General features: G+C 46.5%; 1 protein-coding gene across 3 annotated transcripts; it reads right to left on the reverse strand.

The window, feature by feature from the left end:
• Nucleotides 1–11,461: 11,461 nt before the first annotated feature.
• TMEM237 (transmembrane protein 237) lies at nucleotides 11,462–60,720 on the reverse strand. 3 transcript variants are annotated; one of them, XM_040440995.1, is made up of 13 exons: nucleotides 60,514–60,717; nucleotides 50,333–50,364; nucleotides 50,194–50,204; nucleotides 42,900–42,962; nucleotides 40,722–40,814; nucleotides 34,432–34,552; nucleotides 27,889–28,049; nucleotides 26,093–26,216; nucleotides 25,823–26,014; nucleotides 25,649–25,722; nucleotides 21,462–21,555; nucleotides 15,971–16,092; nucleotides 11,465–12,609 (listed from the first exon to the last, which is right to left on the reverse strand). In XM_040440995.1, the coding sequence occupies exons 1-13, from the start codon at nucleotides 60,526–60,528 to the stop codon at nucleotides 12,542–12,544; spliced, it is 1,170 nt and encodes a 389-aa protein (XP_040296929.1). In that variant the 5' UTR covers nucleotides 60,529–60,717; the 3' UTR covers nucleotides 11,465–12,541. The 3 variants fall into 3 exon arrangements, with proteins under 3 accessions (XP_040296931.1, XP_040296930.1, XP_040296929.1); XM_040440997.1 differs by lacking the exon at nucleotides 15,971–16,092 and having other exon boundaries at nucleotides 11,462–12,609; nucleotides 60,514–60,718; XM_040440996.1 differs by lacking the exon at nucleotides 42,900–42,962 and having other exon boundaries at nucleotides 11,463–12,609; nucleotides 60,514–60,720.
• Between the last annotated feature and the right edge of the window lie 8,923 nt (nucleotides 60,721–69,643).

Consider the following 69,643-nt stretch of genomic DNA (forward strand, 5'->3'; position numbering starts at 1 on the left):
AAAAATAACAACGTGGTTACGTTTACCTTTGTCAAAGGCTGATAGAATATCTCTAGTTAAGATGGTGATTCTCCCTCAGTTACTCTATCTCTTTAGGAACTCTCCAGTTTGGATCCCGGATAGGTATTTTAAGGTGATTGAAAGAATTATTAATGATCTACTCTGGGGGGGAGGAAACGGGTTAGACTTAAGCTAGAGCATTGGTATAAGCCTCTGGAGAGTGGAGGAGTTAACCTCCCCTGTTTCAACGGATATTTCTAAGGCTACTTTCACACTTGCGTTCGGTATCCGTCTGCATAACAGTTTTTTCAGATCTGATTTTTCACATCGTGAAAACTCAGATCCGACAGTATATTCTAACACAGAGGCGTTCCCATGGTGATGGGGACGCTTGAAGTTAGAATATACTAAAAGAACTGTGTACATAACTGCCCCCTGCTGCCTGGCAGCACCCGATCTCTTACAGGGGGCTGTGATCCGCACAATTAACCCCTTAGGTGCGGCACCTGAGGGGTTAATTGTGCGTATCATAGCCCTCTGTAAGAGATCAGGTGCTGCCAGGCAGCAGGGGCCAGACCCCCCCTCCCTCCCCAGTTTTAAATTCATTGGTGGCCAGTGCGGCCCCCCTCCCTCCCCAGTATTATATTCATTGGTGGCCAGTGCGGCCCCCCTCCCTCCCCAGTATTATATTCATTGGTGGCCAGTGCGGCCCCCCCTCCCTCCCCAGATTTTAATTAGGGGGGAGGGAGGGGGGCTGCACTGGCCATTAATGAATATAATACTGGGGAGGGGGGCTGCACTGGCCACCAATTAATATAATACTGGGGAGGGAGGGGGGCCGCACTGGCCACCAATGAATTTAAAACTGGGGAGCGAGGGGGGTCTGGCCACTGCTGCCTGGCAGCACCTGATCTCTTACAGGGGGCTATGATACACACAATTAAACGCTCAGGTGCCACAGAGATCAGGTGCTGCCAGGCAGCAGGGGGCAGTTATGTACACAGTTCTCAGTATATTCTAACTTGAAGCATCCCCATCACTCTGTGTTAGAATATACTGTCGGATCTGAGTTTCACGATCTAACTCAAATCCGATGGTATATTCTAACATAGAGGCGTTCCCATGGTGATGGGGACGCTTCAAGTTAAAATATACCATCGGATTGGAGAAAACTCCGATCCTATGGTATATTAATAGGGACTCCTGACTTTACATTGAAAGTCAATGCGGGACGGATCCGTTTGCAATTGCACCATATTGTGTCAACGTCAAACGGATCCGTCCCCAGTTTGGCTCCGCACGGCCAGGCGGACACCCGAATGCTGCAAGCTGCGTTCAGGTGTCCGCCTGCTGAGCGGAACGGAGGCCAAACGGTGCCATACTGATGCATTCTGAGCGGATCCGCATCCACTCAGAATGCATTGGGGCTGTACGGATCCGTTCGGGGCCGCTTGTTAGAGCCTTCAAACGGAACTCACAAGCGGAACCCCGAACGCAAGTGTGAAAGTAGCCTTAGCTGCACAGTTTTGTTTTCTCTGTGAATGGAAAGATAGCCCACTTTGTAGAGACTTAGTTGATAGATCTTCATATGATAATTTTTTTACCCTTCTGGAGTCTGATCAACTGATCAACTCCGATAGGGAATTTAGATCAGCCAGGAATCTTTTTGTGAAGTCATGGCAGGCTATTAGACTATGGTGTGGAGTGAAAGGCTCACTAGGATGCACTCCTTTATGGTATAATCAACATTTCAAAACTTTAGATGCACTAGCTAAGGAACAATATTGGAAAGAAAAGTAATATTATATATTTGACACAGGTAGTAAGTAATGGAGATATTATTTCTTTTATAGAATTATCACAGAGAGAAAAAGCACAGAAATTGACATGGTTTCGGTATTTACAGTTAAGATCGGCACTTTTGAGCATACAGGGAAAAAAATAGGCTTCATATATAGAGTTGAGCGAACACCTGGATGTTCGGGTTCGAGAAGTTCGACCGAACTTCCCTGAAATGTTCGGGTTCGGGATCCGAACCCGACCCGAACTCCGTCCCGAACCCGAACCCCATTGAAGTCAATGGGGACCCGAACTTTTCGGCACTAAAAAGGCTGTAAAACAGCCCAGGAAAGAGCTAGAGGGCTGCAAAAGGCAGCAACATGTAGGTAAATCCCCTGCAAACAAATGTGGATAGGAAAATGAATTTAAAAATAAAAAAAAAATAAAAAAAAATTAACCAATATCAATTGGACAGAGGTCCCATAGCAGAGAATCTGGCTTCACGTCAGCAGAGAATCAGTCTCTTCATGCCATAGCAGAGAATCTGGCTTCATGTCAGCAGAGAATCAGGCTTCACGTCACCCACCACTGGAACAGGCCACTGTCAGATATTTAGGCCCAGGCAGAGGAGAGAGGTCCCGTAACAGAGAATCTGGCTTCATGTCAGCAGAGAATCAGTCTTCATGTCATAGCAGAGAATCAGGCTTCACGTCACCCACCACTGGAACAGGCCACTGTGACATATTTAGGCCCAGGCACCCAGGCAGAGGAGAGAGGTCCCGTAACAGAGAATCTGGCTTCATGTCAGCAGAGAATCAGTCTTCATGTCATAGCAGAGAATCAGGCTTCACGTCACCCACCACTGGAACAGGCCACTGTCACATATTTAGGCCCCGGCACCCAGACAGAGGAGAGAGGTCCCGTAACAGAGAATCTGGCTTCATGTCAGCAGAGAATCAGTCTTCATGTCATAGCAGAGAATCAGGCTTCACGTCACCCACCACTGGAACAGGCCACTGTCACATATTTAGGCCCAGGCACCCAGGCAGAGGAGAGAGGTCCCGTAACAGAGAATCTGGCTTCATGTCAGCAGAGAACCAGTCTTCATGTTATAGCAGAGAATCAGGCTTCACGTCACCCACGACTGGAACAGGCCACTGTCACATATTTAGGCCCCAAGACCCAGACAGAGGAGAGAGGTCCTGTAACAGAGAATCTGGCTTCATGTCAGCAGAGAATCAGTCTTCATGTCATAGCAGAGAATCAGGCTTCACGTCACCCACCACTGGAACAGGCCACTGTCACATATTTAGGCCCCGGCACCCAGACAGAGGAGAGAGGTCCCGTAACAGAGAATCTGGCTTCATGTCAGCAGAGAAGCAGTCTTCATGTTATAGCAGAGAATCAGGCTTCACGTCACCCACCACTGGAACAGGCCACTGTCACATATTTAGGCCCCAAGACCCAGACAGAGGAGAGAGGTCCCGTAACAGAGAATCTGGCTTCATGTCAGCAGAGAATCAGTCTTCATGTCATAGCAGAGAATCAGGCTTCACGTCACCCACCACTGGAACAGGCCACTGTCACATATTTAGGCCCAGGCACCCAGGCAGAGGAGAGAGGTCCCGTAACAGAGAATCTGACTTCATGTCAGCAGAGAACCAGTCTTCATGTTATAGCAGAGAATCAGGCTTCACGTCACCCACCACTGGAACAGGCCACTGTCACATATTTAGGCCCCAAGACCCAGACAGAGGAGAGAGGTCCCGTAACAGAGAATCTGGCTTCATGTCAGCAGAGAATCAGTCTTCATGTCATAGCAGAGAATCAGGCTTCACGTCACCCACCACTGGAACAGGCCACTGTCACATATTTAGGCCCAGGCACCCAGACAGAGGAGAGAGGTCCCATAACAGAGATTCAGGCTTCATGTCAGCAGAGAATCAGTCTTCATGTCATAGCAGAGAATCAGGCTTCACGTCACCCACCACTGGAACTGGCCACTGTCAGATATTTAGGCGCAGGCACCCAGACAGAGGAGAGGTTCATTCAACTTTGGGTTGCCCCGCAATATAATGGTAAAATGAAAATAAAAATAGGATTGAATGAGGAAGTGCCCTGGAGTACAATAATATATTGTTAAGGGGAGGTAGTTAATGTCTAATCTGCACAAGGGATGGACAGGTCCTGTGGGATCCATGCCTGGTTCATTTTTATGAACGTCAGCTTGTCCACATTAGCTGTAGACAGGCGGCTGCGTTTGTCTGTAATGACGCCCCCTGCCGTGCTGAATACACGTTCAGACAAAACGCTGGCTGCCGGGCAGGCCAGCACCTCCAAAGCATAAAAGGCTAGCTCTGGCCACGTGGACAATTTGGAGACCCAGAAGTTGAATGGGGCCGAACCATCAGTCAGTACGTGGAGGGGTGTGCACAGGTACTGTTCCACCATGTTATTGAAATGTTGCCTCCTGCTAACACGTTCCGTATCAGGTGGTGGTGCAGTTAGCTGTGGCGTGGTGACAAACCTTTTCCACATCTCTGCCATGCTAACCCTGCCCTCAGAGGAGCTGGCCGTGACACAGCTGCGTTGGCGACCTCTTGCTCCTCCTCTGCCTTTGCCTTGGGCTTCCACTGGTTCCCCTGTGACATTTGGGAATGCTCTCAGTAGCGCGTCTACCAATGTGCGCTTGTACTCGCGCATCTTCCTATCACGCTCCAGTGTAGGAAGTAAGGTGGGCACATTGTCTTTGTACCGGGGATCCAGCAGGGTGGCAACCCAGTAGTCCGCACACGTTAAAATGTGGGCAACTCTGCTGTCGTTGCGCAGGCACTGCAGCATGTAGTTGCTCATGTGTGCCAGGCTGCCCAGAGGTAAGGACAAGCTGTCCTCTGTGGGAGGCGTATCATCATCGTCCTGTGTTTCCCCCCAGCCACGCACCAGTGATGGGCCCGAGCTGCGTTGGGTGCCAGCCCGCTGTGAACCTGCTTCATCCTCATCCTCGTCCTTCTCGTCCTCCAGTAGTGGGCCCTGTCTGGCCACATTTGTACCTGGCCTCTGCTGTTGCAAAAAACCTCCCTCTGAGTCACTTCGAAGAGACTGGCCTGAAAGTGCTAAAAATGACCCCTCTTCCTCCTGGGCCACCTCCTCTTCCATCATCGCCCTAAGTGTTTTCTCAAGGAGACATAGAAGTGGTATTGTAACGCTGATAACGGCGTCATCGCCACTGGCCATGTTGGTGGAGTACTCGAAACAGCGCAACAGGGCACACAGGTCTCGCATGGAGGCCCAGTCATTGGTGGTGAAGTGGGGCTGATCCGCAGTGCGACTGACCCGTGCGTACTGCAGCTGAAACTCCACTATGGCCTGCTGCTGCTCGCACAGTCTGTCCAGCATGTGCAAGGTGGAGTTCCACCTGGTGGACACGTCGCATATGAGGCGGTGAGCAGGAAGGCCGAAGTTACGCTGTAGCGCAGACAGGCGAGCAGCGGCAGGGTGTGAACGCCGGAAGCGCGAACAAACGGCCCGCACTTTATGCAGCAGCTCTGACATGTCGGGGTAGTTGTGAATGAACTTCTGCACCACCAAATTCAGCACATGCGCCAGGCAAGGGATGTGCGTCAAACCGGCTAGTCCCAGAGCTGCAACGAGATTTCGCCCATTATCGCACACCACCAGGCCAGGCTTGAGGCTCACCGGCAGCAACCTCTCGTCGGTCTGTTGTTCTATACCCCCCCCCCCCCTTCACAACTCCTGTGCGGTGTGGGGCCTGTCCCCCAAACATATGAGTTTCAGAACGGCCTGCTGACGTTTACCACGGGCTGTGCTGAAGTTGGTGGTGAAGGTGTGTGGCTGACTGGATGAGCAGGTGGAAGCTGAGTAGGAGGAAGCTGAGTAGGAGGAGGAGGAGACAAGAGGCAAAGAATGTTGCCCTGCGATCCTTGGCGGCGGAAGGACGTGCGCCAAACAGCTCTCCGCCTGGGGCCCAGCCGCCACTACATTTACCCAGTGTGCAGTTAGGGAGATATAGCGTCCCTGGCCGTGCTTACTGGTCCACGTATCTGTGGTTAGGTGGACCTTGCCACAGATGGCGTTGTGCAGTGCACACTTGATTTTATCGGATACTTGGTTGTGCAGGGAAGGCACGGCTCTCTTGGAGAAGTAGTGCCGGCTGGGAACAACATACTGTGGGACAGCAAGCGACATGAGCTGTTTGAAGCTGTCTGTGTCCACCAGCCTAAATGACAGCATTTCATAGGCCAGTAGTTTAGAAATGCTGGCATTCAGGGCCAGGGATCGAGGGTGGCTAGGTGGGAATTTACGCTTTCTCTCAAATGTTTGTGAGATGGAGAGCTGAACGCTGCCGTGTGACATGGTTGAGATGCTTGGTGACGCAGGTGGTGGTGTTGGTGGTACATCCCATGTTTGCTGGGCGGCAAGTGCCAACGTCCCTCCAGAGGCGGAGGAAGAGGCCGAGGTGGCAGCAGCAGAAGAGGTAGCAGGGGGAGCCTGAGTGACTTCCTTGTTTTTAAGGTGTTTACTCCACTGCAGTTCATGCTTTGCATGCAGGTGCCTGGTCATGCAGGTTGTGCTAAGGTTCAGAACGTTAATGCCTCGCTTCAGGCTCTGATGGCACAGCATGCAAACCACTCGGGTCTTGTCGTCAGCACATTGTTTGAAGAAGTGCCATGCCAGGGAACTCCTTGAAGCTGCCTTTGGGGTGCTCGGTCCCAGATGGCGGCGGTCAGTAGCAGGCGGAGTCTCTTGGCGGCGGGTGTTCTGATTTTGCCCACTGTTCCCTCTTTTGCTACGCTGTTGGCTCGGTCTCACCACCGCCTCTTCCTCTGAACTGTGAAAGTCAGTGGCACGACCTTCATTCCATGTGGGGTCTAGGACCTCATCATCCCCTGCATCGTCTTCCACCCAGTCTTGATCCCTGACCTCCTGTTCAGTCTGCACACTGCAGAAAGACGCAGCAGTTGGCACCTGTGTTTCGTCATCATCAGAGACGTGCTGAGGTGGTATTCCCATGTCCTCATTATCAGGAAACAAAATTGGTTGTGCATTAGTGCATTCTATCTCTTCCACCCCTGGGGAAGGGCTAGGTGGATGCCCTTGGGAAACCCTGCCAGCAGAGTCTTAAAACAGCATAAGAGACTGCTGCATAACTTGAGGCTCAGACAGTTTCCCTGATATGCATGGGGGTGATGTGACAGACTGATGGGCTTGGTTTTCATGCGCCATCTGTGCGCTTTCTGCAGAAGACTGGGTGGGAGATAATGTGAACGTGCTGGATGCACTGTCGGCCACCCAATTGACTAATGCCTGTACCTGCTCAGGCCTTACCATCCTTAGAACGGCATTGGGCCCCACCAAATATCCCTGTAAATTCTGGCGGCTACTGGGACCTGAGGTAGTTGGTACACTAGGACGTGTGGCTGTGGCAGAACGGCCACGTCCTCTCCCAGCACCAGAGGGTCCACTAACACCACCACGACCATGTCCACGTCCCCTACTAGATGTTTTCCTCATTGTTACCGTTCACCACAATAAGAAAAATATTATTCGGGCCAATGTATTGAATTAAAATTCAGGCCTTTTTTTAACAGACACCTAACACTATTTGGCTATCTATTTAGGTACCGTATTACACTAATACAGGCACACCAGTAATGACAGATTTAGCTGAATATAAATGTGAGGCCTATTTTTTAGGCGCTGGGTGACAGGTATACGTTTAATCACAGAATTAGACTTGGATCTGCACTGTAGCGTGTGTGTTAAGTTTTTGAGAATGACCCTATCAGCACCTTGAATCTAAGGCTACTTTCACACTAGCATTCGGGGCTCCGCTTGTGAGTTCCGTTTGAAGGGTCTCACAAGCGGCCCCGAACGGATCCGTCCAGCCCTAATGCATTCTGAGTGGATGCAGATCCGCTCAAAATGCATCAGTTTGGCACCGTTTGTCCTCCGCTCCGCTCAGCAGGCGGACCCCTGAACGCAGCTTGCAGCGTTCGGGTGTCCGCCTGGCTGTGCGGAGGCAAACGGATCCGTCCAGACTTACAATGTAAGTCAATGGGGACGGATCCGTTTGACGGTGACACAGTATGGCTCAATTTTCAAACGGATCCGTCCCCCATTGACTTTCAATGTAAAGTCAAAACGGATCCGTTTGCATTATGATGAACAAAAAAAAAAAAAAATTTTTTTTTTTTGTTTTTTGTTCTTGGTAATGCAAACGGATCCGTTCTGAACGGATCTAAACGTTTGCATTATAGGTGCGGATCCGTCTGTGCAGATACCAGACGGATCCGCACCTAACGCAGGTGTGAAAGTAGCCTAATATACCCTTTTAGGGATAGATTTAAAGTAGGCCTGATACAGCAGAAACCACTAATTTTGAGAATGGCAAATTTGGGAATTGTTTTTCAACCCAGAACAAAAACTGTGCTTTGACGGTCACAAACAATAACTTGACCAGCTAAAACAGTACAGATTTGGATGAATATAAATGTGAGGCCTATTTTTTAGGCGCTGGGTGACAGGCTCAACTTGCCCCTGATGTAGTATATGTCCAAAAAATAACCACACTATTGATGGTTAAATGGACTTGATGACAGCTTGACCCTGATGTAGGATATAGCAAAAAATAACCACACTATTGATGGTTAAATGTACTTGGTGGTAGCTTGTGCTGGCGCACCACAAGCCACAAAATGGCCGCCGATCACCCCAGAAAAAAGTGTTATAAAAACGCTCTGGGCAGCCTAAAAACAGTGAGCAATTGAATATCAGCACTTCAATGATCCACAGCTGTAGATCGATCACTGAATGAAGTCTTTTTGAGGAGTTAATCTGCCTAATCTCACCCTAACATCGCAGCAGCAACCTCTCCCTACGCTTGTATCAGCAGAGTGACGTGCAGCGCTACGTGACCCAAGCTTATATAGAGGCTGGGTCACATGCTGCACTGGCCAATCACAGCCATGCCAATAGTAGGCATGGCTGTGATGGCCTCTTGGGGCAAGTAGTATGATGCTTGTTGATTGGCTGCTTTGCAGCCTTTCAAAAAGCGCCAAGAAAGCACCGAACCCGGACTTTTACGAAAATGTTCGGGTTCGGGTCCGTGTCACGGACACCCCAAAATTCGGTACGAACATAGCTCATCCCTATTCATATACACATCTCAACACAATTTAATGAGTGGATAGGGATTTTGGCCAGATGACTTGGAAAAATGAGTGTCCAATGATTTATTTGGATGACCAGGAGAGGGTAACTCTGAATTTAAAATTGGTTTCACATAATTTTAATCACGTGGTGGTTCAGTTTAATATTCTACATAGACTTTATGTTACTCCTCTCTGGCTTAATAGATGTGGGATTAGGAAAGACTCTAACTGCCCCAGGTGAGATTCCCCCGAAGCGGACTATCTTCACATGTTTTGGTCCTGTGCAGAGTTGAAACATTATTGGGGAGTTATTCATAAATACATTGAGGGAAAACTGAAGGTGCAGATCCCTTTTTCTGCTGAATTTTGGGTACTGGGTGAGCTGACCAAGGTGAGCTGTCAGCAATATATAAAAATATATATATATATATATATATATATATATATATATATATAAAAAATAATAAATAATAAAATATGATGATAAATGTTAGTAATGATATTTTTAAAGAACATGTATTGTTGGATGATCAATAAAGTGTTTATATATATAAAAGAAAATATAATAAATAAAAAAGTGTATGGGAGGTGGTGACGAGCCAGCCCTAATGACATTTACAGGCTGTCACAATGCCAGCTCCTTTTCTCCTGTCTTTGCCCCTATGCAGCACACTGGATGGGCACCAATCACACAGCACCAACTTGTGTGCTGACCTGATGGCCATCTGACATACTTGAAAAAAAATTCAAAAATGTATTCTGGTGTGCTTCACTACAGCCAATGACAATGACACACCACAGCCATTGCGGAGGACTAGAGAGATGGGAAGCGGGTATGATTCTTTCACTTTCGGAAGCAGGCTGTGGACATTAGGTAGAAAATACTTATTCCCGGACAACCCTTTTACGACCACCACAGCTCCAGCCAGCAGGTTAGTTATGTGCTGTGTGTGACTACCATTTTTCACAAGTAATTAAAGTAGAATTTAGTGTTTGTGAGCCATGGGTTGGTAACTCCTAGTCTATAGCCTAGGTTCTCCACCTGTGGCACATGTACACTTAATGTCTTTAAGGGATAATTGCAAGGTCTTCATGCCGTGTTTTTTCTTTATGCATGATCATAGCATGGGGGTACTGTGATGTAATTTACGGCGCAACAGCGATCTTAGATTCTATTTGCTGTTTAGTTACAGTTTTTACAAACCCTGAATAATCACTTTCATCCAGACCCCAAAAATTCGGAATCCAGACCAGACTCCATAAGTCAAACTAATCTACAATGCATTCAGAAAGTCGTCAGACCCTTTCAAATTTTATTATGCTGTGGCCTTGTGCTAAAATAAACAATTTTTACCTTTTTCCCCATCGATCTGTAATCAATAACCCATAATGAGAAACTGAAACCACAATTTTAGATATTTTTGCAAATTTATTAAAAAGGAAAAAAAATAAAATTTCACATGTACCCAAGTATTAAGATCCCTTACTTTAACACTTGAAATTTAGCTCTAGGGGCCTCCCATTTCTCTTGATCATCTTTGAGATGTTTCTATGCCTTGGTAAATTCAGTTGATTGGACATGATTTGGAAAGACACAGCCCTGTGTATATAAGGTCTCACAGGTAACAACGCATATCAGAGTAAAAACCAAGCCATGACAAGGCATTTGCTGCCTGTAGAGTTCAAAGACAGGATTGTGTAGAGGCAAAGATCTGGAGAAGGGTACAAAATTTTTTTCCTTCACTTAAAGTTCCCAAGAGCAGAGTGGCTTCCATAATTGTTTCACGGAACAACCAGGACACTGCCTAATGCTGGCCACCCCACCAGACTAAGTGACTGGGGAAGAAGGAACTTGAGGTGACCAAGAGCCGTATAGTCACTCTTTATGAGCTGCAGAGATCCTGTGTGCAGATGGAAGACACTTCCAGAAGTTAAACCATCACTGCAGCATTTCACCAATCTGGGCTTTATGGCAGAGTGGCCAGAAATAAGCCTCTCCTCAGTAAAAGACACATGAAAGCTGGGCTGAAGTTTGCAAAAAAATCACTTAAAGGACTATCAGACTGTAAGAAACAAGTTTCTCCAGTCTGGTGAAATCAAGATTGAACTTTTTTGCTTCAATTCTAAGCATCATATCTTGGGGAAACCAGGCACTTCTTATCAACTGCCCAATACATCCCTAAGAAAAACATGCTGGTGGCAGCATCATGATGTGGGGGTGTTTTTGAACATCTGGGACAGGGAGACTGGTTAAAGTTAAGGAAAAGCTGAATGGAGCAAAGTACAGAGATACAGTATTCTTAATGAAAACCTGATCCAGAGTGCTCTAGACCTCAGAATGGGCTGAAGGTTCACTTTACAACAAGACAAAGATCCTAAGCACAAAGCCAAGACAACACAGGGGTAGCTTAGGGACAACTCTGTGAATAACCTTGAGTGACTCAGCAAGAGCCCTGACTTGAACCCGACAGTTCTCATCCAAACACTTCAGAACTTGAGAGGATCAGCAGAGAAGAATGACAAACTCCCCAAATCTACGTGTGCAAAACTTGTGGCATCATACCAAAGAAGACTGGAGGCTGTAATCACTGCCAAAAGTCCTGAGTAAAGGGTCTGAATACTTATGTCAATGTATTATTTTAGTTTTTCCTCTTCAATAAATTGGCAAAGATATTGAACAATCTGTTTTCACTTTGTTATTATGGGATATTGAGTGCAGACTGATGGGGGGAAAAGAAACTTTTTTTTTTTCATGTTAGCAAAAGGCTACAACATTACAAAAAGTGAAAGGATCTGAAGACTTTCTGAATGCACTGTATATATCCTTGGTAGGTGAGCCGTGTTATTCTGCATATTAGAAGGGAAAGTTAACTGCGGTCAAAAGCAGATATAACAGAGAATACTACAGTATACTGCCACACTGCAAAGGAAACAAGTACCTTGCTCTATACCGGAATGCTGGGGGAGATTTACTTAGGCTCAAGTTTGATATACCACCCTAAACCCGCTGTGCACTGGAGTGAGATGGCCAAGAGTTGCATGCCTTTTAATAAATTTGCCACATCTTTTAGAAGTTTGTGTGTATCAATTAGCAGTGACAAATCTGGCACAAACCAATTGATACATTACCCCTATTATGTAAAAAAGAATAAGATAATGCATTGGTTTGACTTACGTCATACATGACGATTTAGCAACACTTTTCCTGAGTAGCAAATTAAAAGGAATACTACTCTACATTCAGAAACCTATTCCGTGCATGGGAATTCAATCATGGACAATATTATCACACTGTATATGTACACTTTATAGAGTCCTAATCGACTCAAATACATATTTTACATTTCAGCGAATAAGAATCAGTGCAATGTTCATTTCCATCAAATTTGTACACTTTAAAAAGAATCATTACCAAAACATATTTCATTTACAATTCTAAATGTACAATTGACAAAAATATATTATTTTTTAAAAGTATAAAAACAATGTAAAACAGGATAAAAATAATGCAGATAAAAAAAAGGTATATATATATATATATATAAAGAAGTATAAAAAACAAAGGCATCATTGATGTGTCTGAACACAATTCACGCTTGAATTTTCATCCCCTTCTCCATGTCTGGGTAATCATCTTCTTCTGGGATGAAGATGGATTCTAAGATGATAAATGAAAATGTAGTCCATAAGAAACAAACTTCACATGTCCAGCAACTTAAATGGTTTGGATAGGTCATCAGTATCTGATCTTGGGGGTCCGTCACCCTGCTGATCAGGAGATTAGCTGTTTGAGAAGGCAGCTTTCCCTAGGCCATGTGAGGTCACGTTCATTGATCATAAGGCCTAGGAGCAGCCCCGCCCCATTGAAATGAATGGGGATGAGCTGTGATACCAAGCACAATCGTTGTACAATGGACGGCGCTGTGCTTGGTGAGCAGAGGGAAGGCTGTGGCGCTGCTGTGAGTGCTGGTGCCTTCTCAAACAGCTGATCGGCAGGTGTCCTGGGTGTCAGACTCCCACCAATCAGATACTGATTACCTAACCAGAGGATAGGTCATTAGTTAAAAAATCCCTGAAAACCTCTTTAAGGGGTATTCCAGCAGTATAAGTGATAGCATAACTCTTGGACAGAGATACCCAACCTGTAGCCCTCCAGCTGTTGCAAAACTACAACTCCCAGTGTGCTTGGACAGCCTTCAGCTATTAGGACATGCTGGGAATTGTAGTTTTGCAACAGCTGGATGGCTGCAGGTTGAGCATCCCTGCTCTAGGATATGCCATCATTTGCTGATAGGGGAGGTCTGATTGCTGGGACCTCCTCAATCAGCAAGAGATATGCCACCATTTGATGCTGCTGGAATACCCTTTAAAAAATAAAAAAAAAAGCTCTGAAATGGCTTAAAATTGAAAAACAACACACTATACCTTCACTTGCCTCAACGATTCCCTGGGCACCTACTGCTCTGGTATGTATGAACTTTTGCAGTAAACAACATGGCACCATCTCATGCTCCGATGTGCTCCCTTGCCCTGCGCTAGATCGCGCAGGGCAAGGGCTCTTTTGTTTATCACAACACACTGCCGGGCGGAAACTTCTGCACGGCAGTGTGTTCGGTGACGTCACCGGCTCTGATGGGCGGGCTTTAGCGCTGCCCTAGCTGTTTTACTGGCTAGGGCAGCGCTAAACCCCGCCCATCAGTGCCGGTGGCGTCACTGGGCTTCCTGGCAGCCCCATGGAGAGCCCCAGTACGTCACCGGAACTCCTAAAAATGCCTTGCAAAGGAGAGCATCAGAGCATGAACTGCTCTGATGCTCAAGTCAGGGGGCTGCCTGGATGAAAATGGAGGTATGTCCGGGATCAGCTCTGAACCCGGACAACCCCTTTAAGTCTGTGATGTTTAACCAGCACTATTTTCTAAACCATGAGAAAGGACTGTATTTGTCATTTAAAGGGGTGATTCAGGAGAAGATATTTATGACTTATCCTCAGGATAGGTCATCAGTATCAGATCTGTGGGGAGTGCGACACCCGGGACCCCTGCCGATCAGCTGTTAGAAGAGGCCTTGAGCACTGCAGGCTCTTCCTACGCCAGTGACATTACCGTACATCGGTTACATGGCCTATTCAAGTCAATGGGCTGAGCTGCAATACCAAGCACTGCCACTATACAACGTATGGCGCTGTCCTTGGAAAGCTGCCGTGAGCCTGCATCACTCACCAGAGCTTTTTTGAGTGCAGCGGTTCCCTGAAACAGCTGATCGGCAGGGATGATCGGGGACCCACCCGCTGATGTGATAATGATGGCCTATTCTGAGGATAAGGCATCATTATCTTTTCCTGGATAACCCCTTTAACAAATTTAAAATGTATGGGCAGCTTAAAAGTGGAATCAATACCTTTCAGACAGTGTTCAGTCTTAGATTACAGACAAAGAGGTATCTACCAGAGAAATAGAACCGACTATTTAGTGCCACCTATTCGAAATGGCTCCCTATGGAGTCAAATGTCAGACTTTTTAAAAGGAACCTGTCTTCATGAAAATGCAGCGTAATCTGCACGCAGAATCTTACAGAACAGGAAGAAAAGACCAGATAAATATGCAGTTTTATTGGAAAAGATTCAGTATAACTTTAAATTTATCTTTTCAAATTCCTGCTTATTCTGGGTTTTAAAGTCCAGGAGGCGGTCATATCAGTGATTGACTACCTTCCCTCTATGACTGTGTCTACAGCTATAGCTGTCAATCACTGATAGGACCGCCTCCTGGACTTCACAGCCCAGAATGAGCAGGAATTTAAGTGAATGAATTGCAGGTTTTACTGAATCTTTTCCCAGAAAACTACACATCAAGCTGCTCATCCCCTCCTGTCCTATAACATGCTGCCTGCAGATCAGATACCATGTTCACTGTGACAGGTTCCCTTTAACAAGCTTTGGAACATAAGGGAAAATAGCCAAGTCATATATCCAGACAACTATTTTGGGCTGTTTGCCCCTCATTAATGCAGAGCACGATTCTGAGTGCAACGCGTTAGGATGCAGCTTAGGGGGGGGGGGGGTACTGGTTACCTTTAAGGAGACCAACTTGGTATAGATCAAAGGAGTATCTCTCAGAGAGAGAACCATCTCGTTAGGGCCCTCTAGGAGTCAATGTCTGACTTTTAACAAGTCTTGGAAGCTGATTACAGGAGTATTCCAGTTTTTGTCATCTACTAAAAATCTGACACTTTCAGGCAAACTGTCCCTCCACTCTTCTGGGAGGACTTCCCTACAGATGTTATAGTGTATGCAGTCACAAGAGCATTTGTGAGGTCGGACACGGATGGTGGTGGAGAAGATCTGGCTCATCATCAGCATTCCAGTTCATCCCAAAGTGTTTGGTGGGCTTGATGTCAGGACTATGGGCACGCCACACATGTTCCTCCCCACCAGACCATGTCTTTATGGATCTCACTTGGTGCACAGGCAAACAAACAGTCATGCTAGAACAGGAGAGTGCCTTCTCCAAACTGTTGCCTCAAAGTTGGAAGCAATAATTGTAAAAAATCTCTGTGTATGTCGTGGCAATAACGCTACCTTTCACTGAAAATAAAAGGCTTCGTCCGAACCCTGAAAATAGTCCCATGCCATTACTCTTACTATAGGCACTATGCATTCCAGTAGGTAGCATCATCCTAGTATTTGCCAAACCCAGACTGATTCATCGTTCCATAGAAGACATTTCCATTGCTCGATACTGCAGTGAATGTGAGCTTTACACCACTCTAGCTATTTGGCATTGGATGTGCTGATTTTAGGTTTGTGTGCAGCTCCTTGGCCATGGAAACCCATTTTATGAAGTACCTGATGCACAGTTCTCGTGCTGATGACACTTCCAGAAGGTGCAGATGTATCTATGACATATGAGATGATCATATTGACTGCATTCCTCCTTTAACGACAGCTCCAGGAGTGTATGCCTTTAATGGAGTCAGATACTGATGGGGCTATTTTTTTGATAATGTATAAGAGATCGTACCTTCACTGTGATCCAAGTCTGGCCGACATGATAAAAACAGCCAGGCAAGGCCGACCAACAGAGTTACAACCAAATTGAGGACAACCCAAGGCTGAAGGATCTGTCCCTCTGTATCTTCTTGCCTGGGATTACAAAGAATAAAAAAAGAAGCAGTGAAGTGACTATGGACAATTTTTTTTACAAGAAACAAGATCTTAAACCAGCTAGCCTTACTTAGGCTAAGTTCAAACGTTGCCGATTTCTTGCAAACTTACCGTGCGGATTCCACACTGCAAATCCACAGTAAAGTATAGTACGATACAAGTCAATAGGATATTCCAATCTCTGTATACATCCGGATTTGCTCATGTGCATTGGACTTGTAGGTTGCCAGCATGACCATTATCTAGTGGATTGATCGCAGATTTCTTCTATTAATTTCAATCATGTTTAAATCCGCAACTGACAAGTGTACTGTGAATTTACTTGTGGATTTCAAACAGATTGGAAATAGACGTAAATGTTGGTGAAAAGCCACTCCAGTCAGGGGCTGGAATAGTTTTTACGCCTAGTGCATGGATTTTCCGGAGGAGCGCATGCCTTGTCAGAAACTATGCGCATCCTCTGCCAGCGCAAAGGGCAAACAAACAGGCGTAAACAGCCATTCTTTGTAAATGACCCCCACTGTGTGACCTATGCAGAGGTCACTGAACAGGGAGGGAGCAGATAAGCAGTTTTTTTGCAACTCTGGGGTTGGCGCTGCAACTTCATTCATTTCAATGGCTGCACTGCTGCATAGAAATTATTGGTGGCACTACGAGTGTTGCAGCCAGGATCGCCATGTAGACCCAGCCTAAATCCTGTGCCCCTCCAGTGCTGTCGGGTCATGTGCATACAGCACGTGACCACAGTGGGCAGTGATTGCTGGATAGGTCAAGTGGCCGAACATCGTGGCACAGTTACAGCCAATGTAAACACCACAGGCCAGAGACCAAAGATCTGTAGGGAATTAAAAGGTCAGTATGAACTTTTTTTTATATTCAGTTACTACACATGCAGCTCATAGCTTATTTTTCAGAGAGCCCAGAAAACTTCAATAACATTTTCTCACAATTCATAGTACAATGGGGGTCATTAACAAAGACCGGCTTTTCACGACAGTCTTTGTTTTCCTCCTGCGCTACAGCATAATTTATTATGAAGTGCGTGCCTCCAGCAGTCTGTGATCCTGGAGTAAATAATACTCAGGGGCTGGAGTAATCTTTACTCCTCTTTTATGCCGGTTTTCAGGTGTAAATTAATGTAAATTTGCTGAATCCAAAGTTCCAGTCTTCGCCACTCCCAAGTGGCAAGGATGGTGTAAAAATGCCAGTGTGATAAAATATTGTGACATGGGCAATTAAAAAGTTTCAAAAAGGGTCTTGGCACTATTTTTACACCAAAAACTGGCATAAAAATTTTCGTAAATGACCCTCAATCTGTTTTTCTCTTTTTTTTAGGAATGTATACAAAAAAAAGGTATTCTTCATGAAACAAACAACTTCCCCCAGAAATGTACATATTTGTGCAACCTGTGCCGCTGAACCATTGGGCTGGAGAGAGAGCAGGACTGCTACACAGCTGTATTACATTTTACATCACACACTGGTCTAGGGATTAGGCTAATCTCAAAAGAGCGTATTCCGTGTATAAAATGTGCTCTGGGTGTCAGAGATATTTTCCAGGGTGACTGCTGCTGTTCCTGCCTGACCTCAGATCTTCTGAATTGTACTGACTACGCCATGTGAGTACAATTCAGTACATCTGAAGTCGGGCAGGAACACACAGCATTATAAATCATTATAATGCAGTGAGGTCCTGTCACAGAAGCAGCACTCAGCCCAGGGAATTCAGCTGACACATTGAGGGTATTTCACGTACTGACTACGGTTGTGTGAAAAAAATGTACATGTGTAGGTGCGGTCTGTGTTTAAAACCTGCAGTAAAAACCGACCCATTAAAGTTTATACACATGTGCATTTTTTTTTTTTAAGAAAGATTGCACTGCATGAAAAAAAATTGATGTTGTATCTGTTGCGTTTTTGCTCATAAGGCTTGCACAGTAAAATATCAATTTTTGCAGACGACACTAAACTGTGTACAGTAATTAACACTGAAGAGGACAGTATACAGCTACAGAGGGATCTGGATAGATTGGAGGCTTGGGCAGATAAGTGGTAGATGAGGTTTAACACTGACAAATGTAAAGTTAGGCCTCCTGCACACAAACATTTTTTTTTTTCCAGTTTACATTCCGTTTTTTGCGTTCCGTATACGAAACCATTTATTTCAATAAATCCGCAAAACAAAAACGGAAGGTACTCCGTATGCCTTCCGTTTTTCCGTTCAAAGATAGAACATGTCTATTATTGTCCGCATAACGAACAAGGATAGTACCGTTTTATCAGGAGCCAGCTGTTCTGTAAAAAACGGAATGCACACGGACGTCATCCGTATTTTTTGCTGGACCGCAAAATACTGAACAAGCCATACGGTCGTGTGCATGAGGCCTTACGCACATGGGAAGCAATAATGCAAGTCACCCGTACATACTAAATGGTAAAACACTGGGTAACACGGACATGGAAAAGGACCTCAGAATTTTGATAAACAGCAAACTAAGGAGTAAAAACCAGTGTCCGGCAGCTACTGCCAAGGCCAATAAGATAATGGGTTGCATCAAAAGGAGCATAGATGCCCGTGATGAGAACATAGTCCTACCGCTTTACAAATCATTAGTCAGACCACACATGGAGTACTGTGTACAGTTCTGGGCTCCTGTGAACAAGGCAGACATAGCAGAACTGGGGAGGGTTCAGAGGAGGACAACTAAAGTAATAACTGGAATGGGGGACTACAGTACCCAGAAAAATTATCAAAATTAGGTTTATTCACTTTAGGAAAAAGACGACTGAGGGAGATCTAATTAATATGTATAAATATATCAGGGGGCAGTACAGAGATCTATCCCATCATCTATTTATCCCCAGGACTGTGACTGGGGGACATCCTCTGCGTCTGGAGGAAAGAAGGTTTGTACACAAACATAGAAGCGGATTCTTTACGGTAAGAGCAGTGAGACTATGGAACTCTCTGCCTGAGGAGGTGGTGATGGTGAGTTCACTAATACAGTTCAAGAGGGGCCTGGATGTATTTCTGGAGTGTAATAATATTACAGGCTATGGCTACTAGAGAGGGGTCGTTGATCCAGGGAGTTAGTCTGATTGGAGATGGGAAGGAATTTTTTTACCCTTGAGTTTTTTTTTTAGATCAACTTGCAGGATAACAGGCCAAACTGGATAGACAAATGTCTTTTTTCGGCCTTATGTACTATGTTACTATGTAAGGCTACTTTCACACTTGCGGCAGTGTGATCCGGCGGGCAGTTCCGTCGTCGGAACTGCCCGCCGGATCCGCCGATTTGGATGTGACTGAAAGCATTTGTGAAACGGATCCGGATGCGGATCCGTCTCACAAATGCATTGCAAGAACGGATCCGTCTCTCCGCTTGTCATGCGGACAGACGGATCCGTCTTGTATTTTTTTTTCACATTCTTACCGGTCTGCGCATCCGCAGGCCGGAAAGACGGATCCGGTAGTCCGGTATTTTGAATGCCGGATCCGGCACTAATACATTCCTATGGGGAAAAATGCCGGAAAAGGCATTCGGGCAAGTCTTCGCAAGTTTTTTTCGCCGGAGATAAAACCGCAGCATGCTACGGTTTTCTCTTTTGCCTGATCAGTCAAAACGACTGAACTGAAGACATCCTGAACGGATTACTCTCCATTCAGAATGCATGGGGACGTGCCTGATCAGTTCTTTTCCGATATAGAGCCCCTGTGACGGAACTCTATGCCGGAAAAGAAAAACGCTAGTGTGAAAGTACCCTAAGAAGAACCCCATAAAAATGAATAGGTTCATGTGAAAAATGCAACCAAACACAGAGCATGTGTTGCAAGTCAATGGTTCAGTGATAAAAAACTGAACCACACTGAATGACCGTCTGTTTTTCACTGATGGTTGCTGGGAATTGCTATGCGTTATTTTTCAGTGTTTAACTTGCATGACCAATGCAAGAAAAACGTTGACATCCATGCAGGAAAAATAAACACAAAAACTTGGCAGAATCACGGAATATACTGAAGCACATCTGAGAGAAGAGGTCAGTTTTCCACTGATAGCACTTGCGCAAGTTCAATATCACTCGTGTGCATGGGTTGGATGTGTAACATATTTGCTCAGCAGTCTCCTCTTTCTGTTACACTTGAGGCTCAAGCACATGACCGTATGTATTTTGCGGTCAGCAAAAAATACGTATGACTTTTGCGGATCCATTGTGACAATGCCTATCCTTGTCCGCAAAATGGACAAGTATAGGACATATTTTATTTTTGCGGGGCTACAAAACAGACATACAGGGGGCGAACAGCACATGATGTGCAGTCTGCATTTTTTGCGGACCCATTGAAATGAATGGATCCGCATCCTATTCGCAAAAAAATGGAATGACAAGGAAACAAAATACGTTCATGTGCATGAGCCCATACAAAGAAGGACATTTCACATATGCTATAACTCCCAGCCCTCATCTTTTCTGCACCCTTCCCTCAATTACTTCCCGTGTTACTGCTGCAGCCACTCCGAACTTAAGACACTTTCACATGGGGCATCAATCTTTCCTAAGAACATTCAGTCCCGATTACTGCCAACTTGTTAGCTTGATTTACATGCAGCAATATTCAGGGCTGTTTGGGGCTGAACAAGTGTTACTATAATCATTCGTCCCCGTATGGTTTCCTGGTTTGTTGGCAGCAAATCCCTGTTTACACACGACAAAGCCTGCAAAAACAGTGCAGCATAAAGGATGCTGACCCGGCTGGTAAATCAGGTGCCCAGACCTACAGCATCTGCAGCTCCAATTATAATCCATCTCTGAAGACATACGCTTAAGGCCTCATGCACACAGCCGGGACGGATCGAGATCCATTCAACTTGAATGGGTCCGTGATCCGTCCGCACCGCACAAAAACTGAACATGTTCTATTTGTTTGAGGTGCGGAGGCACTCTGTAGTGCTTCCGTGCCTCCGTTCCGCACTGCAGCTCCGGATTGTGGCCCCCGTTCAAGTCCACATGGACACGGCCAGGCAACGGCCATGTGCATGAGGCCTAAAACAAATATCTGATGTCTACCGTTTGAAGTCCATACGTGCAGCTAAGCCATGGTAGTAATAATAATAATCTTTAAACTGTACTTGTTATCAGAAAGAGTAATGCCATTGTTGTACTTTAAGAAGCATCGTGGTAACTTGCCATTTTCAGATAGGTCGCTGTGAAAATAAACATACTGTGTGCTATGTCTATATTCTATTCAATGTACCAGAATGGGTTTTGTTGCATGTAAAAGTTTTAATAAAAATGATATCCGATAAAAATAAAAAAAAGAAAGAGTAATGCCAACAGTGAGGCCTTACCACAAGCTGCCATTCTGCGTTGGAGGTGTGTAGAAGTTTATCCTGTCACTTGTCATTTGCTGACTCAGTGCAAGAAAAAGAGCGACAAAATACACTGAAAACAGAGAAGGTTTGATTTAGAGCGAGACCACAATTAGCATCAAATACATGGACTGCATGTTGGGATGGTCGATTCTTCTGGCACAGACCCTGATCTATTCATTAGCTTTATAGAAAACCATTTGACCATAGATAATAACAACGGCAGATAATTATTGATGACAAAATTTGATACAGTTCTCATGTGTGGATACTGCAGGGTGGAACATTCATTGAACTGTCCATTCACACAACCGTATTTATTTATTTTGTTCACATCTGATCTGTGTTTCGTCTATATCTGTAATGTCCATTTCATAGTCCCGAAGAAAAAAAAATGGTACATGTCCTATTCTTGTCCGTTTTTATTACATAGGGTAGGATGTGCCGATCCGCAAAATGCAGAACGCACATGGCCGGTATCCATGTTTTGCAGATCCGCAATTTGCAGACGTATATGGTCTCTTTGACACTGATAAAAACTGTAACTATTCCCTTTTTTAAACCCTAATGATGGAGACATTTTTGGCCTTAAAGGGGTTGTCCAGTTGCTACCTTGTAGCTCCAGCACTTGAAACTGGAGCCGAAACTACACAGCCATCTATTGTGTAGTGGACACAGCTGGGAACTGGAAACCAGCTCCTCCGCTACACATTGGACAGGGCTGTGTAGATCAGGCTACAAAGCTACAAGGTAAAAGCTGATTTGCGGGGTGACAGACCCTGAGGATAAGCCATCCAAATCCTGGACAACCCCTTTAAGGACTGAAACTTTTATTTTGTATTTGCCTCCTCTCAATTGCGACCACAGCATCTGAGAGGTCATTTACCAGGAACAGGATGTTCCCAGTATCTGAATTTGAGGGAGCTCTTCAGTTGCTTCCTTCTGAAGGCTCCCGGGTCTGCCGTAATTAAAGGGGTTGTGTCATTTCAGCAAGTGCTATTTACCATGTAGGGAAAGTTAATACAAGGCACTTACTAATGTATTGTGATTGTCCATATTGCCTTCTTTTTTCGATTGATTAATTTTTTTCATCACATTATACACCGCTTGTTTCCATGGTTACGACCACCCTGCAATCCATCACCGGTGGCCGTGCTTGCACACTAAAGTTAAAAATGCCAGGCACTCTGGCTCACTTAGGCTGGTGCTATTTTTCTATAATGTGCAAGCACGACCACCAGGGCAGTCTTTACCAAGGAGCAAAAGGGGCAGCTGCCCCGGGCCCAGTTGCTCCTGAGGGGCCCAAGGCAGCTGCCTCTTGAGCCCTGCTAGCCACTGCCCCGGGTGTCAGGATGTCAGCTACATAGGGGGTGCTGCCATGCCATGCCTGCCGGCACTGAGTCCAGCCAGCGTACTATGAAAGCTGTGATCTAGGACCTTAGATGACATTCCCATGTGACCAGTAACCTAGCAATATTACTGGTCACATGGCTATGAGGTCATCACAGGTCCTACCAGGAGTGTTGCAGGATAAGTTTGCCTTAACTGTGGAGCTTTTTTGTGTGAAGATTACATCAGAAAAAGGTGACAGGGGCTGTTATGTTAATATACTGTAAACTACTGTATAGTTGGGTGCTGTATACTGTGTGGGGGCCTGTATACTGTGGGCTGCTATACTGCTCTACTATATACTGTGGGGTACTGTATAGTGTGGGGTGCTATACTGCATACTGTGTCGTGCTGTATACTATAGGGTGCTATACTGCTCTACTATATACTGTGGGGTACTGTATAGTGTGGGGTGCTATACTGCATACTGTGTGGTGCTGTATACTATAGGGTGCTATACTGCATACTGTGTGGTGCTGTATACTATAGGGTGCTATACTGCATACTGTGGGTTGCTGTATACTATAGGGTGCTATACTGCATACTGTGGGGTGCACTGTAACACTAGGGTGAGCCGAGCCCTGGTCTCCTTCCTGCAGAGCGGTGCCCACTTCCAGCCTGAGCCCAGCTGCCCAGAGCACTGATCCTGAGCCGCTGGAGTCTTCAGAACTGGAAGTATTTACAGCCATTCACTGTACTCTACCAGATGTGTGGATTTTTTGTGTGTGTGTTGTGGTGGAGGGCGTGATTGCCTGCTAGGGTGTGGGAAGGCTGGATCCAGGGGGCCCAAGTATATTTTTGCCCAGGATCCAATCAATATTAAAGACGGCCCTGACGGCCACCACTGTTGGATTGCAGGGTGGTCGTAACCATGGAAGCGAGCCGTGTATAATGTCATGGAAAAATTATTCTGGCCAGCATAGGAAGCAATATGGACAATCACAATACATAAATAAGTGCCTTGTATTAAATTTCTCTACATAATAAATGCTATTTTCTGAAGTGAGACAATCCCTATATGGTACTGCCTGCCTGTGGCATGGCTTAACAGGAACACATATATAGCAAAGAAGGACGGCACTAACTATCCCTGGATGAGTGCACCACGTGCAAACCGCAGTGCCGACCTATCTTCTTCAAATACTTAACAGGAACACAGTGATTTTCTCATAGATTGCAATGTTAAGCCATTGCAGTCTATGGTAGAAGCAATCTAACGATTGCATATTCAAGGTGGAGGTAAAAATAAAGTTAAAAAAAATATATAAAAGAGAACAGAATCAAAAATTCTAAATCACCCAATGCACTTTCCTCATTTTACAATTAAAAATAATACAGAAATAAAGATAATTGGTATTGCTGTGTTCAAAAATGCTCGAACTGTTAAAATATAACAGAAAAAATGGCTGAATCACGTCCCAAAATATTTTTTGAATAAAAACTCAAAAAAGTCGAAAACACCCCAAAACTGGATTTAAAAAAAAATACAGACTCCCTGCAATTTAAGTTTTTATGTTTATTTTTTATTTTACAAGTATTAAAACATAGGAAACTATATAACGTTAGTATCGTTGTAATCATACCGACCCACAAAATAAAATTATACATAAAGGGGTTGTCTCACTTCAGCAAATGGCATTTATCATGTAGAGTAAGTTAATACAAGGCACTTACTAATGTATTGTGATTGTCCATATTACCTCCTTTGCTGGCTGGATTCATTTTTCCATCACATTATATACTGCTTGTTTCCAGCGATTATGGCCAACGCTGCAGTGCAGTTACGAGGTGGTCAGAGTGGAAGCTGCTGTGCATGTGTGCCTATGCGTGCTCCAGCGGTCCCGGCCACCAGAAAGGCTAGCGCTTTCTCCTATAGTCAGTAAGCATGACCACCACTGCTGAAGGGTGGTTGTAACCCCTAGAAACGAGCAGAGTATAATGTGATGGAAAAATGAATCCAGCCAGCAAAGGAGGCAATAAGGACAATCACAATACATTAGTAAGTGCCTTGTATTAACTTTCTCTACATGATAAATGGCATTTGCTGAAGTGAGACAACCCCTGTAACATGTTATTTTTACCTCACAGTTAACATGTAACCCATAAAAAATGAATTTTTTCCCAATTCCTCCACAAGTCTTACATTTAGAACTGGCGGAGGATCCGCCACCAACTTAGGGCTTTATTAAGACGGGCGTCTAAAACACTGGTCTGAATAAATGTGACCTAAGTCTTCAAATAGCTATATGAACACGAAAAAGAAAAAATGGTTACATCAGGAAAGGTAACCATAAGACACATAGGTCTGCAAATGAGCTGTATACCCAAAACACTGGGGTGAGGAGTAGGGATGAGCAAATTCGATTTGCATAAAACTTTGTTTTAATACTGTATGGAGTGGGTGCTCCACACAGTATTAGAATGTATTGGCTCAGATGAGCCAAAGTTATTACGTCGGGAAGTCTCGTGAGACTTTGTGTAATAACTTCGGAAATTCATTTCTACTGTAAAAAACCTTTGTATCGAACTTGGGTTCGGTTCCAAGTGGTACCTTGGAACTGAACCAGAGTTGAGTACAAAGGTTTTTTACAGTAGAAATGAATACGCTCATCCTTAGTGAAGAGTATTAGGATATGGTCAGGACTTATAATAAGCTGTCTTCAGGAGGGATAACTGTAACTGGATTATACCACGAGGAGAGAAGGAAAATGTATAGAGGATATTTTCTTAGGGAAGTACTAATTTAATAAACTATTACTACAGATAGTGCTACTTACAGAACGACGCCACGGCAGATGGGTCCAGTGCAACAAGACCACGGAATGCATTTGACACACTGGCCAGGTCAATCCTAGTTAAAAGAAAAACTGCTGAATTATGTGTGGTCCAAATAAGAAACCATGAAATAAATAGAAGCAAAGGTAACTGGGAACATCTATTCCATAAAGTACCGATCAAATGCAGAAACTGTGCTGAGAACCAACAGGAAATACAAGAAGCACTGGGATGGATAAGCCAAGACTTTATAAATTTCAAGCAGCTTAGGTAGAGTAGTTAACTGGCTGCCAGCAAGGACATAAATCACCACAATGTTCCACACGGTGTACCCAGATAGGAATCCACTGCAGAACAGCCCGATCATCCTAGAACGAAGGGAGATGATTAGACATGAAAGGGTGCTGCCCCCGGAGTATCTCCTGGTTCTGTACAAGCCTGTGTACCTAAAGCTGCGATGCACGGTCAGAGACACATCCATACTGCTCCATGTAGGTTTAATATCCAGGAAATCATCCACTTCTTCTGTTGTTTTGATGATACCAGAACGATCTGCAGCCTGAAATTTCCCTAAAATGTAAAATAAAAAGACACAGGTAGCGCTAAGCCATCAGTCACTAGTCCTGGCTAACATAGGCTGAGACTAGAAACAGACTAAATGCTAGAAGAGAAATACACACATACAATAGAATACCAGTCGAATAGCCCCTGGACCCCCAATACTAATACATGTAAAATGGTTCTACTGTCATTCCCAAAGTAAAGTATTTCCCTAATTAGAGTATAGTTCAGAACTGCTATTTAAAGGAGTTGGTCACTTTCTGGTTACTGTTTATCCATATGCTTGTACGATGACTATATGGCACTTACTAATATAGTCTTTGTTGAAATTCTGCCCCATTTTCAATATTTCATAAGGTTTGCCCCCTTGTTTACCAAGTCTGTTGTGCGTCCACACAGAGGTCTTGTCCATAAGATGGCGCTGATGGAAGGTCACGTGACCAGGCAAATCACCTCCATGTAATGTCTCCTCCTTTCAAACACACTGCACCTGCCATGTGCACTTTTTCTGTTGGGAGTTTAGTGCAGGTGCAGTGTGTTTGAATGAAGGAGGAGACATCACATGGAGGCGGTGTCTGGTCACGTGACCCTCCATCAGCAGCTATTTTACAGACAATACCTCTGTGTGGACAGCACAAAAGACCTGGCAAACAAGGGGATACCTTATGAAATATAGAAAATGGTGCTGAATTTCAACAAAGACTATATTAGTAAGTGCCATATAATCATCTTACAAACACACTGGTCATCAGTAACCAGAAAGTAGCCAACCCCTTTAAGCAACTTCCTATACAGTTAGGGGCAGATTTACTAAGAATGGCATTTTCTACACCAGTATTATTTAATAGTCAGTTGGAGTAATACATACTATATGTTTCATTTGTTACAGAGCAGTCCTTGAGGGTGGGCTTATCTTCAACCCCCCTACCACTGTCTGCAAAAAACTCTACGCCCCAAAGAAGCCTCAGAAGATGCAAAGGTGTGCACTCTGTAAAACTTGGAAAAAGTATGCAAAGACGACCAGGTCGCCACTTTGCACACCTGAAAGGCTGAAGCCCCGTGATGCACCGCCCAAGAGGCCCCCACTGCCTGAGCCGTATGAGCAGTGACCCGCAAGGGCGGGGCCCAGTCCTTAATGCGGTACGCTTCCACAATAGCCAAACAAATCTATCGGGAAATGGAAGTCTTTGACGCTGCCAGCCCTCGTCTCGGTCCCTCTGGAATCACGAACAGGGAATCCGTTCGCCGGAAAGATGCCGTCTGGGACAGATGATAGACTCGAACGGCTCGTACCAAATCCAGGGTATATAGCATCTGCTCCCGAGGATGAGACGGGTCCGGACAAAATTAAGGGACAATAATCTCCTCATTTATGGAATGTCGATATTATTACTGTACATCCAAAGCTAGAGCAGAGTTATCCGAGCCGTTCCCCATCCAACACTCTAGAACTCAAGAAAATCTATTCCTGATGATAGGTCATCAATATTAAAAGCCTGGGCAACCCCATTAAAGAAATTGGTCTCTAGTCCTGGGCTTGAGGACTAGTGTAATAATTACTTCAGTCCAAGACAGTGGTGAAACACTGACCTGATATTGATGATCTATGCTGAGAATACGTTATCAATATCTACAGGCTGGAACCCCCCTTTAAGGAAATGCATTTACAGATGTAACTTACTATTCTTCTCAACAAACAACTTGCCCACAGGCTGGCTTATCAGGGAGGGTAGAATGAAAGCCGGATGATGTTCCTGGAGTTTAATCTGCCCTTCAGGTATGATGTCTTCTTCTTCTACACCCAGGTCATTAGGAAATCCATGTTCCGCAGGCCTAGTTTTTCTAGTAGATAAAATATAGAGAGTTACATGGAAGTGAACTGGTAACCACTAAAATCCCTCTGCTAAGTCATGGTGCATGTGCAAAAATGACAGATTTTAAAGAGGTCTGTCACCTCTCCTGACATGTCTGTTGTAGCAAATACTGGATCTTTTCTTATAATGCTGTGTGGTTCCTCTGTTATTACTTCTAGAAATGTATGACTGTACGTGTTACCAGTTGGGGTTGTGTTCCAACACTGACATTGTCCAATCAGTGCTGACCGAGTCACAGTGTGTAGAACAGACCCCTTTGACAAGAGTAATGGTAACACCTAGTTATCAATTTATTCATACATTTCCAATAGGAATAACAGATGAACCACATAACGCAGAATCCTAAGAAAAGGTGCTTGAGAATTGTTATTCTTTAAGGAATACATGTATATATTAAAATTAACTTTTACAGAGTGCTGAAAGATCCCCTTTAAAAATTAGATTTTTGTACTCACCGTAAAATCTGTTTCTCTTCCGTTCATTGGGGGATACAGGCATTGACCATGGGTATAGCTGTTGCCGCTAGGAGGCGGACACTAAGCACAGAGGTGTAAGCTCCTCCCTCTTCAGCTATACCCTTCCTACAGGGACCAAGCTAAATCAGTTAGTGCAAAAGCAGTAGGAGAAGCCAGACACAAGAAAATCACACTATGTACAAACCCAAAATCACCCCCCGAAAAGGCCCTTAAACAAAAGAATGGGTGGGAGCTGTGTTCCCCAATGAACGGAAGAGAAACAGATTTTACGGCAAGTACAAAAATCTAGTTTTCTCATCCGTCTCATTGGGGGAAACAGGCTTTGACCATGGGACATTACAGAGCAGTCCCCAAGGGTGGGCATAACAAGCAACCCTCCCGTCAATCAGAGAACTGCCGTCTGCAAAACTCTACACCCCAGAGACGCGTCAGCAGACTCAAAGGTGTGCACTCTATAATACTTGGAAAAAGTATGCAAAGACGACCAAGTATCCGCCTTGCACTCCTGGAGGGCCAAAGCCACGTGATGCACCGCCCAAGAGGCCCCCACTGCCCGAGCCGAATGAGCAGTCACCCAGAAGGGCGGAGCCCGGTCCTTAACGCGGTACGCTTCCACAATAGCAAAACAAATCCATCGGGAAATGGAAGTCTTTGACGCTGCCAGCCCTCTTCTCGGCCCCTCTGGAATCATGAACAGGGAATCCGTCTGCCTAAAAGATGCCGTCTGGGAGAGATAAACCCAAACGGCTCGTACCAAATCCAGAGTATGGAGCAACTGCTCTCGAGGATGAGACGGGTCCGGACAAAATGAAGGGAGAATAATCTCCTCATTTAGATGGAATGCCGACACCACCTTCGGCAGGAAGGACTGTACAGGGCGAAGGACCGCCTTATCCTAATGGAGGATCAGGAAGGGCGACCGACATGACAGAGCTGCGTGTTCCGACACTCTACGGATAGAAGTAATTGCAACCAAAAAAGGCACCTTATAAGACAGGAAGCGCAGCGACATCTGCAAAGGCTCAAACGGAGAAGATTGGAGAGCGTTGAGCACTAGATTAAGATCCCAAGGATCCAACGGAGGACAGAAATGGGGCGCAGCATGCGCCACCCCCTGCAGAAAAGTTTGAACCGCCGAAAGCGAAGTTAAATTTCGCTGAAAAAGAATGGAGAGAGCCGTCACTTGCCCTTTTGAGGGAGCTGAGAGCCAGCCCCAAGTCCATGCCTGAATGCAAGAAAGCCAAAAGTCGCAGCAAAGAAAAGCGAATGGGAGACAGCGGTCGCCGCTCGCACCAACTAAAGTAGGACTTTCAGGTCCGGTGGTAGATTCTAGAAGACGACGGCTTTCTGGCCCGAATCATGGTCTGGACCACCGCATCCGAAAACCCACGAGCCTTCAGTACGGCGGCTTCAACAGCCATGCCGTTAAATGTAGCGACCCTAAATTCGGGTAGAAGATTGGCCTCTGCAACAGCAGGTCCTCCCGAAGAGGAAGACACCAAGGTTCATCGGAGAGCAGGGCGACTAGGGACGCGTGCCACACCCTGCGCGGCCAATCTGGGGCCATGAGAATAACGGCCCGTTCCTCGGACCTGATCTTCCAGAGGAGACGCGGAATGAGAGTAAGAGGTGGGAACATGTAAGGAAATGTGAACCGACTCCACGGAATCACCAGTGCGTCGCATGCCAGGGCCATGGGGTCCGTGGACCGCGCGACGAAGTCCTCAACCTTGTTGTTGAAGCGTGAGGCCATGAGCTCCACATCCAGCCGACCCCACCTCTCGCAGATGGCCTGAAAGACCTGCGGGTGAAGAGCCCACTCGTCGAGATCGAGATGCTAACAGCTCAGGAAGTCTGCGATCCAGTTGTCGACGCCGGGTATGTTAACTGCCGACAGTGCCAAAACATGTTTCTCCACCCAGCTGAGAATCAGCGCCATCTCTGCCATGACCGTCGAGCACTGGGTGCCGCCCTGGTGATTGATGTACGCCACCGCTGTGGAGTTGTCGGATTGAACGCGCACCGGACACCCCCGGAGATGGTTGGCCCTTTGTCGCAGAGAGCCGAATCGCCCTCAACTCCAGAACATTGATTGGAAGGGAGCACTCCTCAAGTGACCATACCCCTTGAACAGAGAAATTTTCCAACACTCCCCCCAACCCTTGAGGCTTGCGTCCATTGTTAACACCTTCCAACGGAGAGGGAGGAACGAGCGACCCGATATCAACATCGGAGAGACCATCCACCATCTGAGGGCCCGGCGCACGGGGCAAGGAGACGCATTGGACGATCCAAGGAGGCTGGGGAGCGATCCCAGCTGGCCAGGATGGCTCGCTGAAGCTTTCTGGTATGGAATTGTTCTTAGGCAACGGCTTCGAAGGCAGAGACATGTGCCCCAGAGCCTGCATGCAGCGACGAATGGGAGCCGGAGCTGGCCGCAACAAGGGGAGAATCTGAAGACGGAGAGAGGATAGTTTTTCTGGAGGCAAGAACACCTTGGCCTGACAAGTGTCCAGTACCATACCCAGATAAGTCAACCGCTGCGATGGATAAAGACAAGACTTCTGCCTGTTCAGAATCCATCTGAAGCGCTCCAGGGTGTCTAGAACAATGTTCAAGCTGTCCGCCGTCCCCTGGAACAATGGACCCTTCACCAGGATGTCGTCTAAGTAAGGGATCGCGACGATCCCCCTGGCATGGAGCAGGGCCATGACTGCCGCCAGAACCTTCGTAAAGACCCTGAGAGCTGTGGCCAGGCTGAACGGGAGGGCTACAAACTGGTAGTGAAATGGACCCACTGCGAACCGGAGAAACCTCTGATGACTGACGCAAATGAGAACATGAAGATAAGCGTCCTTGATGTCTATCGAGGACAGGTACTCCCCTGGTTTCATGGACGCAATGACCGACCTCAGTGACTCCATCCGGAATCTGCGGGCGCGAGGGAAACGGTTGAGCGCCTTGAGGTCCAGAACGGGACGGACCGTCCCCTCTTTTTTGGGAACCACAAAGAGATTGTTCCAGTTCTTGCGCAGGAACCGGAACAATCACACCTTGCTGCAGCAGCGTGCGAATTGGCAGAAAAAAAGAATCTGAGGCTGGAGGAGATGGCTGAAAAAAACGTGACGGAGGGGAGGACTTGAAACCCAGCTTGTAGACCTCTGCAATGACCTCCCTCACCCACGCATCTGAGACATGGGCCAGTCAAACATGTTGAAACACATGAAGCTGGCCGCCGGGAGCCGCCCGTCATGCAGCGGAGTTCTTAGGGTTAAAGGACTTTGAGTCCTGTTGACGGGAACGCCTATTACCCATTTACCGCCTGTGCTGTGGTAAATGGGTGCTCTTACCATCTGTAGCGTCCAAAATGATCTCATCCAGGCGCTTACCAAAAAGTCTACTGCCGGGAAAGGGGAGGGCCGTCAAGGTCCTCTTTGAAGCATTACCTGCCGCCCAGCAGGAGACCCATAGGGTACGGCGAATAGCCACCAACAGGGCTGACGAGCAAGCCATAAACCTGGCCGCGTCCAAAGATGCTTCACAAATATATGCACTGGCATGCAAGAGCTGCAGGGCCACATCTGCAAGTTCCCCCGAGGGGACTCCAGAGTCGAGACCCTGACATAAATTACTTGCCCACTCTCCCATAGCCTTGCTCACCCATGTAGAGGCAAACACCGGCTGCAGCGTTGTGCCCACTGCTTCAAAGGCAGATTTTGCAAACGCTTCCAGCTTCTTATCTTTGATATCAGAAAAAGAAGCCCCATCCGCCATTGGCAAGGTAGTATGTTTAGCCAAGCGGGAAACTGTAGGTGGAGCCGACCATTTCTTAGTCAAATCCTCCGGAATAGGATAAAGGACGTTCAAGCGATTTGGCAACATAAAAAGGAAATTCCACTCCTTGGAGAGAGAGGAATCAAACTCCTGGTGGTTGGGGAAACACTTGTGCGAGCGACGGGACCTTCTAAAAGGAAAAACCTGAGCTGGCAGAGGACGGTGCAGGATCCTCAACCTGCAACGTCTCCATAACCGCCGTAATAAGATTGTCCACCATGGAGGACAGTTTGGGCAACTGACCCTCCGGTGAGAACATCCTCATCTGACCCTCTCTCCTCAGAACATGCCTCTTCAACAGAGGACACATTGGAGTGAGACTCTCTAGTAGGAGGAGGAGAGGGCGAGGAAACGGGAGACAAAGACACCCTTTTGGGGCAGGATGTTCTGGCCCGTTTTGTGGGACGGCCACGATGGGCACGCGTCCCATGATGCCCAGGGTCGGACCGGTCAGAGGACTGCCTTGCCGACAAATGCACCAATATATCCACAATAGCTTTGTTGGTATTGGAGACATCCTGTACCACCCTAGACAGGGAACACACCCATTCTGGTTATTCCGTAGGTTGGGCAGCGGGAAGCAACGGGTCCGGAGCCGCGCCACTTGATGGCGGTGCAGCACACGCAAAGCAGAGGGAGTCTGACTGAGGGGATGGAAATTTTTAGCGCGACACGACGCACAAGCAAAATTACGCACCAAAGGGACCGCCTGCTTCGGGACCTGGGATCTGGGCTCAGACATAGTGACAATCCTAGCGCCGAGGAAGAGGGGAAGGTTATGCCCTGTAAGAAGGGATAAACAGCACTTACCCAGCCTGTATCCCTCCAATCAGCAAGCCAGTCTGTCAGCGTCCCGCCAGGTGCTTTAAATCCCAGAAGTGGGCAGAGCCTACTCTCCCTCTGCTCTGCTGCTGGTGTGGGGGCAGGGCGAACACAAGCCCCACCCCCAAAAAGATGTCGGCATTCAGCGCCCGCCAATCATCTCTGGCCACGCAGGGGGGGGCCTGCAGGAACAGGCCGCACAGAAGCCGGGGCCTCAATTAACAATGGCCCCGGCTGCCCCAGAACCGACGTGCCGACCAGGAAGTGGCGCTCAGGAGGAAACTCCGCCCCCCCTCCTCTCCCAGGTGTGTTCAGGAGGACGCCACCGTGGAAACGGACTGGGGCCTCAATTATCAATGGCCCCGGCGGCCCTGTGGAAGCGGCGATATCCTCAACACAAAGGAGGGTAACTCCACCCCCTCCTCTCCCCGGTGTTCAGGAAGACGCCGCCGAACCAAGGAAGCCGCAGGAGGACGCGCCGCGGCGTGCGGCCACACGACAGGAGTAGCCACCTGAGCCCTGCACCAGGTGCCATTTAACATTTAAATGGCTCTTATTACTGCCCGTGACACAGGGCGACCACATGGGGACCATCACACGTGGGGAGGAGAGGGTACTGGAGGGGAGGGCACTATGGGCAGTCTCCAAACTTTATACTCACCTGTCTGACATCTTCTGCCCCCCTGGCTCCAGCCATCACAGCACCTTCGGTGTGCGGCCCTTTGGTGAGGGACGCTACACCGGAAACAGAGGGGACTTGCGGGGTGCCGTGGTGATGCGAATGCTGGCGGGAGACAGAGTTCTTTACAGAAACCTCTGGTCTTCCTTTTCTTCCGGAGCACGGGAAGGAGCAGGGGGTTTGGGTGACCCCCTGGTCTCCCGTCTCCTGGGTGGGAGTGCAGGCAGTTTGACTGCCTGAAGCTTCCCGCTAAAGAAGAAGAAGGAAAGAAGTAAAAATCAAAAAATAAATAAAAATCAGCAGACCTGCAATGCAGGGAGGTCTGCCTCCTACAGACACCAAGCTAAAACTGATTTAGCTTGGTCCCTGTAGGAAGGGTATAGCTGTAGAGGGAGGAGTTTACACTTTGTGCGCTTAGTGTCCGCCTCCTAGCGGCAACAGCTATACCCATGGTCAAAGCCTGTGTCCCCCAATGAGACAGATGAGAAAAGAGTACTCTCATCTAGCTACATGTTCTATTACACTACGGTGGAACTTACTTGGTCCTTCTGCGAGGTTTACGGACAATCCCTTCATCAGAAGGCTGGGAGTCTACGTCATTACCATTCTGGATTACTGAGGAAGCATTGTGGTTCTGCTTGGTGAAGGAGGTCTCAACTTCTAAAATAAAAAAAGTTACAAGAAAAAGCAATATTTTATGAAATCATCAAAAACAAAGTGCGTAAATCATAAATCATGATAGATATCTGACACAGAGGCGGTTTCCGTGCAGCCACCCCATGGTTTTTGGCATGAAATATGCAACAAATTATGCCCAGAAAAGCCTCTATGTGGACTAGGCCTGACTGTTACATAGTTAAAGGAAACCTATCACCATTATAATGCAGTGCAATCTGCAGGCAGACTGATATATAGTTTTATGGGAAACATTCAGTAAAACTTGTATTTCATACAATTAAATTCCTGCTCATTCTGGGCTGTGAAGTCCAGGAGTTAGTCTTATCAGTGACAGCCTTCCCTCCAGGACTGTGGATACAGAGATAGCTGTCAATCACTGATAGGACCGCCTCCTGATGAGAATGAGCAGGAATATACCGTAAATGAACAAATGACAAGTTTTACTGACTTTTTTCCCATAAAACGATATATATATATATATATATATATTTATTTATTTATTGTGATAAGTGTGATAAGGTGGACAGTGTGGGAAGAGGTGTATATCCCACTCAGATACCTCAGCTGGGTGGGATAGCTAAAATACGGGAGGTAATAGTCTCAGCAGCATGTAGGTTGCTGAGACAAGGTTTTTGTCGGTGTAGTTTGGGCCGGATTTTAGTTGGATTGGCAGATAGGATTGGAAGTGGGATCTGCCCATCCACACCCTCCCAGCACAGGTGTTCCCTTGGACCAGAGAGGATCGCAGGAGAGGTCTGCGATAATCAGACTGAGATAAAGATCCTCCCAGGGTATCAGTTAGTGGGGAATGTACAGACAGACTGCTGATCTCCTCCTGCTCTATAACACTCTGCCATGCATTTTCATGGTGACAGGTTTCCTTTAAAGGGTTATCTGACTATTTCTTAGTGATGGCCTTCTCAAACAGCTGAACAGTGGGGTCCCAGGTGTCGGACCCACACTGATCAAATGCTGATGACCCATCCAAAAGGATAGGGTCATCATAAACAAATAGCTGGATAACCCCTTTAAGGAGGAAAATAACGAGACTAAAATAAGAACCATTACTAGTTTTAAAAAAAGTGTAATACATAAATGTAAACCTTTCCATGAGCTAGAAAATAAATAAATGCATGTGTCCCATAGCAGAACCTCAGCTATTTGACAGACACTGTTTCTAAATGTAATGTGTAAAATGGTGCTGGCAGATGAAGCCACACTTAGGCTACTTTCACACTGGCGTTTCTGGGTCCACTTGTGAGATCCGTTTCAGGGCTCTCACAAGCCGCCCAAAACGGATCAGTTCTGCAGCTTGCAGCGTTTTGGTGACAGTCTGACTATGCGGAGCCAAACGGATCCGTCTTGACTTACAACATAAGTCAATGGGGACAGATCCGTTTTTCACTGACACAATATGGTGCAATTTAAAACTGATCTGTCCCCCATTGACTTTCAATGTAAGTCAAGACAAGTCAGGAGGTTTTTTTTTTCTCTCAGGCTATGAGCTGAGCGCTGCGATTGGCTAGCGCTACAGCCTGGGAGAAGGAGACGCCGGCAGGCTCCACCCAGTTGAGCCGAACATATGAAGATACCGGAGCCTATACCGGGAGAACGGAGCGGCGCCCAGGGATAATAGTAAGTGCAGGGGGATCCCTGGGCGCCGCTCTCCATGTCTGTATGCTTAGTTTAGATTTTTTATTCTAGTGAAAGGTCCTCTTTAACCACCTCCGGACCGCTGTACGCACAGACGCGTCCTGGAGGTGGTTGATTCATTCCGAGTGGACGCATATACGCGTCATCTCGCGAGACGCGAGATTTCCTGTGAACGCGCGCTCACAGGAACGGAAGGTAAGAGAGTTGATCTCCAGCCTGCCAGCGGCGATCGTTCGCTGGCAGGCTGGAGATGTGTTTTTTTTAACCCCTAACAGGTATATTAGACGCTGTTTTGATAACAGCGTCTAATATACCTGCTACCTGGTCCTCTGGTGGTCCCCTTTGTTTGGATCGACCACCAGAGGACACAGGTAGCTCAGTAAAGTAGCACCAAGCACCACTACACTACACTACACCCCCCCCCGTCACTTATTAACCCCTTATTAGCCCCTGATCACCCCATATAGACTCCCTGATCACCCCATATAGACTCCCTGATCACCCCCCTGTCATTGATTACCCCCCTGTCATTGATCAACCCCCTGTAAAGCTCCATTCAGATGTCCGCATGATTTTTACGGATCCACTGATAGATGGATCGGATCCGCAAAACGCATCCGGACGTCTGAATGAAGCCTTACAGGGGCATGATCAATGACTGTGGTTATCACCCCATATAGACTCCCTGATCACCCTCCTGTCATTGATCACCCCCCTGTCATTGATTACCCCCCTGTAAAGCTCCATTCAGACGTCCGCATGATTTTTACGGATCCACTGATAGATGGATCGGATCCGCAAAACGCATCCGGACGTCTGAATGAAGCCTTACAGGGGCATGATCAATGACTGTGGTGATCACCCCATATAGACTCCCTGATCACCACCCTGTAAAGCTCCATTCAGATGTCCGCATGATTTTTACGGATCCACTGATAGATGGATCGGATCCGCAAAACGCATCCGGACGTCTGAATGAAGCCTTACAGGGGCATGATCAATGACTGTGGTTATCACCCCATATAGACTCCCTGATCACCCCCCTGTCATTGATCACCCCCCTGTCATTGATTACCCCCCTGTAAAGCTCCATTCAGACGTCCGCATGATTTTTACGGATCCACTGATAGATGGATCGGATCCGCAAAACGCATCCGGACGTCTGAATGAAGCCTTACAGGGGCATGATCAATGACTGTGGTGATCACCCCATATAGACTCCCTGATCACCCCCCTGTAAAGCTCCATTCAGATGTCCGCATGATTTTTACGGATCCACTGATAGATGGATCGGATCCGCAAAACGCATCCGGACGTCTGAATGAAGCCTTACAGGGGCATGATCAATGACTGTGGTTATCACCCCATATAGACTCCCTGATCACCCCCCTGTCATTGATTACCCCCCTGTAAAGCTCCATTCAGACGTCCGCATGATTTTTACGGATCCACTGATAGATGGATCGGATCCGCAAAACGCATCCGGACGTCTGAATGAAGCCTTACAGGGGCATGATCAATGACTGTGGTTATCACCCCATATAGACTCCCTGATCACCCCCCTGTCATTGATTACCCCCCTGTAAAGCTCCATTCAGACGTCCGCATGATTTTTACGGATCCACTGATAGATGGATCGGATCCGCAAAACGCATCCGGACGTCTGAATGAAGCCTTACAGGGGCATGATCAATGACTGTGGTGATCACCCCATATAGACTCCCTGATCACCCCCCTGTCATTGATTACCCCCCTGTCATTGATCACCCCCCTGTCATTGATCAACCCCCTGTCATTGATCAACCCCCCTGTCATTGATCAACCCCCCTGTCATTGATCAACCCCCCTGTCATTGATCACCCCCCTGTAAGGCTCCATTCAGACATTTTTTTGGCCCAAGTTAGCGGAATTATTATTTTTTTTTCTTACAAAGTCTCATATTCCACCACAAAAAATTAAATCTCACATGAACTCACCATACCCCTCACGGAATCCAAATGCGTAAAATTTTTTAGACATTTATATTCCAGACTTCTTCTCACGCTTTAGGGCCCCTAGAATGCCAGGGCAGTATAAATACCCCACATGTGACCCCATTTCGGAAAGAAGACACCCCCAGGTATTCCGTGAGGGGCATATTGAGTCCATGAAAGATTGAAATTTTTGTCCCAAGTTAGCGGAACGGGAGACTTTGTGAGAAAAAAATAAAAAATATCAATTTCCGCTAACTTGTGCCAAAAAAAAAAAATTTCTATGAACTCGCCATGCCCCTCATTGAATACCTTGGGGTGTCTTTCCAAAATGGGGTCACATGTGGGGTATTTATACTGCCCTGGCATTCTAGGGGCCCCAAAGCGTGAGAAGAAGTCTGGTATCCAAATGTCTAAAAATGCCCTCCTAAAAGGAATTTGGGCCCCTTTGCGCATCTAGGCTGCAAAAAAGTGTCACACATCTGGTATCGCCGTACTCAGGAGAAGTTGGGGAATGTGTTTTGGGGTGTCATTTTACATATACCCATGCTGGGTGAGATAAATATCTTGGTCAAATGCCAACTTTGTATAAAAAAATGGGAAAAGTTGTCTTTTGCCAAGATATTTCTCTCACCCAGCATGGGTATATGTAAAAAGACACCCCAAAACACATTCCCCAACTTCTCCCGAGTACGGAGATACCAGATGTGTGACACTTTTTTGCAGCCTAGGTGGGCAAAGGGGCCCATATTCCAAAGAGCACCTTTCGGATTTCACTGGTCATTTACCTACTTACCACACATTAGGGCCCCTGGAAAATGCCAGGGCAGTATAACTACCCCACAAGTGACCCCATTTTGGAAAGAAGACACCCCAAGGTATTCCGTGAGGGGCATGGCGAGTTCCTAGAATTTTTTATTTTTTGTCACAAGTTAGTGGAAAATGATGATTTTTTTTATTTTTATTTTTTTCATACAAAGTCTCATATTCCACTAACTTGTGACAAAAAATAAAAACTTCCATGAACTCACTATGCCCATCAGCGAATACCTTGGGGTCTCTTCTTTCCAAAATGGGGTCACTTGTGGGGTAGTTATACTGCCCTGGCATTCTAGGGGCCCAAATGTGTGGTAAGGAGTTTGAAATCAAATTCTGTAAAAAATGACGAGTGAAATCCGAAAGGTGCTCTTTGGAATATGGGCCCCTTTGCCCACCTAGGCTGCAAAAAAGTGTCACACATCTGGTATCTCCGTATTCAGGAGAAGTTGGGGAATGTGTTTTGGGGTGTCTTTTTACATATACCCATGCTGGGTGAGAGAAATATCTTGGCAAAAGACAACTTTTCCCATTTTTTTATACAAAGTTGGCATTTGACCAAGATATTTATCTCACCCAGCATGGGTATATGTAAAATGACACCCCAAAACACATTCCCCAACTTCTACTGAATACGGAGATACCAGATGTGTGACACTTTTTTGCAGCCTAGGTGGGCAAAGGGGCCCACATTCCAAAGAGCACCTTTCGGATTTCACTCGTCATTTTTTACAGAATTTGATTTCAAACTCCTTACCACACATTTGGGCCCCTAGAATGCCAGGGCAGTATAACTACCCCACAAGTGACCCCATTTTGGAAAGAAGAGACCCCAAGGTATTTCGTGATGGGCATAGTGAGTTCATGGAAGTTTTTATTTTTTGTCACAAGTTAGTGGAATATGAGACTTTGTAAGAAAAAAAAAAAAAAATCATCATTTTCCGCTAACTTGTGACAAAAAATAAAAAGTTCTATGAACTCACTATGCCCATCAGCGAATACCTTAGGGTGTGTACTTTCCGAAATGGGGTCATTTGTGGGGTGTTTGTACTGTCTGGCCATTGTAGAACCTCAGGAAACATGACAGGTGCTCAGAAAGTCAGAGCTGCTTCAAAAAGCGGAAATTCACATTTTTGTACCATAGTTTGTAAACGCTATAACTTTTACCCAAACCATTTTTTTTTTACCCAAACATTTTTTTTTTATCAAAGACATGTAGAACAATAAATTTAGAGCAAAATTTATATATGGATGTCGTTTTTTTTGCAAAATTTTACAACTGAAAGTGAAAAATGTCATTTTTTTGCAAAAAAATCGTTAAATTTCGATTAATAACAAAAAAAGTAAAAATGTAAGCAGCAATGAAATACCACCAAATGAAAGCTCTATTAGTGAGAAGAAAAGGAGGTAAAATTCATTTGGGTGGTAAGTTGCATGACCGAGCAATAAACGGTGAAAGTAGGGTAGGTCAGAAGTGTAAAAAGTGGCCTGGTCTTTCAGGGTGTTTAAGCACTGGGGGCTGAGGTGGTTAAAGACTTTTTATTTTTATTTTTTATGAATAACGCAAATGGATCCGTTATGAACAGATACAAGCGTTTGCATTATTGCTGCGGATCCGTCTGTGCAGATACAAGATGGATCCACACTAAACGCGAGTGTGAAAGTAGCCTTATTTGGACAGGTTTGTCTCAATACGTTATCATCCAGTTTACCTGTAAGCTTCTTTTTTTTCCTTTTTCGCCTTTCAGGTGTAAAAGTTTCTTTACTCTCTGAGGTTTTTAAACCTGTGTCTTGCACAACATCTTCTGCAAAGAAAAAGACAGATCATCAACATATATATCTCATAGCTAAAAGCTGTAAACAGGTGGAAATGCAAAGCAAATAATAAAATAGCCGGGTGCCTCTAGCAATCACAAGTAACACCATCCCTAAGCTGTCAGTAATAGTTTCATGCCTATATGCTTTAATGTAGCATTAAAGGGGTTGTCTAACTTTAGGAAGTGGTCTTTATCATGTAGACAAAGTTAATACAAGTCACTTATAATGTATTGTGATTCTCCATATTGCCTCCTTGCTGGCTGGATTCGTTTTTCCATCACATTATACATTGTTTGTTTCCATGGTTACAACCACCCTGCAATCCAGCAGTGGTGGTTGTGCTTGCACACTAGAGGAAAAAGCTCTGTCCTCTCTGGTGACCGGGACCGTGGGAGCGCACATAGACTGGTGCTTTTATCTATAGTGTGCAAGCACGACCACCACTAGGGTGCTTGTATCCATGGAAACGAACAGTGTATAATGGGATGGAAAAATGAATCAAGTCAGCCCCCATTCATTTCTATGGGAGTGCTGAAAACAGCAGAGCGCTGGCTTGGTTATTTCCAGCAGTCCCACAGAAGTGAATGGAGTGGTGGCTGCACTCTACTCATTTCTATGGGACTTCCAAAAACAGCCAAGCGACCATTTAAATAAAAGGCAGCAGCGCATGCACGGTGCACTCTCCCGAACTTTGGGCACTCCAATTCTTGAGTGAGGTGCGGCTCCCACCCTATATGACATTGGTGGCATATCCTAGCGATATGCCACCAATGTTCTAAGTGAGACAGCCTCTTTAAGTAGGACATACTGTATAGATAAAAATTTACCAAACCTACCGGTTTCAACAATTGTTGCAGATGATCTAATCTGTATAAAGGGCAGAACAACCTTCCCAACACAGCAGACACTGGGAGAAAGAAGGACTGGGCATGCTCAATTACAGCATACCTGATCCTTTCTATCCCCACAAGATAAGCGGCTGTCAGAAATGTCGGACAGCCCCTTATCACTCACTTCCTTGGGAAACAAATATGCACGCTCATTAAAAAATGTTACGTCCTTCCAGAGGTGCACAATCAGCAGCTGGGGGGCTCACATGGAATGCCAATGTCTGCGCCCCCCCAACCAGGTACTATAGTGGCAGACATGCTCGTCTGTCTGGTGGCTAACATGAGGGAGGAGAGGCAGAAACGAATAAGTGCTAATGGTGCAAAGTGTGGCTGTCAGCAGAATGGGGAGGTGGGTTCCAGACTCGTGTGTGGCACTCCCGAGAGGTGGTCATGCATGTGGATATCTTCATTGTAGTTTTATAAGAGTAGTGAAACACTCAGCTGTTTGAACAACACACAAACTACAATGGACAAAGCCACATCCATCCATCATCTCTTCCTTCTTGGAGTGTGAACAGAGGCAGAAGGGGATCCATATTCTCCCAATAGGTGGGACTCCTGATAGTAGAACCAGTGCCTTTAAGACTTTTATGGTATATACTTTCTGTATGCCCCTTTCAAAAGTTGTGTATCCCAAATCTATACATTGAACTGCACAGGACAGAAGCACGTTCTTGTCAAGATCACGTGAATCAACTAATCACAGGACCTGATCCGTTACTATCAGGAAAAATGTATAATAGCTATGGGGCATATAGCCTAAGAAATCACAGAAAGGAAAAACACATTGTATTACTACAACTAAAAAGGATCAAAACATGACCCTCCCTAGTGCATCCCTAAATCAAGATCCTGTGAAGCAGAAGGAAAGGGCTTCTATTTGGAGGATTATTGCAATGCCTCATTAGGATAGAATCTAAATGGTGATTGAAATGGAAAATCCTTATTATAAGGAATAGCAGGGATTTTGTTAGAATGGGATCAGATTTTCATGACGTATTTGCCTGCCAATGAACAGCTCAGATGTCGGTACATCCATGATGAATTCTTCCTTATAGATGTTTTGACTAAATGCCTTTTTTTCCCCCATTAAGAAATTAAAAACTTCAGGAATAAATGTCTCTATATTACATGTAAAAATAATAGCTATAAAGCTAGGTAGGGATTAAACACTGCTCTTACCTAATGCACTGTTAGATGGCTTGGACTTTTTCTTTTTTGGGCGGTTGATGGGAATTTCATTCTCTATAGAAAAAAAAATGTAATTTTTAAAGAAAACACTATCAGTTTAAAAAAAACTGTCCAATATAATGTAATAAAATATATACATCGTACATATAACATATATACTGTATATAGAATATATAAAAAATAGAATACAACCACAGGGGTGAATAAAGGGGGTACATTTCCCCAGTCATCTCCACGACAGCACACACCGAGATTGACTTCCTCTGATAGGTCGCCAGTGTTTTTTCCTGTCCTGCCAGGGAAGGAAGACCGGAGAGGTGCTGGGAGCTCTTTGGGTTTCCTGGCAGTATCGTTTTCTTTGCGCATCTTGTGCATCTTCCATACAGACTGGAGGTCGGTTCCGGCGGTTCGGCTCTCCCTCCTCCTGCTAAGGTCTGTGCCCGGGCCCCTGCTGGTGTTGGTGGCCCGGCGAAGTTCCCCTCTGCGGCGGTCTAGGAGAGCTATATGCGGAGTGGTAAGGCGGCTGGAGCGACGCTAGGATACGATTCCCTCCAGCCACGGGGGGATGACGTTAGACGCAGAGGGGGAGTGGCTTTGTGTCATGAAGTCACGCCGGCGCATGCCCAGTGAAATTAAAGGGGCAGAATGCCGGTTGAAGATGGCGCCCAGCGTTTGCACCTCTGTTTGTGCCTCTGGCGATATTGGTGGACGGGACCTGCTGAACATTAGTGCCCCTACCACACCTAGCTCCAGATGCAATTGTGACAAAACTGCAGCACTCTCCAGCCTTTGTTCTTTCAATCCTTTATTCACCAGTACAAATAATGCGACGTTTCGATCTATGTGATCTTTCTCAAGCAAGAAAGATCACATAGATCGAAACGTCGCATTATTTGTACTGGTGAATAAAGGATTGAAAGAACAAAGGCTGGAGAGTGCTGCAGTTTTGTCACAATTGCATCTGGATCTGAAAGTATAAGACTGGCTTCTGACACAGCGGGCACCACCACAGTAAGGAACAGTATTCAATTTTTGTAGTTTTTCATTTTTCTATTACCACACCTAGCTCAGGATCGGAGCCCCCCCCCCCCACTACCCAGGGTTCAGTGAGTACCCTGAGTCAGGCACCCTTCATGTAATGTTGTTACCCTGTAGTGGTTGACCCTTCTGTCCCTTATATATTTTCAGGGAGAAAAGGAGTCTTCATCCTCTGTTGAAGTTAAAGGGGTTCTCCGGGCTTTTAATATTAATGACCTATCCTCAGGATAGTTCATTAATATCAGATTGGCGGGGGTCCGACACCCGGCAAGGATAGGTCATCAATATTAGAAGCCTGGAAAACCCTTTTAAGGCCAGGAAGTGCGGCTTGTGTTTAAAGCGTCTGCCCTCTTCCGGGTCTAAACCGCTGTGCAAGGAGTGTACTGCATCAGTTGTGAAATCTGAGTCCTCTAGCCTGTTGGAGGACATCAAGTCTATGCTTAGAGAGGAGGTTCAATCAGCCCTGGCCTCACAAAAAAGGGAAGCTTCCCCTGCCCCCAGGCCCCCTTCTCCTAGAGTGGGAACTTCTAGAGATCTTATTAGTGTGGGAAGTGACTCCGATTCAGTAAATCCTGATCTTTCGAATCCTGAGATCTTGGATATGACCCAGGAGTCTGATGAAGATAACTAATACAGAAGATTTCTGTTTAACCCTGCTGACATTGAAGAGTTAATCAGAGCTATAAAGGGCCACGATCAGGATGGAAATTCCTAGGAAGCCCAGAACAGTTCAGGAGGAGATATTCGGGGGTCTGGGGGAAAGACAGAGGTCTGTCTTTCCAGTGCCTGATAACATCCAGAAGCTGATTAAAGCTGAATGGGATAAGCCGGAAAAAGGTTCCTTTATTCCCTGGGGCATTAAGAGGCAGTATCCCTTTAATGAAGCAGATTGCCCAGACTGGGAGTCCATACCTAGAGTCGATACTCCTGTGGGCAAGGTCGCAAAACGCACGGTCCTTCCTTTTGAGGACGCCGGGCAGCTAAAGGACCCTATGGACAGGAAGGTGAAGAGCCTTCTTAAGAAGACGTGAGAAGCTACGGCAGCCCTTTTAAAACCGGGGGTAGCCGCGACATGTGTGGCCCGTACCCTAAAAGTATGGCTGGAGCAGTTAGAGTTACACTTAGTTATTAAAACTCAGAGGGAACAGATCTTGGACAGCTTTCCCCTACTGAAGATGGCCACTAGCTTCCTAGCAGACACTTCAGTGGAGTCCGTAAGACTATCCGCCCGTACGGCGGTCCTGTCTAACTCAATTAGAAGGGTCCTTTGGCTGAAGGCCTGGTCGGGGAATATGATGTCCAAGAACAAGTTGATATCTCTTCCGTTCCATGGCCAGTATGTATTTGGTCCCGACTTGGATAAAATCCTAGAAAACGCCACTGACCGCAAAAAAGGGTTTCCAGAAGACAGACCTAAAAATAGGAGGCAGTTTTTTCATAACAAACCACAACCTCAGGATACCAAAATAGATAGAGGGAAATCAGGGAGGTGGAGCTATACAAAAGGGGGGAAAGGAAGAAATTTCCTCTTCAATCCCAATAAAGGGGATCCTTCCCCTTCCTCCTCCAAGCAATGACGCCATCAGGGTTGGGGGAAGACTCAGCTCCTTCATAGATACCTGGGAGCGTGTTATCGCAGACTCTTTTATTATCAACATTATAAGAGAAGGTTATGCGATAGAACTAGAATCTCTTCCCCCACAAAAATTCACCTTAACTCGGCTCCCCTTATCTCAAAGGTCTTTTCTGTCCGACAGCATAAGAGAGTTATTATGCCTAACAGCAATAGAATGTGTTCCCAGCTGGGAAATAGAAAGGGGTCACTATTCCCCTTTATTTTTAGTTTAAAAACTAAGCGGCACGTTCAGGACTATTATAAATTTGAAGCCACTGAACAAACATATAATCTACCGCAGATTAAAAATGGAAACAGTGAAGTCTGCAGTGAAACTTATCAAGAAAGGTGCTATGATGGCCACGATAGACCTCAAGGATGCATACTTCCACATCCCGATCCATCCTCAATCCAGGAAGTATCTAAGATTTGCGGTACAGCTGGGAGGAAGGGTTCATCATCATCAGTTCAACTGCCTTCCTTTTGGAATATCTTCTGGCCCTCGCATCTTCTCCAAAGTCATGGCAGAAGTGGTGGCCTCCTTATGCCGGAAGGGAATACTAATAGTTCCATATCTGATGATCTGTTAGTCGTAGCCGAAAGTACAGATCTGCTTCAATCACATATCCAGGTGGTCCTTGCTCATCTTCAGGATCTTGGCTGGATAGTCAATTGGGAGTCCAGCCTTCTTCCAGCCAATCAGAGTTTTTCTGGGCATCCTTCTAGATTCCATCCTCCAGAAATCTTTCCTACCCTCCATAAAAGGTCCAGGATCTGAAGGTCAAAATCAGGAAATTCCTGAAAGGTCTGGCTTGCTCCGTAAGATAAGGCATAAAAAAGCTGGGTTGTCTTTGTCATGTATACCTGCGGTTGCCTGGGCTCAACACCACATGAGATCCCTGCAAGATCTGATCCTCAGAAAATGGAACAGGTCTCAGCTAACTCTGGACCAGAAGATATATCTACCCAGGGACGTAAAAATCTTTTTACAGTGGTGGCTCAGAGAAAAAAAATCTACAGACTGGGGTCTGCTGGAATCAGGAGGACGTTTTCTCATTGACAACGGATGCCAGCTCCTGGGGCTGGGGCGCCCTTGCAGCCAGGAATTCCTTCACGGTGACTTGGTCCAAATCTCAGAGGGGGATGTCATCAAATTACAGGGAGCTTTGGGCAATATGGGAAGGTCTAAAAGCAACACAGACCCAATCAAGAAACCGGCATGTATTGGTCCACTCATCCACAGCAGTGGCCTTCATCCGTCATCAAGGGGGTATGAGGCACGGTCATCTAAAGAGTCTCTCAAGACAGATATTCTCGTGGGCAGAAAAGAATCTAAAGTCCCTTACAGCGGTACACTTAAAGGGCTCCCTCAATCTAAGGGCAGATTTTCTCAGTCGGCAGAGACTAGATCCAGGCGAATGGTCTCTTTCTCAGACAGCCTTTCAGAAGATCCAGGTCCAGTGGGGCAGTCCGAGTCTGGATCTGTTCGTCTCAAAGTAAAACCACAAGGTTCCTCATTACTTCTCCCTCAATCCAAGGGATCCCTTTGTGGCGATAGACACCTTCACTCAGGATTGGACGTCTGGTCTCATCTATGCCTTTCCACCAATCCTGAAGGTCCTGCAGAAATTCCTGACAGAGAAGTGTACCCTAATCCTGGTGGTCCCCTTTTGGCCCAGAAGGGGCTGGTTCGGTCTTCTGAGATCCCTCAGCCGGGAGGATCTAATCCTGTTTGCCCCGATGGAGGACCTCCTAATACAGAGCCCAATCAGCCATCCGAACCCCAGGCTTCTCAAACTATCAGCCTGGTTACTGAACAGTCCATCCTCCTAGGTCTGGGTTTATCTCAGAGGGTGGAAGGTACCCTAATGCTCAGCAGAAAAAGTGGAAAAAGTTCACCTCTTGGAAGGGGAGGGGGGGGGGGGGGACAGGTTTAACCAGAAAGGACCTCTGCCTCCCTAGAGCAGATTTACAGGGCGGTCACTTGGAAGAGGGCCCATACTTTTACCAAACATTATAGGCTTGATGTATTTGCCAACGAGGATATGGCCTTTGCTGTAGACCCCCCTGAGTTGTTTCACTTTGTTAGTTCTTAGTGTGTGCTGTCATGGAGACGACTGGGAAAATGAGTATTACACTCACCGGTAATCCAGTTTCCGGGAAGTCTCCATGACAGCAGATATATTCCTGCCCTTCTTTTGTTTTCAATAAACTTCTTTGGGTTCTACCCTTTATCCTGGTCTCCGTTAAAATACACCGGTGATGAGGGGAAGGGGTGGGGTTTTTAACCTCTCTGTGTGTTTTCCTGTCCTATCAGAGGGAAGTCAATCTCAGTGTGTGCTGTCGTGGAGACTTCCAGGAAACTGGATTACTGGTGAAGGTAATACTTATATATACAGTGGGATGCGAAAGTTTGGGCAACCTTGTTAATCGTCATGATTTTCCTGTTGGTTGTTACGATAAAAAATGTCAGTTAAAGGGAACCTGTCACCAGTTTTATGGTGTCCTAACTGAGGGCAACATAAATAAGTGACAGATTCTCTTAGCAAAATGCTGGGTCACTTTCTTTAATTGACCCAGTCAATCTGCCAACATCTTGTATTGAAAAGCTCCAGCTGATAATGATGAGTCATGAATATTCATGAGCTCCTGACTCTCCCCGCCCACCTGCTGCTGAATGAGTTTGTTTCCATATGAACCAGCAGCAGGTGGGCAGGAGAGTGGCTATAGCTCTGAATTAAATAGACGCTGTACTCAATGACATCACGCTGGACTCAAATCAGCTCATTAGCATGCGGCATGTGGCATCTTTGTGTGTATATTATGAGGTAACCATCTGTCACACCAGTAAGTGAATACATCTAAGGTACTTTTTAGTAGTTAATGATTGTATATAATTAGTTAGATTATAATCAAATATCCACATGACAGGTTCCCTTTAAATATATCATATAGGAGACACACACAGTGATATTTGAGAAGTGAAAAGAAGTTTATTGGATTTACAGAAAGTGTGCTATAATTGTTTAAACAAAATTAGGCAGGTGCATAAATTTGGGCACCACAAAAAAGAAATGAAATCAATATTTAGTAGATCCTCCTTTTGCAGAAATTACAGCCTCTAAACGCTTCCTGTAGGTTCCAATGAGAGTCTGGATTCTGGTTGAAGGTATTTTGGACCATTCCTCTTTACAAAACATCTTTAGTTCATTCAGGTTTGATGGCTTCCGAGCATGGACAGCTCTCTTTAAGTCACACCACAGATTTTCAATTATATTCAGGTCTGGGGACTGAGATGGCCATTCCAGAACGTTGTACTTGTTCCTCTGCATAAATGCCTTAGTGGATCTTGAGCAGTGTTTAGGGTCCGTTGTCTTGTTGAAAGATCCAGCTCTGGCGCAGCTTCAGCTTTGTCACTGATTCCTGGACATTGGTCTCCAGAATCTGCTGATACTGAGTGGAATCCATGCGTCCCTCAACTTTGACAAGATTCCCAGTCCCTGCACTGGCCACACAGCCCCACAGCATGATGGAACCACCACCATATTTTACTGTAGGTAGCAGGTGTTTTTCTTGGAATGCTGTGTTCTTTTTCCTCCATGCATAACGCCCCTTGTTATGGCCAAATAACTCAATTTTAGTTTCACCAGTCCACAGCACCTTATTCCAAAATGAAGCTGGCTTGTCCAAATGTGCTTTAGCCCACCTCAAGCGGCACTTTTTGTGCTGTGGGCGGAGAAAAGGCTTCCTCTGCATCACTCTCGCATACAGCATCTCCTTGTGTAATGTGCGCCGAATGGTTGAACGATGCACAGTGACTCCATCTGCAGCAAGATGATGTTGTAGGTCTTTGGTGCTGGTCTATGGGTTGACTCTGACTGTTCTCACCATTCGTCGCTTCTGTCTATCCGAGATGTTTCTTGGTCTGCCACTTCGAGCCTTAACTTGAACTGAGCCTGTGGTCTTCCATTTCCTCAATATGTTCCTAACTGTGGAAACAGAAGCTGAAAACTCTGAGACAGCTTTCTGTATCCTTCCCCTAAACCATGATGGTGAACAATCTTTGTCTTCAGGTCATTTGAGAGTTGTTTTGAGACCCCCATGTTGCTACTCTTCAGAGAAAATTAAAAGAGGAGGGAAACTTACAATTGACCCCCCCCCCCCCCCCCCCCCCCCCTTAAATACTCTCTCTCATAATTGGATTCACCTGTGTATGTAGTTCAGGGGTCACTGAGCTTACCAAGCCAATTTGAGTTCCAATAATTAGATCAAAAGGTTTTGGAATCAATAAAATGACAACAGTGCCCAAATTTATGCACCTGCCTAATTTTGTTTAAACAATTATAGCACACTTTCTGTAAATCCAATAAACTTCATTTCACTTCTCAAATATCACTGTGTGTGTCTCCTATATGATATATTTAACTGACATTTTTTATTGTAACAACCAACGATTTATATAGGAAAATCATGACGATTAACAAGGTTGCCCAAACTTTCGCATCCCACTGTATAATATATATATATATATATATAATATATATATACACACACACACACACACACACACACATACATACATATACACACACACATATCGAGTTAATTGAAGGAAAAAAAATAGTTACATACCCTGATATGTGCTTAACACCAGAAGGAAGGATTTCAAAGCAAGCAAATAAAAAAAAAATAAATAAATAAATAAATAAATAAAGTCAAACAAAATCAGGAGCAATAAATGTAGTGAGTATAAATTGATCATTCCATTTACCTTGGCATCGGTGGGAGGGCACGCGGTCGTGCCTAAAATTGTGTGTGGGGGGGGAATAAAATAAAATATTATGGGTAAGCATGTCAAATGTATACATAAGTGTGGCTTTAAATGAAACATATTGAGATGGCTCCGTCACACTCCACATATGATGTACGCACAATGTGGCAGATTTACTATTGAAAATCCACCAGTTTCCTAGTGTATTTTGTGCCACGGGAAAGCGCGTGGCTTTATGGGGAAAAAGGTATCCCTTAAATGCATCTCTGTGCCCCAAATTATAGGTGGTGTAAATTAAGGACTATACTTTTTTTTGGCGCACAGATAGAATTCTTGCATAGGATATAACGTACTCCTAATTTATAAAAGGTCCATGCAGCAGAATGCCAAATTTTGTCTAATATTCAGACTTTGATTCGTATTCTTAGTCAGTGTAAAGTGCGACACTATTAGTAAATCTGCCCCAACATGTCTACGGAGGGATTAAAAGTGCAGTAAAAGATCAGCAGTTGTGTGCACTGGTCCAGAACACATATTTCCTACTATCTGTATGATACATCCAGTCTAATCTGCTACATAATGTGACTACAGCAATGGTATGAGGACGCTACTGCACAGGTCAGCGCAATATCACACAAGTACAATACCAGTCGTATCACACAACATATCACCAACCGCTGTGCTTCCCATAAGATTACACCTGCACTTATTATTTCCCTCTATGTCACACAGTAAAAAGTGCAATATCAGGACGCCTTCTGTCCTGCGTGTCGGCTGCCACGTCCGTGGTGATGTGAAATCTATAAAACGCGCAGGTACTTACCACTTGTCGTTTCGCCATCATCAAAAGTCAGTGTTCAGTGTTCATGCAGGATGCGGGGCAGCTCCTTTACACAACACTGCTAACGCAGATCTCCTTAATACTCCCACAGAAATATCCCTCCAGATAAACTCCCGGATTATAAAGGTTAGAACCTTCTGTCCTTCACAAACAGGTCACAGCCTTTATACAACGCAGAGGCTACACTGGTGGCAGACAGCACACGTCACCTGTCCGTGCAGAATTTCATACACTGCCCAAACACACATAGTGGAAATGTGGCTGCCTGATCTGACTCTGATCAATCCATGTTGCTACATTAATCTATTCAAACTTCTGCGTGTCTATTATTATAAAAGCAGAGCTATTGGGGGCTTCGTGCGATGCTGACCCCTCTGCTGATAACGTACATACGGTGTCTATGGAAAACCACACTGTCGGAGATGAGACCAGAGATGCAGCTTTGATGCTGTGCTCCCAGCTTCAGCCCCCTTGTGGGGTTTGGATCCACCACTGATCAGTGCCTTGTATCAGAACCTAGCGATACGCCATGACATACACTCACTGACAACAAAATATAACAAACCCAGATAGAAAAGTCAGATTACTGCAAAACTCACCATGCAGTGAGGCTACTTTCACACTCACGTTTGGTGCGGATCTGCACAGACGGATCAGTTCAGATAATACAACCGTCTGCATCCGTTTGTATTATCTGTAACATGGATCCGTCGGAAGACAGATCCGTCTTGAACACCATTGAAAATGTCAATGGAGGACGGATCCATTTTCTATTGTGCCAGTGAAAACAGATCCGTCCCCATTGACTTACATTGTGTCACGACGGATCCGTTTGCCTCCGCATCGTCAGGCGCACATTAAAACGCTGCAAGCAGCGGTGGCCCTAACCCCTGGAAATGAGCAGTGTATAATGTGATGGAAAAATGAATCCAGCCAGTAAAGGAGACAATATGGACAATCACAATACATTAGAATAAATGCTATTTGCTGAAGTGACAAAAACCCTTGCATTGACTGAGCAGACAATTATTGGGAATGAACTGTTCCTTCTCAATACTTGCCTGCTGGTCAGTGCAGCATTCTCCAACAAGGAATGGCTACTGCTATCTCTCGTCCTCGCACACATTTATTGTTTCTAGGTAGCTGAGTGCCCAGAATCAGTGATTGAGATGTTCGCATGAATGATGACTTCACCAGATGAACGAGCGTTTTACTTGCTCATAATGAGCCTGACAGTTGCCCTATGTAAATCTGCCATTAGCCTCGTTCACACTTCAGTGAATCATGGATGTGTGCTGTCTGTTATCCAGACTTAAAGGGGTTATGACATGATTAATGTAAAAAATGAAAATCAGACATCATATAGGACATGACAATCTCTAAGGGCTCAATCAGACGGCCGTATGCTGTCCGCAAAAATGCGGATCGTTTTTTTTGTGGACAGTTCAGCATGTCTGCAAAAAAACGGATTGCATTCCGTTTTTTTTGCTGATCCATAGACTTTAATAAGGCTATGTCCTGATTTTCACAGACAAGTATATGACATGTTTCATTTTTTGCTGAGCCGTGCAATGGAAGAAAAGGGCCCCATAGAAGTGAATGGGACAGCAGCTTATCCGCAAAAAAACGAATCCGCATTTTTGCGGACAGCATACGGCCGGCAGAATGAGCCCTAACAAAGCTAGAACCAGCCCTGTACTTCACATGGATCCAGAGATCTCCCCATTCATTGCTCTGCTAGATTTATATCAAGCTGAAAGCGCAAGGTGGCGTGTCTTTTTTGCGGGAGCTAAGGTGGCATTTCCATTCCACTGCAGCTCTCTCCCCATGACAACTCAGGAGGCGTGTCTCAGCTCTCCCCATGACAACTCAGGAGGCGTGTCTCAGCTCTCCCCATGACAACTCAGGAGGCGTGTCTCAGCTCTCCCCATGACAACTCAGGAGGCGTGTCTCAGCTCTCCCCATGACAACTCAGGAGGCGTGTCTCAGCTCTCCCCATGACAACTCAGGAGGCGTGTCTCAGCTCTCCCCATGACAACTCAGGAGGCGTGTCTCAGCTCTCCCCATGACAACTCAGGAGGCGTGTCTCAGCTCTCCCCATGACAACTCAGGAGGCGTGTCTCAGCTCTCCCCATGACAACTCAGGAGGCGTGTCTCAGCTCTCCCCATGACAACTCAGGAGGCGTGTCTCAGCTCTCCCCATGACAACTCAGGAGGCGTGTCTCAGCTCTCCCCATGACAACTCAGGAGGCGTGTCTCAGCTCTCCCCATGACAACTCAGGAGGCGTGTCTCAGCTCTCCCCATGACAACTCAGGAGGCGTGTCTCAGCTCTCCCCATGACAACTCAGGAGGCGTGTCTCAGCTCTCCCCATGACAACTCAGGAGGCGTGTCTCAGCTCTCCCCATGACAACTCAGGAGGCGTGTCTCAGCTCTCCCCATGACAACTCAGGAGGCGTGTCTCAGCTCTCCCCATGACAACTCAGGAGGCGTGTCTCAGCTCTCCCCATGACAACTCAGGAGGCGTGTCTCATCTCTCCCCATGACAACTCAGGAGGCGTGTCTCATCTCTCCCCATGACAACTCAGGAGGCGTGTCTCATCTCTCCCCATGACAACTCAGGAGGCGTGTCTCATCTCTCCCCATGACAACTCAGGAGGCGTGTCTCATCTCTCCCCATGACAACTCAGGAGGCGTGTCTCATCTCTCCCCATGACAACTCAGGAGGCGTGTCTCATCTCTCCCCATGACAACTCAGGAGGCGTGTCTCATCTCTCCCCATGACAACTCAGGAGGCGTGTCTCATCTCTCCCCATGACAACTCAGGAGGCGTGTCACATCTCTCCCCATCACAGCTCAGGAGGCGTGTCACATCTCTCCCCATCACAGCTCAGGAGGCGTGTCTCATCTCTCCCCATCACAGCTCAGGAGGCGTGTCTCATCTCTCCCCATCACAGCTCAGGAGGCGTGTCTCATCTCTCCCCATCACAGCTCAGGAGGCGTGTCTCATCTCTCCCCATCACAGCTCAGGAGGCGTGTCTCATCTCTCCCCATGACAGCTCAGGAGGCGTGTCTCATCTCTCCCCATGACAGCTCAGGAGGCGTGTCTCATCTCTCCCCATGACAGCTCAGGAGGCGTGTCTCATCTCTCCCCATGACAGCTCAGGAGGCGTGTCTCATCTCTCCCCATCACAGCTCAGGAGGCGTGTCTCATCTCTCCCCATGACAGCTCAGGAGGCGTGTCTCATCTCTCCCCATGACAGCTCAGGAGGCGTGTCTCATCTCTCCCCATGACAGCTCAGGAGGCGTGTCTCATCTCTCCCCATGACAGCTCAGGAGGCGTGTCTCATCTCTCCCCATGACAGCTCAGGAGGCGTGTCTCAGCTCTCCCCATGACAGCTCAGGAGGCGTGTCTCAGCTCTCCCCATGACAGCTCAGGAGGCGTGTCTCAGCTCTCCCCATGACAGCTCAGGAGGCGTGTCTCAGCTCTCCCCATGACAGCTCAGGAGGCGTGTCTCAGCTCTCCCCATGACAGCTCAGGAGGCGTGTCTCAGCTCTCCCCATGACAGCTCAGGAGGCGTGTCTCAGCTCTCCCCATGACAGCTCAGGAGGCGTGTCTCAGCTCTCCCCATGACAGCTCAGGAGGCGTGTCTCAGCTCTCCCCATGACAGCTCAGGAGGCGTGTCTCAGCTCTCCCCATGACAGCTCAGGAGGCGTGTCTCAGCTCTCCCCATGACAGCTCAGGAGGCGTGTCTCAGCTCTCCCCATGACAGCTCAGGAGGCGTGTCTCAGCTCTCCCCATGACAGCTCAGGAGGCGTGTCTCAGCTCTCCCCATGACAGCTCAGGAGGCGTGTCTCAGCTCTCCCCATCACAACTCAGGAGGCGTGTCTCATCTCTCCCCATCACAACTCAGGAGGCGTGTCTCATCTCTCCCCATGACAGCTCAGGAGGCGTGTCTCATCTCTCCCCATGACAGCTCAGGAGGCGTGTCTCATCTCTCCCCATGACAGCTCAGGAGGCGTGTCTCATCTCTCCCCATGACAGCTCAGGAGGCGTGTCTCATCTCTCCCCATGACAGCTCAGGAGGCGTGTCTCATCTCTCCCCATGACAGCTCAGGAGGCGTGTCTCATCTCTCCCCATGACAGCTCAGGAGGCGTGTCTCATCTCTCCCCATGACAGCTCAGGAGGCGTGTCTCATCTCTCCCCATGACAGCTCAGGAGGCGTGTCTCATCTCTCCCCATGACAGCTCAGGAGGCGTGTCTCATCTCTCCCCATGACAGCTCAGGAGGCGTGTCTCATCTCTCCCCATGACAGCTCAGGAGGCGTGTCTCATCTCTCCCCATGACAGCTCAGGAGGCGTGTCTCAGCTCTCCCCATGACAGCTCAGGAGGCGTGTCTCAGCTCTCCCCATGACAGCTCAGGAGGCGTGTCTCAGCTCTCCCCATGACAGCTCAGGAGGCGTGTCTCAGCTCTCCCCATGACAGCTCAGGAGGCGTGTCTCAGCTCTCCCCATGACAACTCAGGAGGCGTGTCTCAGCTCTCCCCATGACAACTCAGGAGGCGTGTCTCAGCTCTCCCCATGACAACTCAGGAGGCGTGTCTCAGCTCTCCCCATGACAACTCAGGAGGCGTGTCTCAGCTCTCCCCATGACAACTCAGGAGGCGTGTCTCAGCTCTCCCCATGACAACTCAGGAGGCGTGTCTCAGCTCTCCCCATGACAACTCAGGAGGCGTGTCTCAGCTCTCCCCATGACAACTCAGGAGGCGTGTCTCAGCTCTCCCCATGACAACTCAGGAGGCGTGTCTCAGCTCTCCCCATGACAACTCAGGAGGCGTGTCTCAGCTCTCCCCATGACAACTCAGGAGGCGTGTCTCAGCTCTCCCCATGACAACTCAGGAGGCGTGTCTCAGCTCTCCCCATGACAACTCAGGAGGCGTGTCTCAGCTCTCCCCATGACAACTCAGGAGGCGTGTCTCAGCTCTCCCCATGACAACTCAGGAGGCGTGTCTCAGCTCTCCCCATGACAACTCAGGAGGCGTGTCTCAGCTCTCCCCATGACAACTCAGGAGGCGTGTCTCAGCTCTCCCCATGACAACTCAGGAGGCGTGTCTCAGCTCTCCCCATGACAACTCAGGAGGCGTGTCTCAGCTCTCCCCATGACAACTCAGGAGGCGTGTCTCAGCTCTCCCCATGACAACTCAGGAGGCGTGTCTCAGCTCTCCCCATGACAACTCAGGAGGCGTGTCTCAGCTCTCCCCATGACAACTCAGGAGGCGTGTCTCAGCTCTCCCCATGACAACTCAGGAGGCGTGTCTCAGCTCTCCCCATGACAACTCAGGAGGCGTGTCTCAGCTCTCCCCATGACAACTCAGGAGGCGTGTCTCAGCTCTCCCCATGACAACTCAGGAGGCGTGTCTCAGCTCTCCCCATGACAACTCAGGAGGCGTGTCTCAGCTCTCCCCATGACAACTCAGGAGGCGTGTCTCAGCTCTCCCCATGACAACTCAGGAGGCGTGTCTCAGCTCTCCCCATGACAACTCAGGAGGCGTGTCTCAGCTCTCCCCATGACAACTCAGGAGGCGTGTCTCAGCTCTCCCCATGACAACTCAGGAGGCGTGTCTCAGCTCTCCCCATGACAACTCAGGAGGCGTGTCTCAGCTCTCCCCATGACAACTCAGGAGGCGTGTCTCAGCTCTCCCCATGACAACTCAGGAGGCGTGTCTCAGCTCTCCCCATGACAACTCAGGAGGCGTGTCTCAGCTCTCCCCATGACAACTCAGGAGGCGTGTCTCAGCTCTCCCCATGACAACTCAGGAGGCGTGTCTCAGCTCTCCCCATGACAACTCAGGAGGCGTGTCTCAGCTCTCCCCATGACAACTCAGGAGGCGTGTCTCAGCTCTCCCCATGACAACTCAGGAGGCGTGTCTCAGCTCTCCCCATGACAACTCAGGAGGCGTGTCTCAGCTCTCCCCATGACAACTCAGGAGGCGTGTCTCAGCTCTCCCCATGACAACTCAGGAGGCGTGTCTCAGCTCTCCCCATGACAACTCAGGAGGCGTGTCTCAGCTCTCCCCATGACAACTCAGGAGGCGTGTCTCAGCTCTCCCCATGACAACTCAGGAGGCGTGTCTCAGCTCTCCCCATGACAACTCAGGAGGCGTGTCTCAGCTCTCCCCATGACAACTCAGGAGGCGTGTCTCAGCTCTCCCCATGACAACTCAGGAGGCGTGTCTCAGCTCTCCCCATGACAACTCAGGAGGCGTGTCTCAGCTCTCCCCATGACAACTCAGGAGGCGTGTCTCAGCTCTCCCCATGACAACTCAGGAGGCGTGTCTCAGCTCTCCCCATGACAACTCAGGAGGCGTGTCTCAGCTCTCCCCATGACAACTCAGGAGGCGTGTCTCAGCTCTCCCCATGACAACTCAGGAGGCGTGTCTCAGCTCTCCCCATGACAACTCAGGAGGCGTGTCTCAGCTCTCCCCATGACAACTCAGGAGGCGTGTCTCAGCTCTCCCCATGACAACTCAGGAGGCGTGTCTCAGCTCTCCCCATGACAACTCAGGAGGCGTGTCTCAGCTCTCCCCATGACAACTCAGGAGGCGTGTCTCAGCTCTCCCCATGACAACTCAGGAGGCGTGTCTCAGCTCTCCCCATGACAACTCAGGAGGCGTGTCTCAGCTCTCCCCATGACATCTCAGGAGGCGTGTCTCAGCTCTCCCCATGACATCTCAGGAGGCGTGTCTCAGCTCTCCCCATGACAACTCAGGAGGCGTGTCTCAGCTCTCCCCATGACAACTCAGGAGGCGTGTCTCAGCTCTCCCCATGACAACTCAGGAGGCGTGTCTCAGCTCTCCCCATGACAACTCAGGAGGCGTGTCTCAGCTCTCCCCATGACAACTCAGGAGGCGTGTCTCAGCTCTCCCCATGACAACTCAGGAGGCGTGTCTCAGCTCTCCCCATCACAACTCAGGAGGCGTGTCTCAGCTCTCCCCATCACAACTCAGGAGGCGTGTCTCAGCTCTCCCCATCACAACTCAGGAGGCGTGTCTCAGCTCTCCCCATCACAACTCAGGAGGCGTGTCTCAGCTCTCCCCATCACAACTCAGGAGGCGTGTCTCAGCTCTCCCCATCACAACTCAGGAGGCGTGTCTCAGCTCTCCCCATCACAACTCAGGAGGCGTGTCTCAGCTCTCCCCATCACAACTCAGGAGGCGTGTCTCAGCTCTCCCCATCACAACTCAGGAGGCGTGTCTCAGCTCTCCCCATCACAACTCAGGAGGCGTGTCTCAGCTCTCCCCATCACAACTCAGGAGGCGTGTCTCAGCTCTCTCCATCACAACTCAGGAGGCGTGTCTAAGCTCAGGAGGCAGTTGAAGGATGAAACTGAGCATGTGCGGCATCTCAGTGAGCCGGACAAAGCAATAAAAAAAAAAAAAACATACAGCAGATGGCGCTATACAGATACATTTTATTGAATAACTCAATGGCTATGCTACATTTTTAATTACATGTACTTATAAAAGAATTCAGATCCAGCACTATTTTTTGTGGGACAATCTCTTTAACTATTGATTTGAATTTGTTCACACATCAGTGGAAAAATCATGGAGACCTCCACTACTTTGGTCCGTGATATGGACCAAACACACTCATTGAAATCAATGGGTCCGTGAAAAGCCACTCCAGCTGTTGTGAAACTACAACTCCCAGCATGCATACTTCCTCTGCTCCTCTCAGAACTCTCACAGAAATGAATGGAGCATGCTGGGAATTGCAGTTTTACAACAGATGGAGTGCCGCAGGTTGCTGATCCTGCTCTAGAAATTAATTTTCAGCCTAGCAGTGTCCAAGGAATACGGATTTAGCATTACTTTGTCATTAGACTACAGTAGACGCCTTTTTCCACCTACATACTTATTTTGCTAAAACTTCACTGTTATTGATATGTAGTATAAACTTAACTAATAAGAAAGAATCAGCAAACAAAAAGAAACTTAGTTTAAAAACTATCAGGGTGAGCGAGGGCTGCGCACTGCCACCGGCGCTCACATTATCCAACTGGTCTGTCTCTAGCTCCTATGATCGGTACTGATGGCGCTCACTACCTGTGCTAAAAACTAGTAGCTCAGAGGCTGCCCCCCCCCCCCCGACATGTTTCGCCGAACATTCAGAGTCCTCAGGGGTCCGGGCAGTCTATAGCCTGAGTGGGCGGGAAGGCCAATCACGGCCTCTCTATCTTACTGGATTGCTTCATCCATTGGACAATCCCCTCCTCTTGTTCCTCCCTCCTGCGGACACACTCGTCATTCTGATACGAGCGCTCCATAGTTCTTCTGGGCATAGGCTTAGCGTATAGTCTACCTCTGCGCATGTCTCCTGGGGCACTCATTACTCGCACTGCGCAGGTCTAATTCTTTTCATACCTAGCCACTTAATTCTCCCTTTGTTATATTAGTAGTTCAGATGATGTGGATGGTAAAATATCTCATTCTCAAGGGCTTGTTTCAGGGGGACACGTCAAGTGCAAAAGCCCTCGCTCACCCTGAGTGTTTGCTGATTCTTTCTTATTAGTTAAGTTTATAATACATATCAATAAAAGTGAACTTTTAGCAAAATAAGTAAGTATGTAGGTGGAAAAAGGCATCTACTGTAGTCTAATGACAAAGCAATGCTAAATATGAATGAATAATGCCGCACCTATATGATAGGGTTATTTGATTTGAGTCAAGGAATACGGATGACACACGGAGGGAAAAAAAACAGACACTTGGACCAAACACGGATCATTCAGATAGAAACGGATGGATTTTCCACAGACATCAAAAGGACATGTTAACAAGGCCCTAGGCTGTGGCTGTACCTAGAATACACTGTCCATAGGGAAGGCACCGAGCAGTTTGCTAAATGTTACAAAATCATTGCAGCCAGATGGATGTTGCTGAAATGATGAAATCTCTGCGGACGAGTAGCTAATCATTTGTTTAATGTGTTTTGGTGATTTTTTTTGTAGTGTGATAAAAAGGCGCCGCTGCAGCCAGAAAGGGAGACCTGTAAACCGAAGTCATGTAGTTGTCCATTTCTGCTAGAATTCACCCAACTCCTATCTGCTGGGAAAGCTGTGGAACTCCCACTACTGCCATCATCCCAGCTCCCACCCACTATTCCAAATGAACACTGTAGCACCCTGCACAGCCTCAGCTTGTCACCCAGCTTTCCCATACACAGACAGCCATAGGAAATGCTACAGGCTGACAGGAGAAGTACATTAGCAGGGGACATTCACTCCAATACACTGCATGCTATAAGCCGTGCACTGTGGAGCACACACATCGCTCACCCGGGTCCTGTCCATTGGATGACGTCCGCCTACACCCGGTGACCCGGTCACTTAGAGCTGGAGATAAGACAGGAGCATTTACTCCGTTGTCATGAGAACCGCGGCACGGCGACTACTTCCGGTATCACACGTGACTTCCTCTCCTTCTCCCGCTGGCATTGGTCTGTGGAACGCAGACGTGTGATTGGTCGCCGTTGTCCTGTGTTTTCATTGGCTGCCGTCCGGCGGCTCCCCGGTCGCTCTTATACAGGGAGTCATTCAGAATAGATTTGTGAGCCGTGTAACACAGAGCACAATGCTGGGAAATAAATGTATTTATACAGATCTTAAAAAGCATTAAAATGGCTTAAAGGGGTTGTCCACATGTCCCGTGAAGGGAGCACGCTTACCGGCATTCTGCATTACACATCAGGAGCTGAGTGGGTGCCACCTGTTTCACACAGCAGAGCCCCTGATCGTAGACAACCCCCATCACAGATATGTAACCCCCCCAGAAGTCATGGTCAGTTGTGACCACAGCACCTGGACAGTCAGTTGGATGCTAGGGGCAGCCTCCATTGACAAATCCACCCCCTCCTACCAGCATTTCAATTGCTGTGGCAACCAAGGGTCTTCTGAAGGCTCCCAGGCCTGCCATTGTACAGTTCCTATTAAGCCCTGCCTCAGACACACTGCAATCTTACCATAGACTGCAATACTATTTGATTGCAGTCTATGGTGTAAGCAATCTAAGGATTGTAGGTTCACGCCCCCTGAGCAGACATCATAAAGGGAAAAAAGATCTTTTTTTTTTTTGTTGCTTTGCCTCCCAATTAAAGTGATCAAGAAGTTATACATACCCCAAAATGGAATCAGTAAAAACAACCGCTTGCCCTGCAATAAATGAATCCTCACACAGCTGCGTAATTGGAAACATAAAAAAAGTTACTGGTGCCAGAATATGGGGCTACAAAGACTTTTCTTAAAGGGGTTGTCCGAGTTATAATATATATATATATATAGCACTGCGCTCGTCGGCTATATCACATAGAGCTTCAGGTTAAGTATTTATACTTTACCGCTCTACGCCGTGTTCGCGCTTGGTCTCGTGTACCGTATCGTCTCCGGAGTCTTCCTTCCTCTTCAGCCTGCCAGGACCTACGCGGCGTCCCACGTGATCCAGCCGTCTTCTCGTGGCGTCCCACGTGATCCAGCCGTCTTCTCATGGCGTCCCACGTGACAGCGGCAGGAAGCAGGGCGTACTTTCTGGGTCCTAAGATACCTCCGCTCTATTGGAAGATATGGTCAGTGTTGCCAATGTCTAAAAGACATAGTATAAAGACTTAACCTGAAGCGCAGTGTCTAATATAAAAACTGTCCTTCAGTAATTGTGGACAATATACAGGTATATGCAGGAGGAGGTGATATGCTCAATAAGAAGAACTAAAAGAACTGCTGAATAATTGAATATAGCCTCAGGATATGTGGACTTTTTATGTATCCCCCCCTTTGCTATATATGAAGGTATGGAGATACATATACTGCTGCTGGTATCAATACCCTAAAAGGGAGATAATCTTATTGTATGAAGATACTGCTGCTGATATTAACACCCTAGAACGAAGGTTTTATTGAGTATTTTTTTTTTTTAAATCAAATCGTTTTTATTAAACAATAAATACATAATAAAACATAAAACATTACGTTGTGTTTCCTTTTCTTTACATTATCCACCGTGTGGAATCAGTGAACAACAGTAATCATAAATATATCACCACTCAGTTTTAACACGAATCCGTACAATACGTGTACACTTGCTAAAACAAATATTTTAGATATAGAATTACCAAGAACTTAACCATCCCAACCTCCCTCCCCCCCTTCCCCTGCCCTAACCCCCCCAACCCTAACATCTGGTCTTGACCATCACAAGCCTATATAACCACATGGGTATGAGATAACCATTCACTCCACATTTTATCAAACTTCTGAGGACACCCTCTCTTCACATACACCCCTTTCTCAAGTATCATCATGTCATTCACCTTCCGTTCAAATTCACTCAGTGTAGGCGGACTCCCCTGGATCCACCTCATAGCAATCAGTTTCCTGGCCACATATAGCAACCTCCCCACAACGACCTTAACCGGTTCAGTCCCTCCAATCTCAGACACATACCCCAGAATACACACCTTAGGATCTTTTTGAATTTTTAATGTCAGTTTACTATTAATCATATTTCTAACTTCCTCCCAATAATTACCAACTACTGGACAAGACCACAGCATATGCAACAAGTCTGCACCATCTTCCATACACTTTGGGCACTTGTCATCACTTCTTACTCCTATCTTTTTCAGGAACACCGGTGTTTTGTACACTCTATGTATGATAAATAGTTGGGACAGTTTGCCCTGTTCACTTAAGGACACCTTGGGGACTGCTTCTAATATATCTTCCCACTTATCCTTAGACATATCTCCCACGTCAGCCTCCCATTTTTTCATTCTTGAAAGCGGATATCCCTCTAAGAATTTTTCCAGTAAAAGAGCGTACACCTGTGATATTAACCCTCTTTTTCCCCCACCTGTCGGAAGAACAAGCTTATGAACCACCTCCATTTGAGCTATCTCACATCCTTTCCGCAACGTGACCTCAAGGGCATGCCTTATTTGAAGATATTTATAGAACCACTCCCTAGGGATATTAAATTCCTGCTGCAGGTTTTGAAATGACTTACATATCTTGTCCTTAATTAATTGTCCAATTCTCGTCACTCCATAAGTTTCCCAGTTCCTAAGTCCTGGTATGGCAAATAGTTCTGGCAACAAGTGGTTCTTTCCAATAGGAGAAAGTTCACTAATACCTCCCACTCCTCTTAGCAGCTTCACTTTTGCCCAAACTTTTTTCATAAGTTCAATAAGAGGGAGTTTTTCCCTCCCAGCATGCATTCCTGAGCCTTCCAGAATGCCCATGAGGTCACGACTGCCCAGCCAATGCTGCAATATCTGCCCAGTCATGTCCGGTGCTTGTAGATCAATCCATCCCTTAAAATGCTGACATTGGGAAGCCAAAAAATAAATCCATGCGTTAGGGACAGCTAGGCCCCCTTCCGACTTAGAATACTGTAATGTCTCCAGTTTGATCCTAGCCTGTCCATACTTCCAAGTAAGATCTCTAAATATAGAGTGAATTTTCTTGAATCTATCCAGAGGGATCCAAACTGGAGCATTATTCAGTATATATAACAGCTGGGGCATCATAACCATTTTTAAAAAGTTAACTCTACCTACCACCGAAAGAAAGAGTCTACACCATGACCTCACTTTAAGCCTAAAAGTAGCCAGCAATGGGGACAGATTAAGTTCTTCAAAATCCGATAGCCTCGGTGTTATATGTAATCCCAGATATTTAAATTCATCCACCCAAGGCACCAGACTATCTACTTGTCTGCCTGCCAGGGTCTGCCCATCAATTGGCATCAAAGAGGATTTTTGCCAGTTTATCCGCAGTCCAGAAAAGCTACCAAATCTGTCAATCAATGCCATGGCCGCATCCAGAGACGCACCAGTATCGCCCATGAAAAGTAGAGTATCATCAGCGTACATAGCCACTTTATTGTGCAGCTCGCCGTATCTAAACCCCTCTATACTTGTTGATAAACGAATATGTGCCGCAAGCGGCCCTATTGCAAGAGCAAACAATAAGGGCGACAGTGGGCATCCCTGCCTTTATTGAGTATTTTTTATAATACTTTTTATTATATTTATTTTTATAGGAGTTCTAATATATCTATTTATTGGTTGGTGGACCATAGGGTCCCGATATTGAGTTCCCCCCACATTTACTTTAAATTTTCCATACCATATATAGGCTGTGGGTGAGCACCTTTTCGTTTCTGTATTGGTAGGTGAGCCGCTTATATCTCATAATGTGTCATTTTTACCAACCAGTGAATGACGTAAATGCAAAACCCATAAAATGGCGGAATTATGTGTTTTTTTCCTAATTCCACTCTATTAACCCCTAGAGAACTCAGCGATTTCCCATTTTTGCGTTTGCGTTTTTCTCCCTGTCTTCCCAGAGCCATAACTTTTTTATTTTATTATTTATATTCTTCAGTTCACATATGCTTTGTGTTTTTGTGGGGCAAGTTGTACTTTCTAGCGGCACCATTTATATTGCTTAGGCCTCTTTCACACACACTGGCGTGTGCGCCCTGTTGCCATATTGTGGACCGCATTTGCAGATCCGCAATACACGGGTGGTGTTCCGTGGGCATTCCGCATCACAGATGCAGACCCATTCACTTGAATGGGTCCGCAAATCCGGAGATGCGGAATGGTGCGGAACGGAACCCTACGGAAGCACTACGGAGTGCTTCCGTGGGGTTTCGCCCCGTACTTCCGTTCCGCAAAAAGATAGAACATGTCCGATCTTTTTGCGGAACAGCCAGATCGCGGACCCATTCAAGTAAATGGTTCCGCGATCCGCTGCGGCTGCCCCACGGACTGTGCTCATGTATTGCGGGCCGCAATACGGCAACGGGGCGCACACGCCAGTGTGAAAGAGGCCTTAAAATGTAGTGAGAAGCTGCAAAAAAAATCCAAATGTGGTGGAAATGGGAAAAAAACGCTATTCTGCCACAGTTTTATTGGTTATGTTTTTACAATGCTCCCTATGTGGTATAAATGACCTGTTACCTTTATTCTCCAGGTCAGTACAATTATGATAGTACCACATATGTATAGTTTTTCTTGTATTTTTTCTTTTTATTGCCAAACCCCTATAATTTTTTTTTTATATTTACATCTATGGAGCTGAGTGAGGGCTCATTTTTTGCAGGCGATCTGTATCTTTCAGTGATACTATTGGGGTGTGTGTGTGACTTTTTCATTATTTGTTATTCAATTTTTGGGGGGAGGTGAAGTGCTAAAAAATGGCGAATTGGCCATTTTGAATTTTTTTCTGTTACGCCATATGCCATATGGGATAAATATTTTAATATTTTAATAGTACAGGCATTTTTGGACACGGCTATGCCTATGATGTTTTTTTTTTTCTAATTTATTTTTATTTAATTTTGGAGAAAGGGTGGTGATTTTTATTTTTTCCATATTTAAAAAAAATGTTTAGATGTTTTTACTTTTTTTAAGTCACCCTAGGTGACAGCAATCGTTAGATTGCCAATTGTATTCTATGATCACAGAACACACCATTCACTGTATTCCAATACAGTGCTGCCACCTGCAGGCCTGTATTGGAATATACCAGTGATAGGTATCATAGCCTCAAGTAGACTCCGGGCTATCACTGTAACATAATAGCTTTCCCAATCTCAGCCAGGAAAAAGTCAACATTTGACCACAGCATCTGAGGAGGTCTATGTCTGAGATCGGCCTTGTGGCCGATCACAGACATTAGCAGAGGGCCTCTCCTGTTTGAAACAACAGAAACCCGGTGGCTATGGCACCTTTTGCTCTTGCGAGCAGGCGCCACTTTTATAGTGGTCGTCAAGGGGTTAATTTTTTTCCCATCTTTCCAAAACGTTGTATGAAATATTAAATAATGCCAACTAAGTGTATGGAAAAGAAAAAGGTTATGACACGTGGAAGGCAGGGAGGAAAAAAATACCTTTGACACTGACTGAGCTGTTCCATGTGCGCTTGGCAGCTTAAGACATCTGTGTTAGTCCCATGTTCATATGTGTTCGCATTGCTGAGAAAAATTATGTTTTAATATATGCAAATGAGCCTCTAGGGGCAATGGGGGCGTTGTCGTTATACCTAGAAGCTCTGCTCTCTCTGCAACTGCTGCACCCTCTGCACTTTGATTGACAGGGCCAGGCAGTGAAACATCATAACACCTGGCCCTGTCAATCAAAGTGCAGAGGGCGCAGCCGTTGCAGAGAGAGCAGAGCCTCTAGGACAGTGGTGAGCAACCTGCAGCACTCCAGCTGTCGTGAAACTACAACTCCCAGCATGCATACTTGCTCTTCTCAGAACTCTCATAGGAGTAAATGGAGCTTGCTGGGAATTGTAGTTTCACAACAGCGCAACGCCCCCATTGCTCCTAGAGGCTCATTTGAATATATTAAAATATCATTTTTCTCAGCAACAAGGACACATATGAACATGGAGAAGGTTCTGCTTAGGCGTGAATTCACTGGTGGAGGCACTCGTGGTGTTCAAATAAAAATCCTTCTTTATTCGAGGATAGTACAAAAATCGGTCTAACCTGATGAATGGGAACGGTTTATCCCCGAAACGCGTTGTTTTTATGTATACATGTGCTATCCTCAAATAAAGAAGGATTTTTATTTGAACATCACGACCGCCTCCAGCAGTGAATTCACGCCTAAGCAGATCCTTCTCCACTACAAGTATCCTACGGGGTACTGGACATCCGATCCGAAAGAAACTCTCCTTGCGGCTGCAGTCCTGGTGAATGGGTCTGATTCACAGAAGCCTTCCATAGGGTTGTGCCTATCTTTAGCACGACCATATAATTTGCTAAAACATACTACCCTATTGTGCGCCCCTTTCTCTTCTTCCTCATTCCTCTCGTGGTTTGAGTTGTAATTAGAGACGTCCTGAAAACTACATATGAACATGGGACCAACACAGATGTCTTCAGCCGCCAAGCGCACATGTAACAGGTCAGCCAGTGTCATCAGTACAAATCTGCTGACAGATGTGTCCTTTAGGCTACATGCACACGAACGTTGTTTGTTTCCGTGTCCATTCCGTTTTTTTTGCGGATAGGATGTGGACCCATTCATTTCAATGGGTCCACAAAAAATGCGGACAGCACACCGTGTGCTGTCCGCATCAGTATGTCCGTTCCGTAGCCCCGCAAAAAAAATAGTGCATGTCCTATTTTTTTCTAGTTTGCGGACAAGGATAGGCATTATTACAATGGATCCGCAAAAAAAAAAAACGGATGCCATACGGACGTCATCCGTTTTTTTTTTACGGACCGCAAACCACATACGGTCGTGTGCATGAGGCCTTAAAGGGTTTCTACCACCAGAAATACTGTTATGTAGCTGACTGACATTAGCGATGCGCTAATGTCAGCACTACATAACAGTATGTTTCTAACATTAGTCCCTGCAGCCGTTTTTTGTTAAAAAAAGCACTATTATTATATGCTAATGAGCCTCTAGGTGCAATGTGGGGGTAAGATCAGCACCTAGAGGCTCCGTCCACTCACGCTTTATCCCGCCCAGGTCCAGTGTTCTGCCCGCCCAGCTCCTCTTGATTGATGCCACTGTTCCCTGCATCGTTGGCAAAATCCCGCGCCTGCGCCATTCACTTCTGTCTTCGGCACAGGGAGCGAATGATGCGATCCTGGTGCCGGATTCCTCACTGCGCCTGCGTCGACTACGTCACAGTGAGGAAGCCGGCATCAGGAGAGCGGCCTTCACTCACTGCGCCTGCATCGAAGACAGAAGTGAACGCCGCAGGCGCGGGATTTCGCCAACGATGCAGGGAACAGTGGCATCAATCAAGAGGAGCTGGGCGGGCAGAACACTGGACCTGGGCGGGATAAAGCGTGAGTGGACGGAGCCTCTAGATGCTGATTTTACGCCCACATTGCACCTAGAGGCTCATTAGCATATAATAAAAGTGCTTTTTTTTACAAAAACGGCTGCAGGGACTAATGTTAGAAACATACTGTTATGTAGTGCGGACATCAGCGCATCGCTAATGTCAGTCAGCTACATAACAGTATTTCTGGTGGTAGAAACCCTTTAAGGAAAAATGCATTATCACCATTGACCAGCAGGTGGCACATAAAGCCCTTCTATGCTCATTTCTATTTAAAGTATATTGGGGGAGATTTCTCAAACTGGTGTAAAGTAGAAGTGGCTTAGTTGCCCATAGCAACCAATGAGATTGCACCTTTCATTTTCCAGTTGGTGAAGAAATAATGAACTTTATTCCTCCTCACAGCAAGGCACAACACTCATAGAGGTTGCTGTCACTTTAAGTGGTACACAAAACTCCCATACTGACCACGTCACTGCTGCAGCCAATCACTGGCCTCAAGTGACATCCTGTATACTGCTGAGGCCGGTGATTTGCTACAATGTTGACTAAGGCTCCATTCACACGTCCGCAAAATGGGTCCGCATCCGTTCCGCAATTTTGCGGAACGGGTGCGGACCCATTCATTCTCTATGGGGACGGAATGGATGCGGACAGCACACAGTGTGCTGTCCGCATTTGCGGTGCGCGGCCCCGATCTTTGGATCCACAGCTCCGCAAAAAGATAGAGCATGTCCTATTCTTGTCCGCAGCTTGCGGACAAGAATAGGCATTTCTATGGGGGTGCCGGGCTGGTGTGTTGCGGACCCGCAATACACCACGGACGTGTGAATGCAGCCTTAGTGTCCACGGATGGTCACTTCTGAAGTCAGAAAAATTATGTCAGTGCTGCAGGACCAAAACATGACTCTGGAAGCAGAAAAGCAGAAAAGGTGCGACTTAGGCTTCTTTCACACATGCGTTTGGTGCGGATCCGTCTTGTATCTGCACAGACGGATCCGCACCGATAATGCAAACGCTTGTATCCGTTCATAACGGATCCGTTTGCATTATTCATTCCAAAAAAAGTCTAAGTAAAAACGGATCCGTCTTGACTTACATTGAAAGTCAATGGGGGACGGATCCGTTTTCAATTGCACCATATTGTGTCAGTGAAAACGGATCTGTCCCTATTGACTTACATTGTGAGTCCGGACGGATCCGTTTGGCTCCGCATCGTCAGGCGGACACCAAAACGCTGCAAGCTGCGTTTTGGTGTCCGCCTCAAAAGCGGAACGGAAACCAAACGCAGAAAAACGGATGCATTCTGAACAGATCCTTATCCATTCAGAATGCATTGGGGCTGAACTGATCCGTTTTGGGCGGCTTATGAGAGCCCTGAAACGGATCTCACAAACTGACCCAGAAACGCCAGTGTGAAAGTAGCCTTATTTTTATTTCTTTTTATAACATTTACTGCTACGGCCCCAGTTTTTATCAATCTTGGACAACCCCTTAGGCCCCTTTCACATGAGCGGTGATTTTCAAAATCATTTAACTCACCTTAGTCCACTTGATCGCGTAGCCCGGCATCTGCTTCTGTCCCCTTTACTGAATAG

The sequence above is a fragment of the Bufo bufo genome, chromosome 7, assembly GCF_905171765.1.
Source record: "Bufo bufo chromosome 7, aBufBuf1.1, whole genome shotgun sequence".
Classification (NCBI taxonomy): Eukaryota; Metazoa; Chordata; class Amphibia; order Anura; family Bufonidae; genus Bufo; species Bufo bufo.

Excerpts from the sequence above, each read along its gene's own strand:
- TMEM237 (XM_040440995.1), bottom strand. Across the intron at positions 40,815-42,899 it reads GCCATCTAACAGTGCATTAG|AAGATGTTGTGCAAGACACA; the intron begins GTAAGAGCAGTG and ends TTTTCTTTGCAG. Across the intron at positions 28,050-34,431 it reads AAACCTCGCAGAAGGACCAA|AAAAACTAGGCCTGCGGAAC; the intron begins GTAAGTTCCACC and ends TTTATCTACTAG.